Source organism: Elgaria multicarinata, chromosome 11 (genome assembly GCF_023053635.1).
Source record: "Elgaria multicarinata webbii isolate HBS135686 ecotype San Diego chromosome 11, rElgMul1.1.pri, whole genome shotgun sequence".
NCBI classification, from domain to species: Eukaryota; Metazoa; Chordata; class Lepidosauria; order Squamata; family Anguidae; genus Elgaria; species Elgaria multicarinata.
The window spans coordinates 34,679,100-34,740,047 of NC_086181.1; the positions used below are offsets into that span (position 1 = coordinate 34,679,100).

Sequence of the window (60,948 nt, forward strand, 5' to 3'; positions counted from 1 at the left end):
ATCCCAGGGGCCAGAGGAGACACTGGACTTCCCCCTCCGAGGTCAGAGGTAGTGTTCTGACCTCACAGTAGGAGATCCAGTCTAGATCCCTTCACAACCCCCATGGATTTTTCTGTGTCTGTTCCCATTCTGCTGTTGGAGAGGGAAATGGATGAAGATCCCAGGCATGGCCAAAGCAGGGAAGGGATCAAAGATATCCAGAGCTCTCCCGGTCCCTCATGACGCTCCACCCACCCACCCAACACAAGAAAACCTTTTTACAAGCCCTGGAGCTGGTCTAATTATTTCCCGTGGGAGGGAAAGAGTTTTTTTTAAAAAAAAAAAAGCTGGAGGGAGCAGTGGAGGCTGGTGGCTACAGTATCAGTGGGGTGGTGAATCTGCTCCAGATTTCAGTCAGAAATACTCAGGACGCTAGAGGAGCTATCCAAGGTGAGCACAGACCACCCTGCTGACATCAGATCCACCAGCCTCCACTGGGAGGGAGATTGGTGAATGCAGAATTTAGGAAATGTTGGTAGTGTTCTGGGACGATAGGGTTGCCTTGCCCAGGGACATAACTTGCCCAGGGGTTCCTTAGATAAACTAGGCCTCCTGCATCCAAGCTCCATGTTCTAGTTGATGCACCACTGTGGCTCTCTTTGAGCCTCAGTGAATGGTTACGAATTGATCTTAGCTTTAGGAGCCAAACATGGGTGGGTAAGACCTGGAATCTCGGCCTTTTCTGGTGAATGAATTGTGTCCAAGCTAATTTTTCTTACATTTAGAATCATAAAACTGACATGGTTATGTATGTATTTATTTTAATATTGCGTTGTACAAAGCAAATGAACCTACCTGGATACTACATCTGGGGTCTTCTTCCACGCAAGGTTCAGAAGGTGGCAACCAGGGAGAGGGCCTTCTCAGTGGTGGCACCCTGACTTTGGAATGAGCTCCCCACTGAGGCCCGCCTGGTGCCAAGACTGCCATCTCTTTGAAGCCAGGTTAGGGCTGCCTTGTACTCCCAGGCATTTAATGCCATGTGATGGGGGCACTTACATCAGCTGTCTTTGAACATGTCTTGTTATTGAAATTGTGTACTGAAATTGTTTTTAGCTATTTAAATTGTTTTAAATTTTGTATGCCAATGCTTTTTAACTATATTTTATTATGATATGATATTATCAGATGTTGTGTAGTGTTTATCATGTTGTGGTTTCCACTTTATTTATTTTTTGTAAGTTGTTGTGAACTGCCCAGAAAGCCTCAGCTGTGGGGTAGTAGAGAAATAATAATAATAACAACAACAACAACAAATAATTATTTGAAGAAACCTGATGTTCTCAAGAAATCAACTGATATGCCTGGGCAGATAACACTACTATTGCAGTCCATATAGTCGTGAAAGATTAGACTGGAAGGTAGCAAAGTGGACACACAGCAGTCAAGGAATTCTCTCCGCCGGGGGAAATGCAGCACTCTTTTTAGACAGGTGCTGGAAACTTTTATTCTTGAAGATATTGTATGACTGATTTCTTTCCTAGTTTTAATGCTGCTGGTTTTTAAAATCTATCTATTTATATTTGATCTATCTGACATTGTATATTTATTATTTGCAAGCGTGGGATATAATTTAAATAAAGCAAGCAAGCAAGTCCGATGGTCGTCTGTGGCACAACAGCAAAAAAAAACACAGACACCACATCGCCTGTTCCCAAAATCTTTAACCCACAGCATGTATCCACCGCAAAAACGTATTAGCGGGATGACGGATGATCTTAGCGGTGGTCTGCACATGTTTGGATACTTCAAACTCTATTTAAAGAACAATAGAATTTGGGGTGGGGGGGATGGAAAGAGCCAGACGCCGCCATTTCTTAACCACCTGCTTTAGTGTGAAGTTTAGGCTCCCAAAGTTTGGACCGACTACAGATTTTTGCCATTTTGTTCAGAAACAATCTTTAGTGGCCCTGAAACATAAGCAATCATTGTCTTAAAGAAGGAAAGGAACCTCTCGTGCAAGCACTGAGTCATTACTGACTCTTGGAGGGACGCCAGCTTTCGCTGACGTTTTCTTGGCAGGCCTTATAGTGGGGTGGTTTGCCGTTGCCTTCCCCGGCCGTTATTACCTTTCCCCCAGCTAGCTGGGTACTCATTTTACCGACCTCGGGAGGATGGAAGTCTGAGTCGACCCGAGCCGGCTGCCTGAAACCAGCTTCCGCTGGGATCGAACTCAGGCCGTGGGGAGAGTTTCAGCTGCAGAAACTGCTGCTTTACCGCTCTACGCCACACAAGGCTCACAATGATTGTCTTAGATGTAACCTAATGAGACATCAAAATGATTGCTTCTATACTGTTGAAGCAGGGTATTTAGGGAACTCTGGGAAACTTGAACAACCTTACGGCGGTGAACTCTTTGGCATGTTCTTCCGCTCAGGGAACCTGCGAGCTTTTAATGCATCCAAAAGCTTTGGGTGCTCAGGGGGCGGAGAGGTGGCCGTGGGTACTGCTGGCGGTAGGAATGGGGAGCCTAAAGCCCAGTGTTGCAATCTGGCCCTCCTGGGGGGGGGGGGCAGATGGCCCCACCCCTTCCCCACAACAGCCAATCATTTCGTAGTCTCCCTGGTTTTGCACAATTTCTTCCCCATTCTAAAATGGTGAAATGCCTCTCCTAAGGCTTTAGCTATTGGCAGTAAGAGGTTTATGCTACAATAGGCTGGCATTTTTTAAGTATTTTGGCTCTAGCCCCTTTTTGCCTTTGGAACATGGCCAGTGAGAACGTCTACTAAATTGAGTTTGAGACTCCCCACCCTGGCTTATGGGGATAAAGCAGCCATCTCCATTTAGGGGCCCTCCAGATGCTTTGGACTTCAACTTCCATCAGCCCCGGCCAGCATGGCCAATGGTCAAGAATGCTGGGACTTGTAGTCCACAACATCTGGAGGGCATCAGGTTGGGGAAGGCTGAGTTAAAGTGTTAGGACACTGCATGAGAGAGACATGTATGAGAGAGCAATCCCAGGGCCCCTAGACAACATCTGGGCCATAGGATAGTTCAGATTCCTGGATCCGAGGCCAGAAACAGCATTCTGACCTCAGATCCTGGGATCTCCGCTCCCTTCCCTTAACAGCCAGCACAGAGAGAACCGCATCGGCTGCCTCTCCGAGGTCGCAAAACTGACCTCAGGGAGGGAAAGGGGTGTGTGTGATTTTATAGACCAGGCAGGCCAGCTTTACAAAGAATCCCCCAGCCTCCCACCTGCTCCACAGAGCCACAGCTAGACGGGCAAAAAAGCCCATCTAACAAAACTGCTAAGCGGGAGGAGTGCAGAAGCAAAGAAGGTCTCGGCTGCTTCTCCTGCTCTGCCAGAAGCCTCCGAGTTCAGAGGCTGGCGGGCATCCCGATAGGCTGCAATCCTAGACATGCTTACTTGGGAATAAATCCCTTCGTGTCTGAGTAAGCGTAGTGGCGGATCGGACTGCAGTGGCCTAGTCACGTGCTCACCTGGGTGCCTGGGCTTTGCAACGGAAGCCTGCGAATGGAAGACCCCGTACGTGGCTTGCCGTGTACCGGTACAGTGTGCAGGGTCGTGCTGGCCGCGCACAGGGGCAAGCGCTCTTTTCCAGCACTCACCCCCCCCCCGAGGCTTACAGCCAAGTCCATCCATGCCTGCAAGCAGCTCGCCCTCGCCTTAGATTCACCCTCCTATGCTGCCTTTTCTAGCTCTTTTAGTGGGGCTGTTCTACACCCACCGGCCCCAAGGCACACTAAGGGAAGTCAGCATGTGACCTTTCAAGGTGGAAAAAGGGGGAGAGACGTACTCTGGTGCTATGGAAAGCGTGTATCTTTAATGATGAATCTAAAAAGCTCAACGTTCCGGATAAACAATCCTTCTTTAGGAGCTGAATATGGATACACGTTGTTATAATTCAAAAGAAAGAGTAACAATACTTTTTGATTAGTCTTAATCCTTTGCGGCGTTCCTGTTAGGAGCCGTGTTTGCTCTGTTTATGCTTTCTGCGTTTGCTTTCTGTACACCCGAAACATTGAGCGTTTTAGATCCAGCGTTAAAGACACAGGCTTTCCATAGCACCAGAGAACATCTCTCCCCCTTTTACTCATCGCAGACCTTTCAAGGTGGCCTGAAACCATTTCAAAGAAATAAACGGCTAGTTGAGTGCAGGTTATCTGGCTAACCACGGCCAAACTTTCTACTGCTCTATAATAAAAGTATCTGGTCAATTTTGTCAAACAAAGCAAAACGCAGAGAGGGAGAGAAAAAGAGAGGAAAAACGTTTAGAAACCAAGAACAATTTATTTGCAGTTTAAGTGTTTCACAGATCAGGTACGGCCACCGGGAGGCGCCCAATACGCTAGGAAATAGATTCTGTCCTATTAAAAGTACCTGGGCCAAACTTATAGGTTCTAATGGGGTAGGTAGAAGGAGGACTAAGACTCCCAGGGTGTCTCCCCATCTCTGGAAGGGCAGTGAGAACTAGTGAGGAAAGGAGAAAGACTTTTTTTTAATGTTTTTGTTGTTTCTTTTCTCATGTCAACCCCCTTAAAAAAAAAGAGAGAGAAAACCAACACTTTCCCCAGTAACATTCACACGGAAGTACATGTAAGTACATACTGAACGGTGATGTTTAGAGAACGGTTTTAAAGAGGGAAAGGGGGGGAACCTTTCGAAAAGTAAGAAACTCGGAAAGGATTTTACTTTCATGGGGGTTCTCGGTTTTTGTTGAGCAAGAGTCAAAATGTCAGTTGTCGAAAACAGCAGCATAAAACAGGACCAGAGCTCCAACGTTTAGTACATTTTGGGTGACGTAAGAATAAAAATCGTGTGTGTCGGGGGGGGGGGAACGTATTTCAACCGGCAAAATAAACGAACAAACACAAATATATATATATATATGTCCCTCCCGCCCCAATAAAAAATATTACCCAACTATGTTAGAAATTCTATAAAACGTTCGTCACAATTGAGGATTCTCAACTACTTAAAAACGGCTACTCTTGCACTGAAATGAGCTGCTGATGAATTTGGATGGCGTTTATCCGCGACGTGCCGAGAAATTCTGCCTGGATGAGGAAAACGTGGAGTTGGCTTTGCAACAGCAGCAAACCTTTCGTCCATGCCAACGTTGCCCCAATAGAAGAAGAGAAGACTGCCAACAGCCAAGTTCCTAGTCCTCTTGTTCCAAAGAGCTTTTTTTAAAAAATAAAAAATCTTTTAAATGATTCCCCACCCTGTGCCCCATGCTCTAATAGCTGATCGCTACAAACATGACTGTCCCTTTACAAGTTTTCGATCATGTGGGGAAGAGCCTGGCTATGCATCCAGAATAATCACCTACTGGGGCCTCTACCACGTCAGAATGCAGTCTGGGGAGAGGCGTGTTTAGAGATATTTTCCCTTTGTTTGCTTGTTTTAAAAGCCTCACCGTAGCTGGAAAGCTAGCACATTAGGAAGAAGCGGCCTAAGCTGGCCACCTCCATGACGCGCTAGTGTTTGAGAGGCAGGGAAGAGTTTCAATGGGGAAGCGTTCAAACATTCTCTGCAGCCCAAAGCAGATTAGCTCCAACAGGGTTCTACCAGGTGATTATCCTGCCTGTCTGGAGCCCTGAAGAGAGCCAAAACTGGTTGTTACAACACCTGGATGAAAGGATAAACTAAAGAAAATGTTCTAGACATTCTCTAGCCGCAACGTCTCTCAAGACAACAAGGGCAGCCCAAGATATTTTGCTGCCTGAGGCAAAGGACAAAATAACACCCGGCATTTCACGTATTGCAGCCAACGAGACCAGAGTGGTGGATGAGCCTTCTTTCAATGCTGACCCGAGAGCAGCAAGCTAGCTTCGGGGATGCCAGGGCAGCTCTGTCCTCCCAACATTTCCCCGTCATTGCCTGCCCTGCAGCAACTGCCGCTTGAGGAGGGGGCTTCAATCTGCCTTATGGCAGAGCCAGCCCTGTGAAAAAACAACACTGGAGACCCATCCAAGGGGCTTGCTTCAGTTTGTGTAGTGCCGACCATCTCTCTCTCTCTCTCCTTAGTGTCATAAAATTCTTACTGCTGCAGAGAGAAAAGGAAGGCGCACAGGGAGAGAAATGACTGCCCAGCACATCAGGGGCAGTGCAACTCTTCCTCAGGGGTGACTGAGGACAAACTCGACATGATGTTAAACGTGCCTTTGCATTTACTGTGCAGGTTTTTAAAATGCAAATACCATCAGCTCAGCTGGGTGTGGGTGTGTGACAATAAGCAAGGTTGCAGCAGGTACGGAGGGAGGTTCCTCCCCCCCTTCCCCAATGTAAGTATCTTCAGAGGAGGGATTTTCCTCAGAGCTGCAGCCTGGGTGGGGAAAGTTACATCTCTCCTCCACGCCTGCTATAACTGTGATAATGACCACCCCTCTACCCTGAACCTGTTGGCAGGAGCAAAAAAAAAAAGGCTCGTTCAACGCTAAGACACATTTAACGTCACGCTTAGCTTCTCCCGGTTCCGTTCTTTGAAAGAGAAACCAAGCACAGCTTGCACAACATCTCAGGATACTAAACTGAACGAGGGCCAAACCAGACGTGACGCAGGTCACGAAGTCTGGCGCTGCGTCGTTCCTCTTTCTTGAACCAAGGGGGGGGGGGATTTCCTTCCCAAAGAGAACCGCAGGCGCAAATCCAAGTAGGACGGCACCGGGGGCAAAGGGTTAAAGCCCCCTGCCCACCCCCCTCCCAAGCCATGGCCTGCTCCATCCGGGGGGCCTCCCACGGTGGCCGCTGGTTAAAGAAAAGCGAACCACACAACGCCCGACTGCATGAGCAGCACCACGTCTCCTTTGCCTATTCCGTCCCACCCCCCAAGAGAGAGCCACAACACGCTCTGGGTAAGAAATTGACTTCTGTGCACCATTGAGATCTCCCTTCCCTTTTCGTTCCTGCGTCTGCCGTCTTCCTTTCCATTCCTCTGGTGCAGACGGGCCTTAGAGCAACACAGCAGGAGGAGTGTCAACATCCCTCTGATGATTCCTGTGACACAAGGACGGCTGTTGTGCAGCTTTCTCCAAACTGCCCCCACCCCAAAGCAATGCTAGACTACAACTCCTATCATCCCCCGCCAGCGTGTATGAGAGGGTACTGGCTGGAGATAATAGGACATGTAGTCCAACACGTCTGGAGGGCCCCAGGTTGGGGGTGGCTGCTGCAGAGGTAAGACACACGGACAGTTGCATCTGGATTTTTCGTGAGACTCAGGTCTGTAAAGAATTTCTGTCTAATTCATTTTGGAAAGTGGATTCCCCCACCCACCCCATGTACTGTGCTCTCGTGCGGTTCCCGTCCATTTCACTCGGGCTTGCGCAGGAGAACGTTCGGGCGGATTGTGCTCCAATTTTGCCGGGACAAATGCAATGGTTTTAAGTCAGTCGCCTCTAGAAATCCAATTCTAATTAACACGCCCATCTTTTAGTTAATGATTTTCGATCTTTGAATAAGATCAAAATGGATGAATGGGGCGGGGGGGGGGGCGCGGCAAGCTGTAAAACAGCCTTTCAGGCCAAGGAAAGAAATATAATTTTCCAGTTCAAGAGGTAGAAATCAAAAGGATTACTCCACGCCAAGGATTTTTACCTTTCTTCAACAACTCAACTGTGTTCCCCCTGCCCCAGTTGGTCTGCTTTTTCTTTTAAGACAGGACTTCTATGCTTTTTTTTCCTTTAAAAAAACCCAGTAATTTAAATACCATATTAAACATGGACTTGCTACTCATCTGACTTTTCAAACAGATTTAAAAGTATATAAAAAAAAAAAGTTCAAAAATTCAAATTAGTAGGGGGGCTTTTAAGCACATGCTCAAAAAGTTCTAAGGGCGTTAAAATCTCCGTTTTCGACATAGGATCCAAAAGGGGTTTAAAAAGGGACACGTTCAAGGGGACGTGTTTGAGGGGACACCGAGGGGGGACGGGTTGGAGTGCTCAATGCAACGTTCCGTTAAGGGAGAGAGTTCAGATCCCAAAGTTCCCTGATCGGATGTTCTGCGGAGAAAGGGGAAGCCTGTACACAATTTCCCCGATATTTCCCCCCACGAGGGTGCCCGTTTCTCCCCCCCCCCCATTACGTGCACCCTGCATATCTCCCCTCTTCCTTTTTTTCAAATTCATGGACAATTGTCCCAAAGAAGACGGCTCCCTGCTGCCCGCCCGCCCGCCCCACTCCGCCGGCCTTCCAAATTTCCCTGCAGTCCGATCTCCCTGCCATACAATCCTTGGCCCACCGTTCACCCAGGTGCTCACCAACCCTCAGCTCACTTCCCCCGCGGCACCATCACCCCCGGCGCCAGGATGCCCATCGTCCGTGGCGTGCGACAGCTGGTGCTGCCGGAAGCTGAGCGGGTGGAAGAACTTCTTGGAGCAGACGCCGCAGCTGAGCGCCCCGTCTTCCTTCGGCCCGCCGTGGGCCCTGGCGTGGGCAGCCAGGCGCCGGGCAGTCCGGAAGGTTTTGCTGCAGCGGGGGCACCGGTGGCGTTTCTTGTCCGTGTGGGTGTGGAGGTGGTTCTTGAGGGCCAGGAGGTTGTAGAACTCCTTCTGGCAGGTGGGGCAGCGGTAGAGGCCGGTCGCGTGGGCCTTCTTGTGGTTGAGGAGGCTGCCGGCGTGGCGGTACGTCCGCTCGCAACTGGTACACTTGTAAGGCCGCTCCTCCGGCATCTTACCGGCTGCCACGGGACCCGGGGAGGAGCTGCCCTCCTCGGCAACGTCCTCCGCGGCCTCGGCTCGATGCCTCCTGAGGTGGCGCATCAGATCCCGGGAGGCCCGGTAAGCCTTGCCGCACTCCGAGCACTCGAAACGCTTCTTGGTGTGGACGCGGCTGTGGTTCTTGAGGGAAGTCTGGGTGGGGAAGCGTTTGGGGCACAGCGGACACTGGAAAGAGCCAACGGGGGCTTCTCTGGGGCTGCCCCCCGGCTCCTCCCTCCGGGAAGCCGCTTTGTCCCTCTCGGGTCCCGGCCCCGGAGTGCTCTGGCCGCAAGGGTGGGGCCGTCGCTGGTGCCTCAGCAGTTGCCGCTGCCACTTGAAGGCCTTCCCGCAATCCGGACACCGGTGGCGTTTGACTTCGTAGTGGATGCGCTGGTGGTTCTTGAGGGACATGAGGTTGGGGTAGGCCTTGCTGCACAGCGCGCAGGCAAAGTGCCCCACCTTGTGGCTCTTCTGATGGTTGAGCAGGCTGCCCGCGTGGCGGTACGTGCGCCCGCATTCCCCGCAGCAGTAGGGCCGCTCTTCGGGATCTGGGGGACGCCTGGCAGGGCCGGGACGGCGGGACGGGTTCTCCGCCTTGGCTGCCCGCTTGGTGTGAGCTGGCCTCCGGGAAGGATGCGAAGAGGGCTTCCGGTCACGGTGCACCCGCTGGTGGCTGGCCAGCTGCTTCTGCAGCCGGAAGGCCTTGGGGCACTCGGAGCACCGGTAGCGCTTGGTTTCAAAATGGGTGCGGTTGTGGTTCTTGAGGGCCATGAGGTTGTAGAACTGCTTCTGGCAAACGCCGCAGTGGAAGAGGCCGGTCTTGTGCGTCTGCTTGTGGTTGATCAGGCTGCCGGCGTGCTTGTAGTTGCGCCCGCAGACGTCGCACTGGAAGGGCCGCTCCGACGGGGAGCCCTCCTCTTCAGCCCCAGGGCCGTTTTCCTCTCCCCTGGTCACGTTTGCCTCCTCCTCCTCCTCCTCCTCCTCCTTCTCCGCTTTCTCCTCTTCTTTGGCAAAACGGAGCGCCTGGAGCGCCTCCGACGCTGCTTTCGCTTCATACATCACCCCACAGATGTCAAACACCCGGGCCTTTCTGTTCTCAGGTTGGTTCGCCTGGAGCTCTCGGTCTTGTCCCGATCTTTCCTCTCCCACGGGGGAGGAAGCGCACGGCCGAGCTTCCCCAGCCTGGCGCGCCATGACCCTGTCGTCAACGGGCTTCTCCTCCTTGGGCATCTCATAAGCCAACGACGGCTCTCCTGCTCCTCCTCCTGCAGGGACCGGCTGCCGGATTTCTGGCACGCTGCCGTTCAGTTTGCATCTCGGGTGGTTCCGGAGGTGGTTCCGATAGGCGGACAGATTGGGGTACTGTCGGCAGCAGACGCCGCACTGGTAATCTCCAATCTGGTGGATTTTCTTGTGATTGACCAAGCTACCACCGTGCCGGTAGGTCTTGCCGCATTGACCGCAGGCGTACGGCCGGTTGTCCAGGAATTCGCAGGGGGCGGCAGGAGGTGGGGGTGGCTGTTCCTCCTCTATGCACGGAGCTTGGGGCAGCTGGTCCTCGTCCAGGCGAGGAGCTCGTCGGAGCTGGATGGACGTGTCGGCCAGGGCCGCGGCCTTCTCCTCCAGGTGCCCCTCGCTGTGCTCTTCCAAGCTGGCCATATCATCAAACGTCTGGCCGCAATAGCCGCAGATGTGAGAAAGGAGCTGCTCGTCTTCTCGGTCTCCTGCGCCGCCCACCTGTTCCTCAGGCTCCCCTGGGCTGTCTCCCTGGCTCTCGCCCTCTTCGTGCAACAGGCTATGGTGATGCTGGAGGTCCTCCTCGCTGGGGAAGATCATGCCACAGAGGCTGCAGAGAAAGGGCTGCTCCTCGCCGCTGCCGTCCCCATCGGGGCTGCCCCGGTTGGACGCCGTGGCCTTGGCGTGTCCGTGGAAGTGGTTTTTCAGAGCCAGAAGGCTGGAATATTCTTTGGGGCACAGGGAGCACTGGTAGATGCCCAGGGGGTGGGTCTCCTTGTGGTTCATCAAGTTGCCGGCCTGGTCAAAGCCCAACCCACCCTGCTCACAAAGATAGGGAAGCCCTTCTGGGTCACCCAGCAACGGCGACTCCCAGCCGTTTGTGAGAGCGCCTTCTTCCAGAATGTCATAGCTGCCGTTGACCTCGTCCGCTGAGGGCAGCATGCCGGGCGCAGCAGTCCCGTCTTCCGCTTCGGCGTCCTCGTCCTCGGTCACGGTCACTGCCGTCCCGGACTGTCCTCTCCTGGGCCTCTGATGGCCGCGCAAGTGGCTCTTGAGCGAGGCGACATTCTGGAAATGTTTGCTGCAGAGCGAGCAGCTGAAGTCGCCCGTCTGGTGGGTCTGCTTGTGGTTGATGAGGCTCCCTGAGTGCCGGTACGACTTGCCGCACAGGTCGCACCCGTAGAGCCGCTGGACGGAGGCGGGGGAATCGGCCCTCTCGGCCACGCCTTCCGCCCACTCCCCGTCCCGGCTGTGCTGCAGGGCGGGGTTTCGCAGGCCGGCCGCGCTGGCAAAGGACATCCCACGCGGGGGGCAGACATGCGCCGCCTCAGTGGCAGGAAGGACATCCTCGGCCACGGAGGCCCCGTTCTCCAGGGCTTCCACGTCCTGCTTGATGGCCTGGAGGAGGTCGGCCTCCTGCGGGTGAAAGACGCCAAGTCTGGGGACGGCCGATGCCTCGATGTCCTCGGTGCAGGGCAAGTGGCGCAGCTGGTGGAGCTGGAACTCGGCCTCCTCTTCAAAGCTCTCCCCGCAGCTCCTGCAGGTCAGGCCGCCCCCCTGCCCCCTGCCGCGCATGCGCGCCGCTCGCAAGTGCACCCGGACGTGGTTGCGGAGCGCCATCAGGTTGGAGTATTGCTTGGGGCAGATGGAGCACTGGAAGATCCCCGTCTGGTGGGTGTGGCGGTGGTTCACCAGACTGCCGCGGTGCCGATAACTCCGCCCGCAATCCCCACACCGGTAGGGCCGCTCTTCCTCCCCGGCACCCCTCTCTTCCTCGTCCTTTGGGCAGGAGGCTCCTCGCCAGACGTGCGGAGGCTGCGCGGGGTGGAAGTCGGCGGGGTCCTCGGGGCTGTCCGAAGCGGCGGACGGATGCGCGGGAGCCTCCTCCGGCGACGAGCTGAGCTTGGACTTGAGGTGGACCCGCAAGTGGTTCTTCAAGGCGGCCAAGTTGTAGAGCTGCTTCGAGCAGACCGTGCAGCTGTACACCCCGATCTGGTGGCTCTTTTTGTGGTTGATGAGGCTCCCTGCGTGCCGGTACGTCCGGCCGCAATCCCCGCAGCGGAAGGGGCGCTCGTCGGCATAGCCCTCCTCACCTTTCAGACTGGCTTCCCAGGCTCCGTTGGAGCCAAGCGCTGGTTGCAAGGGGGTGCTGCCTGCCTCCTCGTCTTCATCCGCCTCCTCTGGATAGAGGCAACTGTGTCCCTTCAGCTCCTCCTCGTCGGCAAAGGTCCCCCCGCAGCGGACACAAAGCTCCCCGTCTGGGTTGCAGCGTTCACCCCCTCCCGCCTTGGAGGGGTCCTTGAGGCTGCAAGGGGCGCCATCTCCGAAGCCGGCCCCCGCCGGCGGTGGGTGGTAGATGTCCAGCTTGGCCAAGGTCTCGATGGAGTCCTCCTCCCACAGGCCGCGCTCCGAGCCTCCCCAGGCAGGCAGGGCCGCCGTCTGGCTCTCGTCCGGGCTGTGGGCTTTCTGGTGGCTCAGCAGCTCGGAGGGCAGCCGGAAGGCTCTGTGGCAAAAGCGGCACTTGTAGGGCCGATACTCCGAGTGGAGGCGGGTGTGGCTCTTGAGCGCCATGAGGTTGGAGAACTCCTTGTAGCACATGGTGCACTGGTAGACGCCCAGCGTGTGGCTCTGCTTGTGATTGGTCAGGCTGCCGGCGTGCTTGTAGGCCTTGTCGCACTGGTTGCACTTGTAGCGGCGCTCATCCGCGGCGGCCCTGAGTCCCGCCTCCTCCTCCTCCTCCTCCTCCTCCTCCTCCTCTTCCTCCTCCCCCCGGCGCCCTGGGAGCGGCTCCTCCTCCGCCGCTTCCATCTTGATGGGGAACTCCATCTGAGAAAAGTCAGCCGGCACCACCGATTCGGCAATGTACTTCTCCAGGTTGGTCAGCAGGCTCCCGCTGCCGCCTTCCACCCCGACGTAGGTGTCGGCGTCCGACGAAGAGGTGTCCTGGCCCCTCTGGAAAGCGCAGCTGCCGCCGTTGCTCCCCTCTTCCACCTCCTCCTGGTCCCGGCTGGCGGGAGCCGCGCAACGGTGGCTGGTGAGCTGGGAAAAGCCCCGGAAGCCCCGGCCGCAGCTCTGGCATTTGTAACGCCGCTCTTCCGTGTGGGTGCGCAGGTGGCTCTTGAGCGCCATGGGGTTGGAGAAGTCCTTGCGGCACAGCAGGCAGCGGAAGAGGCCCACCTCGTGGGTGCGCCGGTGGTTCACCAGGCTGCCGGCGTGCCGGTAGCTCCGAGGGCACTGCTGGCACTTGTACGGACGTTCCTCCTGCCCGGCCGACGGGTCCCGGGTCAGGGCGGCATCCCCCTCGGCCATCGCTGGCGTCAGGCGTCCTCCCTGCCTCGCGCTCTCGCCAAGGAGGAAGCCGTGGGCATTCTGGGGCGCAACGCGGTCCCGTCGCCTGGCCTCGAGGCCGTGCTGTTCTTCCCCAAACGTTCCAACGCCAGGACCTACGGAGACGAGGCAAGGAGACACACATACGAGAAGGAGAAGACCTGAGCATCAGTGGGAGCATCGCAACAACCAGAACCCAGGGAAATGGCATGCATCCCGCAGATGGGATAGACCTGCACGCCCCTGGACGGAACGTGCCTCCCCTCCGAGCAGAACTGAAGCTCTTTTAAGCTCTATGTCAGACCACACTTTGGGGTCTGGCTTGGATTTCATGTTAAAGCAGGTACTGGTATGCTATAGGCCCTTAGGGTGACCCTATGGAAAGGAGGACAGGGCTCCTGTATCTTTAACAGTTGTAGAGAAAAGGGAATGATTGAGTTTTGCTACTCTGAACTTTCATAGACTGGGAGGCAAATCTGTAGAACTAGGAGGAAAGGCACAACTAGATGCAGGACTACGGCGCTAGTCCTCATGGTTTTAGAAAGCCATGACAAAAAGGTGATGTATTTCAGAGGCATAATTAAAGGGGGCAATGAATAATAAGAATCACACGTTTGTTTTGTTTTCTGTTCTCTCAACTGAGCTCATTTGAAAATTTTAAGGGAGCACCTGAGGATGATTAACAGGAAGAACCACCTGTTCAACCACCTTCTCTAGCTGGAAAACTTTTGCCCACCACCAGGCAATACATGCCTCTACAGGAGAAGCGTTATCCGGCGGAACACCCTGCCACTTGAATCATCCTTTCCGTTCCCCCCTCATCCCTTCCGTGAAGCTTCCTTTGCCCGGTCTTCTCCTTTGACACTGTCATGATCAGTCAAGTCTGGGCACGGATGCCCCCTTTGCGAGCCACGTAAGGCCACAGATGGGCAGAAGAGACAGACACATTGTCCCAGGATCCAGTGTGGCTGTGCCCTTCATCGGAGAACAAAGGAAGCCCCTGCATACCAGGTCAGACGCTTGGATGTTCTAGTTCTGTATCGTCTGCCTTGACTGGCGGCACCTCTCCCGGGTCGCAGGGTAACATAGGGTGACCCTATGGAAAGGAGGACAGGACTCCTGTATCTTTAACAGTTGTATAGAAAAGGGAATTTCAGCAGGTGTCATTCGTATACCTGCAGCACTTGGTGAAATTCCCTCTTCATCACAACAGTTAAAGCTGCAGAAGCTATGCTAGAGTGACCAGATACAAAAGAGAGCAGGGCACCTGCAGCTTTAACTGTTGTTGGGAAGAGGGCATTTCACCAAGTGCTGCAGGCATACAAATGACGCCTGCTGAAATTCCCTAACTGACATGCCTAATTGGGAGTCAAAAGAGATATGGGCCCCTGGAGCACAGCTAGGCAGCCTGACAGGAAAGGGCAGAGGTCTGAGGGTTTCCCCAGGCAGATCCAAGAAGCCAGGAGGCAGCGACGACCTGCCTAGGTGGAAGGGCACAGCCATGCTGGATTCTAGGACAATGTGTCTGTCTCTTCTGCCCATCTGTGGCCTGAGAGCCAGTGTAGTGGCTAGAGTGTAGGACTGGGAGTCGGGAGATCCGGGTTCTAGTCCTCACTCGGCCACGAAAACCCACTGGGTGACTTTGGGCCAGTCACAGACTCTCAGCCCAACCCACCTCACAGGGTTGTTGTTGTGAGGATAAAAATGGAGAAGAGGAGGAGGATTATGTACGCCGCCTTTATTCCTTGTAGGAAAAAAGGCGGGGAATAAATGCAATAATAAATAAATACATGGCTCACAAAGGGGCATCCGTGCCCAGACTTGACTGATCATGACAGTGTCAAATGAGAAGGAAGGGCAGCGAAAGCGTCATGGAAGGGATGAGGCAGCATTGGGATACTGCTGCTTCTTCCCTTCTTTTCTTGAACGGAAAGAAGTGAGACACGAACTTTAAAACCGCTTCATTGGCTGCCAATTAGTTTCTGGGCGAAGTATGAAGTGTTAGTTACTACCTTTAAAGCCCGACCTGGTTTGGATTCAGGCAACCTGTGGGGTCGCCGTACACTCCGCCCTGCACACTCGGGACCTCTGGGAAGGGTTTACTCCAGTCAGCCACAATTAGGCTGGCAACTGCTACTCAGAGGACCTTTTCTTCTGCCGCCCCCAGACCGTGGAATGGCCTGCTGGAGGAGATTCATCAGCTTAATGCTCTCTCTGAGTTTAAGACAGCTGTGAAGACTAGTCTCTTCCGGCAGGCCTACCCAGATGAATTTTAAACCCAAGAATTTTAAGATGCTGTGATTGTTATTTTAATATTGTATTGGTTTTATATGTTCTTTTAACTAATTTTATGTGGCATTGTATTTTATTTAGTGTTGTTCCCCGCCTCGATCCAGAGGAAGAGGTCGGTAATAAATAAATAAATATATTATATTATTATATTATTATAATTATCGTTATTTCCATGCTTGCTGAAGAAAGGGAAGCCACCGCCTCTTCTCTGCAGCCAGCATGGAAATGCAGGCTACTTGCCTCTTGATCCTCTAGTTAAAAATATTGCCTTCAATCAAGCAGACTGGCAGAGGGATGGAGTTGATCTGTCCCTGCTCAGCCAGTCTGCTTGGTTTCTATACTGGTCGTGGAGAAAGCACAGAAACCAAGTGGCCGAGCAGAGGAGGAAGAGGGAGGTCTGTTGCTCCCTGCCTGGAAATCCTGGTCACCTATGGTGATCAGACGCGGGTTGTATTATCGCCATGCCCATCCGCCTGGCCACCACACTGTGCCTTTTGGATCCCCGCTGATTTTAACTCTCACTGATCAAACTACACTGTTGTCCTCAAAAGACTTCGTTTTCCTGCCTCTGGGCATTATGTCTGATTGCTGGTCCATCTCTCTCTGCCCCTAGGCTTCCTCTTCATGCACTACTCCTTGGAACAGGCCAGTAGTAAGTCTAGGCCAGGGATGCAGCACTCCACTCACAAAAACTGATACCAAGTGCAGAATTCAACATCCAGAAATCTTGGGAGCTTTTGTTTTATTTTATTTTAATTCAAATGAACAGAGCCTGCACGCTGAAAGGCAGTATTAGGGTGACCATATGAAAAGGAGGACAGGGCTCCTGTATCTTTAACAGTTGCACAGAGAAGGGAATTTGAGCAGGAATAATTTGTATGCATGCAGCACCTGGTGAAATTTCCTCCTCATCACAGCATTTAAAGCTGCAAGAGCCCTGACTTCTTTTGTATCTGGTCAAAAGGGCAGGGATCCTGTAACTTTAACTGTGGTGATGAAGAGAGAATGTCACCAGGTTCCCCATATATACAAATGACACCTGCTGAAATTCCCTTTTCAATACAACTATTAAAGATACAGGAGCCCTGTCCTCTTTTTCATATGGTCACCCTAGGCAGTATGCCAGAGGACACTGGTTGCTGGAAAGGGGACGATGGCAGGGTGGGGTGGGGGAAGGAACTGCCCCCCCCCATGTCTTATTTATGAGCTCCCTGGAAGCATCCAGTTGGCCACTGTTGGGAACAAGATGGAGTTCGAGTCTTCTTCTATACTTAATGCATATGGATCCCGTGAAACTCACGACCACAAAATGCAAATTTAAGATGCTTTTGGAGGGTAAAAAGACAGGATTCCATACTCTTAAATAAGAGTTATCAATAGCTATGAGCTGTGACAGCTAAACTGAACCTCCTCATAGAGAGGCACTATACCTTTGAATATTAGATGGCGGACAAACAAAAAGGGAAAGGCTACCTCCTTCACGCCCAGTTTGTGAGGCTTGAAATAAAATGCTGAACTAGATGGACCTGAATCTGATCTAGCCAAACAATTCTTCTCCTTTGATTGTATTAGCATTTTTAGCCTTCCTGGGAACAGCTATGGAGAGGTCAGATAGTAAACTTGATAATAAATAAGTAATACCAGCTGGTCTTATCCCCATCTCTGGAATGATCTACCTCACAAGGCTGGCATGAGAACAAATGCAGCGAGGCAGCCATGCTGTCTACGGAAGTGTAAACCTCTGGGAAATAACTCCAGATCAGGCAGGAAGTGAGGACAAATCGCTCAGGATTTTGAGGATGGCTCCCCAACTTTGAGAGAGGCGCATCTGATTTATGGGAAGATGTGTGTGCGCACGCGCTGTAACAGATTTCTTTGAGCAACCTTCTGGGCAGCTTTCCTGGACTTGGTGCCCTCCAGATGTGCTGGACTACATCTCCCATCATTCCCTTTGCATGGCTAATAGCTGGGAATGAACAGGGGTTGCCATCTGACACATCTGCAGGGCTCCAAGTTAGGGAAGGCTGACTTAGAGTGCAATTTTATGCATATTTAATTTTTGTGAACTGCCCAGAGAGCTTCGGCTATTGGGCGGTATAAAAATGTAATAAATAAATAAATACTTAGACAGAAAGAAATGTCCTGCAAGTCCCAGCATTCCCTAGCCAGCAATGCTAGGAGCTGTAGGATGTTTTTCTGTCTATGCTGGCTGGGATAAGCTGGGAGTCGTACGACTTTTTTCTGTGTAAACGTGCTTAGGATTGTGCCCTTAGAGGCTCTCCCAGGTAACAGCAGGGAAGTGGAAGAAAGACTCAAAGTTATTTTTGCCATTTGCTTAGCGATCTTGGAGAATTTACACTGGAGTTCAGAGTCCAGGGCTTCTCAGAGGAGAATGAAATGTAGCACATTCAGACAAACAAGACCTGTGAACCAGAAACCCAGGCTTTATGCCTAACTCTGGGAATAGAACAGCTCTAAAGAGCTGTGAATTTCCCATATTCATAGCAGATTGGTTTCTATATCCCTGCATATGAAGATGGACGTTATCCAAGGGCCCAGTAAAGCCACTCATGCTGGAAACTGCCTTAGAATACACCTTTCTTTCATTTTTGCAGATTGCACAAAGAGATTCGCTCTGTTTCTGTATAAACAAGTATAGGCAACACAAAGGTTATGGTATAGGACATGCCTGCAAAGAATGTCACTTTCTTACCTCTCAAATCATGCTGAGCATCCCAGATGAGCACAAAATGTCTCTAAGGTGAGAAGCCGACATAAATTTCCTTCCCAAAAAGGCAGGGAATAAAGTTCAGGAGGCATACTGAGTTGTGTTGTAAAAAACCATGATGGGGAAGTGGGAGTTTCCTAATTTAGGACAGGGTGTTTCACAGAGTTCAAGCCACTAAGTATATAGTATGGGTTTTCCATGAAAAAAGGGAGGAATGCACAGATCTTCAGGATCCAGGAGATTCTTTAGAATTCCATCTTCCATTCAGGAAATAACAAAAACAAAAACAAAAGTCAAAGAACAAGAAGTTGAAAAAGACACAAATGACCCTGAGTGTACAGAGACTGGAATTTGGACCTCAAAATTCCATGCTCACTTGGATTCCAGGTATATTTCACATTGGGCCTGAATGCAGAACTTAAAAATACGGGTAGAAATTTCAGACTCTTAACCTCAGAAAGTTTCAAGTACAGAAGGTCCCCAGGTAGTGAAATCAAAATGTTGTTTCATAAGAGTTCAAACCTCAAACTCCAGCAGAGGAAGAGTACTTTATAGGGCCTCGATACCCCCAATTACCCAGGAATGTGCAGAGATCAGCTACAGTCTGCCTGTACTCCAGGACCTCAAAGGCATCAAAAACAGAGAGGGAGCCTGGATCTAAGAAAGACGCAAAGAGAGGCAGTGACCAGCAACCACATTTCATGAGAGAGTGTGAGAGAGAGAGAGGAAGCGCTGCAAACCCTGAGATTTGGATTCAGGGTTAAGATGTGATGAGGTATCAAGTCGCCCGTCCCAATTCCTGGGAGAATCCAGTCGTAAAGAATGGGCAAAAGAACTCCAAAGTCCAGTCAGAACCCATCCAGGAGGTAGAAGAGAAGTCCCACGCCGCCGCCTCGATGTCCTAGGAAACAGACACACAAAATCCTCCTCCTGGCGAAGAGCAAAAGACCATCCTGCTCAAGGCGAGGAGGGAAAACAAAACGTGGGAGGGGAAGTCCTGCTGCTCAGCCCCTTTTGAGCACCTCTGGGCACCCCAAAGAGCGAAGACTGCCCCCCTCAGGGGTCCCCTACTTCTCCCTGGCGGCTCTTACACGGAGGGGTCGATGCCCCCCCAAATCCTTCTACCTCGAGATCCCAGGATTTGGATTTGAAGAAGTCGCAGGGGCTAGGGCAACAACAAATACTTCCTTTTGTTGCTAGGAAACAGGAAATGTGCACCTACAAAAGCTTTCCCCCCTCCAACCTCGATGAGGCTTCACTTCCTGCAAGCCTCTTCTGTCCGTGGGCGAAGACAGAAGGCGTGTGTCGCGTCCAAACGTTTCCCCCTCCCCCCCAAACTTAGCATAATTTTAGAGATATGCCTCTCAGGCTGGCTGAGAGTGAAACACAGTTTGAGTTTCCGGTAAACACCGATGGCGTCGCTCTAGCCGTTGGCATTTCTGTGGTGAAAACCCTCTTACTTTGCAACGAAAGAGAAGTTCAGTTACGCCGGAAGTGACTAGAAGACTCGCGGCGCTTATGGACAATTTCCGGTCTGAAATGGAACGGCTTTCCCGTTCTTCCACTGAGAGGTTTCGCCATAGAGTAGAGAATAATAGACAATGGAGGCATTCGGTTTTTGCCGGAAATTCCGCTTGAGTGTGACTCTCCTTTTCTGTCTCTATGATTGCTGACTGAGGCGTGTTGCAGAATCATACGCCCGAACAACAACAATTCTACATGTGCCATTTATTTAGCTCCGCGCCAAACATCTCTCATCTAATGATAGAGAGAAGGGATCACACTGACCATCTGGATCTTGGTTCGGTGGATCTTCCAGGAGCCCAGGAAACAGCTGCCATTTCTGTTTCTAGGTTTGCCACCAGTTTTGCCTGGTAGGGGATTCTATCCAAATGTTAGTCCTAGGCGTATTGAAATAAATGCGGCTTGAGTGAGACTAACTTAAATCCCATTCATTTCGGTAGGTCGGCTAAACCTTTAGTAGTGTGACAGGCAGAAATTCAGCAGGTGAAACCTAGGGTGACCATAATGAAGAACAGGGCTCCTGTATCTTTAACAGATGGATAGAACAGGGAATTTCAGCAGGTGTCATTTATAGGCATGCAGCACCTGGTGAAATCCCCTCTTCATCACAACAGTTAAAGCTGCTGGCGCCCTGGCCGCTTCACCAGATACAAAAGAGGGCAGGGCTCCTGCAGCTTGAACTGTTGTGATGAAGAGGGGATTTCACCAGGTGCTGCATGCCTATAAAAGACACCTGCTGAAATTCCCTTTTCTATCCATCCGTTAAAGATACAGGAGCCCTGTCCTCCTTTCCATAGGGTCACCCTATGAAACCCACCTACCACATCACTTCCATTCGGGGTGCGGGGAGGAATCTGCTCAGCAGTGTTTATAGTGAAAGTGTAAGAACACAAACAAGAGCAAAATTTGGTTTATTGAGAAAAGCTATAGAAAAAATTAATCGATACACGCCAGCCTGGCCCTCGTGGTGGCAAATCTCGTGATCTAAGGACGACGCAAGCTGAAACTAATTCTACTTTGTTGTTCGTGTTTTCAGAAGTGCACCAACCAAACCATTCCCTGCAGTCTTGCCACACTTCCTCTTGCCCCTATACCTTTCGACTTCCGTTGGCGATGCCACACTTGCGCCTTCGTGCAACTCCGAACCTCTTCCCCGCATTCCCAGGGCATGCCACACTTCCTGTCAGCCTCTCACCCACCTTATTCAACCCCCTCCCTTTAAGCCAACGAAACGAGCATCAGGGACTCCACCCTTGTTCTAAACTGCAAGCGCTCCCTTTCACTCCGGAGTAAAACTGAACTGGGATAAACTCAATCCCTGCAAGTCCCCATTGATCGCTTGTGGGTGGTGCGGTTTCTCTCTCTGTGTGTGCCCCCCTCCCGCCGCCTCCATTTCCTCTTCTTCCTCCGGGGTCCTAGCGCTCGTCCGAATGGCACTGCAGTGGAAGGGGAAAGCCAATAGACAAAGGAGAGAGCAGGTAAGGGGGGGCGCGATGCAGCTTTTGGCCAGGCTTCCTAAGCTATGATTTAATACCTCCTCTTTATTTATTTGGTAATTAAAAAATAATAATCGCCCTGATGCAAACCCTCGCGTTGCACCCTTGCATGCCTCTTTCCCCGCGGCGGCCACCTCCCCTGGTCCTAAAGACAGCCATTTTGCGAGAGATTCTCCTGAGATGCGGTTCTAATTTGGATGTGAAGCGCTGCGCTGCTAAAAAAAAAAAAACCACACCGCATCGGGGAGGGACGCCGAGGGCCTTGGCCCCTCTGGCTGGGAGCAGACGGCGGGACCCTTCAACCTGGGAGCAAAAATAAATACATAAGCGGAGGCGATGCGGACTGCTCCCTTGTCTGTTCTTTTTGTCCCCCGGTCCTAGAGACAGCCATTTTGCTGGGAGGGAGCCTCTCGCCGGACCAAGCCTTTGTGTTTCGCTGGATTGCTATCCAGCGTGGGAGAATCTCATTTCGGCGGCAGACGCCTGTTTGGAATCGCCACTTCAGTTTCTTGGGGCGCCTTAAGAGACTTAACGCATTCATTCTGGCATGCAAGCTTACGGGGGCTGGAGTCGGTGAAGTAGACGCCTATTCCACGAAAGCTTATACGCCATAATAAATGTGTTAGCTTTTAAGGTGTCACAACGATCTTCGTTGGTTTCTGCTGCAACGCATTCGCACGGCTACCCTCCTGGAAACTGGAATCCGTTCCAGTGCAATGCTGTCCGTAACAGGCTCACGCTGCTGCACATCGCTCTCCTTTGTGCGTTCAGTTTATGGAGCGAAAGAGGCAGAAATGCCTTTGCAAGGCTTCTATAAAGGCCATACAATTACATTCTCCTAAATAGGGCTGTGGTGGGGTGGGTTTTTTTTGCCACGGACCCACCCAACACACAAGCCTTTGCTAATAAGGAGGTTAGGGGTTTCCTTTCTTTTCCCAAAAGGCAGGTCGTGATTCTAATTAGAACCTTTTCAGAGATGAAAAGACAGTTACGCTTTTGTCCATCACGGAATGCAACGCTTTAATTTTTGAAAAATGCACACCTTAACCATGTTTGAATAGACTGCTTAATCTCCCATTGCAATGGAGACGTCTTCCGTCTTAAGCGCTTAACCAGGTACCCACAAATAGGAGCTGTGCTTGGTCAAGAGAGACAGTCCGGATGCATCTAGAATATCCCAGTTCAACAGGATGAACTCGGATATTGCAGCTCCAAATTTGAGTTGATCACCACAGCTTGAAAGCGCGGCCATCTGGCAATTGCCTAGGGACCTCTCCCTGGAGCCACCCAGGCTTGTATTACGCTGCTGAGCCACGTCAAACCTTTCTCTTTGGGGTTTGGCCGGACCTTAAGGAAGTGCTGAGCTGAATGTTCCCGAAGGGAGGGGTGTCTGGATGGGGTAGTCTGTGCTTCTGCCTGCTGGGGAGCCTGGATTTCTAATCCCAGATGTGTGATGGCTGGGGTTGGTCCTACAGGGTGAAACAGGCTCTCCAGACATGCTCAGAGACGCGAGCTTTTGTTCGGATTAAACCCCCGGGGAAAGGGGAAAAACTTTCTCTTCCACGCTGCCCTTTAATTTTCAGCCCTTTCTGTCTTCCCTCGCTTGGTCTTAAAGCCAGCCATTTTACACCCCAGGCTTTCAGCCTCTACAAAGCCAAGCAAAAATGATTTTTTTGTGAGCGCATCTCCAACCTCCTTTTCGAATTTCAGGATCTCCACGAGAGAGAGAGAGAGAGAGAGAGAGAGAGAGAGAGAGAGAGAGAGAGAATTGTAGCTGATTTTACTTTTATCTTCTTCCAAAATTATTTTCTTTCTACCTCCTGTAGATCTCGCTCTGTCTGCATTTTAAGATGCTCCCCTCTCTTCCATCCTTCCCTGACTCCTTCCTCTCCCCTGGATCCTAAATCCACCCATTTTGCAAAGAGCTAAGCCAGATTGTGAGCCGAGAATCACAGAAAACTCCCCCCCCCTTCCTGCCTAGCCCCTCCCTCCTGGATGTTGAACTGTCTTCCTACACAGGCTGCTTTGCCTTCTCCCCTGGGGGCGGGGAGGGAAATTGGGCCTCCTACCACAGACAGCCATTTTGCAATGGCTTTGTGGAATCCAGGGAGGACTGTAATTTAGCTGCGTGCTCATTGTAAACTGCCTGCTGGCCAATCTCTCTTTTATGTGAAGGGAACGTCCTATATCCCCACCCTCAAATGCTGCAGCTTTCCCAAAAAGACACCCTCCTCTCTCCCAATTTCATAGAAAACCTTCTCAGGTCCTCTGGAGACCCCTCTGATGCCAATAGCTATATGATGCACACAGAGAGAAACAAAACACGCCCAACTTGAATATAAGTGCATGAAATAGGTGTCACCAATGTCCCCTGACCCAGCCTGGGATCCTCCAAATGTGTTGTAATACAACTCCCACCATCACTAGCCAGATTGGGAAAGGCTTCGGCTGCCATAGAGCCTTTCAGCACAAATTCATCCCTCCCACCGTTTCTGCCTGTTTTTTTTTTAATAAAAAAAGATATAGTCCTACACTTTAATGAGCCTGTTCAGACGACACACTAAGCCATGGTTAGGCCTCTAACCCTTCTGCAGTAAATGGTTAGAGACCGTGTTTAAACCGTAGTTATGTAGCCATTATGGTTTGGTTCACACAACACACTGAGCCATAATACTTAGCTCAAAATGCTTAACCACTGTGGCTTAGCGTGTCGTCTGAACAGGGTCAATTTGTTCTGTTTCAAGATGGTTACCCTGCCCAAGCTTTTGGCTAAAAATCCTAATTCACACACAGATTATTAGGGATTCCCTCACACACACACTGAGTCCCCATAGAAGAGGGCCTCCATTGTGCAACCATGGTATCCCATAAGATGGTGTAAGCAGCTCCCATTCCTGTAGCAATGCAAATAATTGTTTTAGGGTTTGCCTGTTCTCTATATCTGCCCTGCTGCCCACCACATATTGGCTCTGCTTATTCTGCATCTACCTTTAAAGAGCAGTCTAGAAGAGAGACAGAGACCAGGCGGAGACTAGACCCACATTCCCTAAGCTCAGCGCTGACCTGGGCTGGCTGACGCTGAGATTTTTTTTAATTTTATTTTCACATAAAAACAACAACAACAACATACTACATAATGTTGAAATGTTGAATACATAGTATCTTATCTTAATAACATAATCAAAATTAACATACAAGTGCACCCCCCACCTCGGGATCTCATTCCTGATTCCAGAATCTCATACTTCCTTCTGCTGGTGGTTTCCCACTTCCTTTAGAAAACACAAATATTAGGAACTGTTTCCAAATTCCTTCAAAATCATTTGATTTAGCTATACCTCTTCTCCATTTAATATTACTTGTCAATTTATCATTAATAGCTATATCCCATACTTCTTTATACCATTCTTCAATAGAATATTCCCCTTGAATCTTCCAGTTCCTAGCTACCATTAATCTTGCTGCAATCAACAGGTTCGTTATCAGTTCCTTAATTTCCTTTTTACATTTAAAATCTTCTTCAAATAGTGATAGCAATGCAACTTTTGGTGTTCTTCTTATCTTCATTTCCACAATTTCTTCAATCTCCAAAAACACCATCTTCCAGAATTTCTGAACATAGTTACATTCCCACCACATATGCAAATACGTTCCTTTAACCCCACAACCTCTCCAACAATTTTCTGATTGCTGATTATTTATCTTATTCAATCTAACCGGGGTTAGGTACCACCTCCATACAATTTTATAATAATTCTCTTTTATTCTTACTGACATATTTCTCAACGCTCTTTGTTTCCATAATCCCTCCCAACCCTGTTGTCCTATTTGTACCTTCAAATCTGTCTCCCAAACCATTTTACCCGAATTATCCACCGTCCCTTTCTCCACCAATATTCTGTATATTTCACTCATCAACCCTTTTAACACGCTGAGATAAGCACACAAGGAAGCTAAATAAGGGAGTAGCCAGCTCCAGCAAGCTACTAGACCTGTTGAGGCCGGAGAAGAGAAAAGGAGAATGCGTAGCATGGGCAGATGCAATTTGCCACTCTGGGGCTCATCTAGGCACAGTAGCTACTCGCCATGGGCGAGCGTCAATTTACAAGCCCTGCATATCCCTCCTCCTCGGGCCCTCAAGTCCATGGACAGCTAAACCGAAATTGAACTTGTGCTGCTCCCTGATGAGGGTTTATTGTGGAAACGACATGGCTCAATCACTCACATTTTATGCTCACCCATCGGTAATCTTCCCCTGTTTTCCAGTGCTGCTCCTGTCTTTTTTTCTTATGGGAGGGAGTCCAACTTTTTTGGGAAGGAAGGACAGAAAAGCAATGCAATCTCTGCAGGTGTAGATGCCCGTAGTGCTACTCTTGTGTCTTTATTTATTTATTTATTGCATTTTTATAGCACCCAATAGCCGAAGCTTTTTTAAAGAGGTGTGGCTTTGATGTGGGCTGTCAAAGCCACACACCTCTTATCAGGGCTCAGCAAACATCTAGTATAATTGTTGCAGTGGATGCCAACTTTTATCCGCCATCAATTTTTTCTTAAAATCAATGTTAAGTAGTGCTAAAGCACTTTTCTGGCTGTATATGTAAAACGATATATTTAAATAATTGTGAACTACCACTTAAATCAGCCATATTCAACCTGGCGCCTTCCAGATGTGTTGGACTGCAACTCTCAGAATCCCCCAGTCAGCAAGGCTTGTTGGCGGATGCTGGGAATTGTAGTCTAGCATACCATTCTATTCACTTATTTAGTGTGGTTATACTCTGTTCTTCTTCCTAGGCACACAGAGTAGGGTACAAGGTCCTCTCTCCCCTCTCCCCCCTTGCAAATATTCAGTCATTTTATCCTCACAACAACCCTGTGAGGTAGGTTCGGCTGTGAGAGAATGACTGGCTCAAGATCATCCAGTAAACTTAATAGCTGTGGGGAGATTTGAACCCATGTCTCCCTAGTTTGAGCCCAATGCTCTAACCACTGTACGATACAGCTCTCACCATGAGACCGCCTTAAACTTCGTTTTCCGTGTCCGTTTCAGGCAGCGTCCTCTCCAAAGATGGCTGAGGCGGGGGAAGAAGAGGTGGAGGTGAAGCTGGAGGGGGAAGAGGAGGAGGAGGAGGAAGAGGCCGGCTACATTCAATCCGGCCGGCGCTATAAATGCCTGACGTGCAACAAAACGTTCCCAAGTGTGCCGCGGGTGCTGCGGCATCTGAAGTCCCACGCGGCCGGCACTGGGGACGGCTCGGACGGCAAACTCGCGTGCCCCAGCTGCCGGAAGGAGTTCCCCGACCGCGGGCAGCTCCGGAAGCACCAGCTGAGCCACCAGGCGGAGCGGCCGCACCAGTGCGGGCTCTGCGCCAAGGCCTACAAGACGGCGCCCGAGTTGCGCAACCACAGCCGCAGCCACAGCGGCGAGAAGCCCTTCGTGTGCCACGAGTGCGGCAAGGCCTTCATGCAGCCCGTCTGCCTGCGGGTCCACATGGCCCGGCACACGGGGGACCTGCCCTTCCGCTGCCAGCAGTGCCAGAAGGGCTACGGCACCCTCTCCAAGCTGAAGATCCACCAGCGCTCCCACACGGGCGAGAAGCCCTACGCCTGCGGCGAGTGCGGCAAGCGCTTCGCCGACCCCTCGGTCTTCCGCAAGCACCGCCGCACGCACGCCGGCCTGCGCCCCTACCAGTGCGAGGCGTGCCGCAAGACCTACGCGGAGCTCAAGGACCTCAAGAACCACGAGCGCTCGCACACCGGCGAGCGGCCCTTCCTCTGCCAGGACTGCGGCAAGGCCTTCTCCCGCTCCTCGTCGCTGGCCTGCCACCAGCGCATCCACGCGGCCCACAAGCCCTACCGCTGCAGCCTCTGCGGCAAGGGCTTCACCCAGCTCTCCTCCTTCCAGAGCCACCAGCGCACCCACTCCGGGGAGAAGCCCTTCCTCTGCCCGCAGTGCGGGCGCATGTTCAGCGACCCCTCCAGCTTCCGCAGGCACCAGCGGGCCCACCAGGGCCTCAAGCCCTACGCCTGCGACAAGTGCGGCAAAGCCTTCCGCCAGCCGGCCGACCTGGCCATGCACCAGCGCATCCACACGGGCGAGCGGCCCCACAAGTGCGCCCAGTGCGACAAGAGCTTCGTGGCCTCCTGGGACCTCAAGCGCCACCTGCTGGTGCACTCGGGCCAGCGGCCCCACCAGTGCGGGGAGTGCGGCAAGAGCTTCGCCGAGCGGGCCAGCCTCACCAAGCACTACCGGGTCCACTCTGGCGAGCGGCCCTTCAAGTGCGGCCGCTGCGGCAAGGCCTTCGTGGTGTCCTCCAGCCTCCGGAAGCACGAGCGCACCCACGGCAACGAGAACCACGACAACGACGACAAGGCCGTGCCCCTCGGCAACCAAGAACCGCCCCCGGGCGACCCCTCGACCATCGTCGTGGCCACGGTGGTGCCGGCCTGCGGGGAGTGCGGGGAGGCGTTCTCCTCGACACAAGAACTGCGCCGCCACGAACGTCTGCACCACCCCAGCCTGCGGCCGTTTCCTTGCCCGGAATGCGGCAAAGGCTTCTCGGACCGGGCCGGGCTGCGTAAACATGAGCGCATCCACTCGGGGGTCCGCCCCCACGCCTGCCCCCACTGCTCTAAGGCCTTCCTGGGCGCCTCAGACCTGCGCAAGCACCTGAAGACCCACGTGGGCCTAGAAAGCAGGACCCCCGAGGACACCGTGGTGACTGCCACCATCACGACCTACGAGCCCCTCCTCCCCGCCCACATCCACCACCATCACCATGACGACAGGACGGAGACCGGCAAGGAACCCCCCTCGGATTGTCTGCCCGAAGCTCTCACGGAACCCTCTTAAGCTCCGCCCCCCTTTCCTGACATGTGACTGGGCCGCACGGCTTTGCCTGTTTCAAGGCCCTTCCCGAACTCGCAGCCTCATCTTCTGCTGTACAATGCGCTGTGTGGACAGCGCTCCTTCAAGGCCTCCGTTTGAAGCATGGCTCTTCCCGTGCCCCCGAGCACCTCTTGCAAAAGGGGGCCTGGCCACACGTGCTTCTTAAGTCCCACCGCTTTACGAAAGCAGGTGGGGCTCCCATTTCTCAACCTGTCTAACCCCGCCCCTGCTTCCCCAGTATCATTAAAAAAGGAAATGTTCCTTCGGGTGGGTGGGGGGAGATCGTGTTGGAACATGGACACCCTGACCCAATCAGTAATGGGGGGGTTGATATGTGTTGTGTGGTTGTGCGCGTGTGTGTGCTTCTGCCCCCTGCAGGGCAAAGTGCGTCCTGCAGTAAGGCGCGTGTGCATGTGTTGCGATCTGTTCGTTTAAAATCTTGCGTTATGTGCAGTTTTGCGAGTGGTAAGCAAGGTTGAATTGGGAAAGGGGAGGGGGGAGGAAGCAAGGGGGGACCCCCCCCCATCTCCTTCTAGAACAATTATCTCAATTCATCTGTCTCACATTGCCCGCGTTTGTATGAACAGGTCGTAATAAAAGCCTTGGGTTTGTTTTTTAAAGGAAAAAGAAGAAAAAATACTTGGGGTGTCATGTGATGTACAAGTTGTGGATATAAGAAATAGAACCCCGAAGTCTTTGACTCTTCTTACCTAACCTGTTGTATGTAACTCCTCTTCTAGAGCTGAGGACAGGATTCAGGCGATCCGTTCCTTTCCTGTCCTCCTCCCCACTTCACCTGTTTCAAAACCCCATGACCCTTCCAGAAAGCACAACAGTTCTTGGCTCTTAGCCCATCCACTTGTGACGATGAACCCTCTTACACTGATTGGCTGGGCTGCTGTGATGTCTTGGAATGTTCTGTTGCTCAGGGAGCTAAGCAATTTGCTGTCCAACTTCTTGGAGGGAAGGGAAAGCTGTCACTTTAGCTGGGACTTAAAAACCTCACACAAGTGGGTAGCTGGGAAAAAATCCTGGGAGGCGGGAAAGGGGACAGGGTCCCTAGAGGCCAGGGGACGGAAGGAAGGGTGTAGCGTAGGAGTAAGGAGGGCGGGTAGAGAGTAAGGCTTGAGGAAAGAGCAGGAGAATGGGGGCAAGTAGGGGCTAATCGAAGAGAGTCTTGTGATGGGGAAGGAGTGAAGATGAGTGTTAAAGGAAGTAGAGAAAAGTATGCTGTGGCTGAAAAGGCCGCACCTGAGGAAGCAGTGTGTCATGGAGTTTCAAAAACATGACTGCAACAAAATGTGTACTTAGGGCCTGGAGATAGAGGGGGTTGTGCAGTTTTGGCAGGAAGGAGGTGGGCCGGCAGTGGGTTGCTAGGTCCAGACCAGGGAATCCTGCCTGTTTTGGCTTCTCCTGTCAGCGCAGGGTTGAAATCCTACGTTGCTTTGCATGAACTAGCCAATGCGTTGGCTAGAAGCTTTTAGTTAGGGTGACCCTATGGAAAGGAGGACAGGGCTCCTGTATCTTTAACAGCTGAATAGAAAAGGGGATTTCAGCAGGTGTCATTTGTGACTGTAATTTGTGCAGCACCTGGTGAAATCCCCTCTTCATCACAACAGTTAAAGCTGCAGGGGTATAGCTAGAGTGACCAGATACAAAACAGGGCCGGGCTCCAGCGGCTTTAACTGTTGTGATGAAGAGGGAATTTCACCCAGTGCTGCATGCATACAAACGACACTTGCTGGAATTCCTTTTTCTAAACAACTTAAAGATACGGGAGCTCTGTCCTCCTTTTCATATGGCCTCCCTACTTCTAGTCTACTCCTAGCCTCTCACTCTCTTCTCCCAGGGGCAGACCCTCATGGCGGCAGATGGCAGGGGGTCCCGGCCTGCCTCAGCTCCCCAGGGAGTGTCCAGTGCATGTACCCATGGCGAAAATAGATGTGGATACCATTTCAGGTGGGTCGGAAAACCTTGTGGGCGCACACTCCCAAATGGCAAAGAGGACTGCTGCCCTTAATTGGGCATGAGATGCGTCTCGTCTGTTTAGCCGGTGTGGGACCCAGTGGGAACTTCTATACTCGGTGGTTTCTTTGGGCGTCACACTGCTCCTCTCCGACCTGTCAATTGAAACAGCAGTGTGGATGCGAGGGGATTTCACAATCAGTCGCTGGCCTGTTTCTGAAGCTGTCTGTGGCTGGAAGTGTGAAAAGAATAAGCCACCCACCCAGAACATCATCAGCTGAGGGGACATCGGTTGAGGCCTTATGACTCAACGGGAGTGACCTGAAAGCTGCCCGCGCTGTGGGTGGGGTCAGGACAGTCACATATTATTTTTCTATCCCTGAGCAGGAGTTGGTAATTTGTGGCCCTCCAGATGATTTGGCCTGTAACTGCCATCAGCCCAATGGTGAGGAGGGATGGGAGTTGTAGGCCGAAACCTCTGGTGAGTCACAAAACGCCTGGTTGCATGACAGGCAGAAATTCAGCAGGCAGAGCTGACATATACTGAGTCAGCCAAACGAGGAAGGTTGATGGTTGCAGAACACCACAATATAAATGCCAAAAGGCAATGAAACGACAAAATATGTGCAATTATACAAAAGGCTGAAAATGTGCAAAAGCAGCAGCAGCAATGGACTTAGGGTGACCATATGACCGGATTTGTCCGGGTTTTTGATGGCAAATCCGGGAGGGCAAATCCGGATTTCCCCCCCCCCCCCCCCGAAGAGCAGCTCTAATGAGAATTAACAAAAATGCTTATAACTCCGTCATTTTTTAAGATAAAGACATGAAATTTGGCACAATGGTAGCTCTTAGGAAGGGCTTTAGTCATACCAAATTTGAAACAGATGTGTTCATCCATTGATTTTTTAGGAATTTTTTAAAAAATAAGGTTTTAAAATTATTATTTTTTAAACTGTCATTTTTAAAGATAAAGAGCTGAAAGTTGGCACCATGATAGCTTTTAGGTAGAGCTTTAGCCATACCAAATTTGAAACAGATCTGGGGCCAGTAGCAAACCCTGTTAACAACAACAGCAGCTTGCAATGAGTGAAGATACAGTCAGAAAAGATATTTGAGGGAAGGGGAGAATGTAACACAGAGTATAGCAAAAGCTTCAAAGTACATCAAAACCTACAAAAGTAAGAGTGAGTAAAGTTAATTTCAGATACATTGAATCTCTCACTTGTTCTTTATTTCAGTGATTTTAACATTAAGATGTTATGTAGAACAGATTTGTCTTAAATGTGTGCTGTAAAATCAGACATGTGACCAAGCCTATGTTCGTGTGGGCATGCCCCCTTGGTACTGGATATGCCCCCTTGGGGGGCAACCATGTTCTCCTTTTTGGTTTCCAAAATATGGTCACCCTAAATGTACTCATATACAAAAGCAGGGGGGAATGCAATAAAATGGGATTGAAGGTTCAAGGTACCCCAGAGAACCATTCGAAGAATGTATACATCTTAAAAGGTGGGTATCCAGTCTAACTAGCTGGAGTTCAGCAGCAGTTCCTCAGGGTCTTGGACAGAGAGGTCTTCTGTGGCTCAACTACCCATTATCCTTTTTACCTGGGATATTTTAATACTCTTGCATGCAAAACATGTGCTTCATATGGACCAAGCCTTTTCTGCTTCCCCTTGGCAGGAACAACTTCACCTGTTGCATTTCTACTTGGCATGTATTAAAGGTGCGGAGGCTTTGCCTGGCAGAAAGGCAGCAGCTATTATATATTTTATTTTCAACTTTTATTTATGCTGCTTAATCTCTTAACATCTCTAAGAAGTTCACAATATTGAATTATTGGATGAGATTCAGGAATTTCAAGGCCTGGGCCCCCAGCCCCAAAGCCTAACCCCCTAGACCAGCCTTCCCTAACCTGGTCCCTTCTAGATATTTTGGACTACAATTCCAGTCAGCCCCAGCTAGTGTGGGTTTAATCCTGGAAAACTCCAGGTAAAGGGATCAGGCAGCCAGTGATGCCAGAACAGACAATACTGAATTAGGATGGGCAAGGGCAGCTTCCTATAAATTAGCTGGAAACCCAGGAATAGATTTTCAATAGCTGTTCTCTGGGATGTTACCTTGTCACTAAGCAGCTGCAGTCACTGACTCTACATCTTTGTGGATTGCTCCATGGTGTCCCCTCCTCTTGGGCTAAGGGTTATGCTACTTGGTAGTTTAATTCCCTCTCTCTGTTCATTTCCAGAGCATTGGGAGATCCGTACAAGGATGGCCTGGGAATCATGCCAGGTTTAGAGTTCAGTTCTTCAAACATCCATGGAGACCCAAACAACCACTTAGCTTTGCAAGGCCATGTCACCCTGAGTCCTCTTGCGATGAGGAAAGAATTACCTAGAGCCATTTATCACCGATTCAAAATAATTGCTCTCTGCCCAAGGGTGAGAAAAAAATACACTTGGAAATGTTTCATTTAGTCTGGAAAATAGCTACTCACCTACGGTAATTAGAAATTGTCCCCAGGTGAGCAGGCACAGACATTTTTGTACAATGGAAGAGAATTTGTTTCTTTGTATTTTGGAGCTGTCTTTTTTGGCCACAAATGATTCCAGTCATCATTTTACTCGAACAACTTTTGATGAACCCTAAGCCTTGGCTGCAATGAGTGGTGCGGTGGAGTGGTTAGAGCAGCCTTCCCTAACCTGTTGCCTTCCAGATGTTTTGGACTACAACTCCGATCGGCTCCAGCCAGCATGGCCAATGGTCAGACATTTGGGGAGTTGTAATCTGAAACATCTGGAGGGCACCAATCTAGGGAAGGCTGGAGTAGATCAAATCAGGCCTTGGGAGACCCGAGTTCAAATCCCCACACAAACTGCATTAATCACTGGGTGACCCTGGGCCAGTCACATCCTCTCTCAGTCTCTATAAAATGGGGCCGGGAGGGGTATGTTGTCCTCTTTGAAAGAAGGGTTGAACAGAACAAACAAAATATTTGCAGAGGTGTGAATTGGTGAGGCTGTTCTGCCCATGTGTCACGCTTCTGCAGCAATAAGTATCCAACCCCCTCTGATGTGCTTACGATGAGTGCAAACCTCAGGATCACACCTTCTGTCCACTTTGCAAGGCTCCCTTGATGTATGACGGTGTCACATCTGAGATTTGGTTTCTCTTTCCACCTTCTAAACTGCAACATCCTGTCCCTGGGAGATAAACCCAGGCGTGTGCACACACAGCCATACACACCAGCCCCATCCGACTAATGCGCACGCTTCCCCCTGCTCCTGCCACCTAAGGTATGTACTTTTTGAGGGATTTAAAGAAATGCCACTTTGATCTCTTTGTAAATTAGGGGTGGAAGAAAGATTGGCTGCAGCAGCGGTGTGCATCATTTTGTTTGATCTGGAAACGGGTGTGTGTGTGTGGCTATGCACGATTTTAGCTCACATCCATCTTGCCACCACTGGAAATCCTGCTCAGCTCCCATTCTCACCTTGGATTTCAGCAGGCAGCCCCCCCCCCGCCCCCCAACGCTTTCAAACCACCTTAATGGCTAGAACCTTGCTTTGCTTTTAAATGATAGCTGACATTCTTAGGGTGGTAATTCCACATACTTCAACTGTCCCTATATTTCTGGTCCCCCTGAGCCTGGTAAGTCGCTGTCGCTGGTGGAAATGCCTTGTTAAAAATTGACCTGCCAGAGCATTCATTCATCAGGATTCATCCCCCTTTCCCAGGGTTTTTAGAAGTGAATTGAGCAGGGTGGTGGTGGTGGGTGAATCTTCTCCCTAATGCATATGGAGGCCAATGCATGCTCATGAACTTAAAGGCACAGCCCGCTATTTTGCACACACTGCAACTCCGAATAAGATTTTGAAGAGTTGATGACTTACTGTGAAATAAATACACTTCTCCCTGCCTCATTTTTTTTTTAAAAAAAGTATATCTCTAACCAAAAAAATACCCCCATGCCCTCTTGGCTTTTAAATTAGGGGAGGACGGGGCAGTTGAAAATGGATCTGCAGCTGATGGGGAAGACTGCGCATCACAGTAGAGGAGATGGGGCAAGACGGCATCCTTAGCACGATGACCAGGGTGTTGTGGGCACGTCCCAATTTTCCTTGGTGAAAAGTTGGAGGGTACAGAATTCTCTGCCTGGGGTCACTTCCGAACCCGAAGTGCAATCTTTTCTTCTGCATGGTATATTCTTAATAAATGCATTTGAGGAATAAAGGCTGGGAGGAGGAGAATCATCCCAGAGTGCAGGACATGGAATAACGGGCTCAAGTTAAAGGAAGCCAGATTCCGGCTGGACATCAGGAAAAACTGCCTGACTGTTAGAGCAGTATGACAATGGAACCAGTTACCTAGGGAGGTGGTGGGCTCTCCCACACTAGAGGCATTCAAGAGGCAGCTGGACAACCATCTGTCTGGTATGCTTTAGGGTGGATTCCTGCAATGAGCAGGGGCGTTATAGGCCTCTTCCAACTCTGCTATTCTATTTACCTGCCAACAGAACCCTTCCCCTATTTTATAAGTGGATTCCTGCATTGAGCAGGGGGTTGGACTCGATGGCCTTGCAGGCCCCTTCCAACTCGGCTATTCTATGATTCTATGAAGTCAGCTTTGATGCAAAACACCAGAGAGACATTTAAAAGGGCAACCTGCAGAAACTGAACGGGGAGCATTTTGCTCTCCTATGACGTTTCGCTGCCCAACTTAATATGACCAAACTTCAACCGAAAGGTTTCAGAGGGAGGCGAGAGCAGCCTCCTCCCAAATGCATTGGGCTACAATCCTCCGCATCCCCCAGCCAGCCGTGTTGGGGTTTGGGGGTGCTAGAAGTTGTAGCCCAACACGTCTGTTGCTGCCTAGTCCAGCATTCAGGTTCAGTAGCATCTCCTAGAAAGCTCTGGGATGCAGGACATACGGAAAACCACTCTGTCTTGCTGCTGCTGCCCAGGGCTGGTTACAGGGAACATACGACTGCCCTGTTAAAACAGCTCCCCTGGCTTCCAGGCACAATTCAAAGTGCTGGTTATCACCTATAAAGCTCGGGTCCAGGTTATCTGGAAGACCGTATTCTCCCTTATGAGCCTGCCTGTGCTTTGAGATCTTCTGAGGAAGCCCTTCTTTCAGTCCCACCACCATCACAGGCGCGCCTGGTGGGAACACGTGGGGGACGGGTTCTCCGTGTCTGCTCCAGTGCCCTGGAACTCTCTTCCCAGGGAAGGTGGACCGGCTCCCTCCCTGATGTGCCTTAGGAGGCAGGCAAAGACTTTTTTGTTCCAGCAGGCCTTTAGCAAATGATCTGGACCTCCGTCTGTGCCAAGGACTTTTAAAACTCTCATTTAAAATGTTTAAATATTTTAATATTGGAATATGTTTAATATAGTTTTAACTTTTGTATATATTTATAGGTTTTAAATGTGTATGTTTTAATTTTTGTAATGCCACTTTGAGGCCCAGCATTGGACAAATGGTGGGATATTATTATTATTATCCTTTCGGCGCCAGGTTGAGACTTTCCTCTTTGCCCAGGCATATGGCGGCACATCCTAATTACCCACATGTTTAGTTTTTAATCGGTTTTTAATGCTTTACGTGTGTATGTTCTGTGTTTTAGAGTTTTAAATTTTGTATATTTGTTTTTACCTCAATTTTAGAATTTCTGTAAACCGCCCAGAGAGCCCTGGCTATGGGAGCGGTATATAAGTTTAATAAATAAATAAATAAATAAATAAATAAATAAATAAATAAATAAATTATTATTAATAATAACAATAACAACAACTTGTATTCAGAGAGGTCAATTGCCATTGAACTAGCCATTGAATTAGCCATTGTGGCTAATATCTGGCTTTGACAAACCAGGGATCTCTCTAATCCCCTTTTAAAATGGGCAGCCCCCACCATATCCTGTGCCAGCCGAATGCCACGAAGTAGCGGTGTGCTTTCTTCACACGTGGCTCCAACAGGCTAAAACGTGGCCCCTCTTCTGGGCTCGATGTGCGACGCGTCCCCCCGGCTGAGCACGTTCACCGCCTCGCCTTTCTCTTCCCCGCGTAGGGTCAGCCATGCTCAGCGCCAGCCCTTCCTCTGCCGCTTTCGCGCCTCTCCTCTTCCTCCTCTTCTTGCCCCGCGTCTCTCCGCAATGCCAGGCGGCCGAAGCCGACGAATGCGAGGAGCACGAGGACTTTGTGCCCGGCCACAATTTGGCTGGGGAGGGCATTGACATCACCACGCTAGAGAGGAAAGGGGCCAAGGTGTTGGACATGAGCCAGTGGCAGAGAGCGGACGGCACCTGCACCTTGTGCCGGAATCCCATGCTGGAGGGGAAGCCGCTCCAGAGGCTCCCGTTGGCTGCCGCTGACTGGGAGGCCAAAGTCTCGTGCCAGCGGAAGGTGCACACCTCCCTGCAAAGCAACGGCATCGGCGTGGTTCAGGCGGCAGGATCCGACGTGAAAAACGACTGGAGGGTTGGGCTAGACGTGCAGGTGAAGCCCCAAACGAACGTCCAAGTGGCTTTGGCGGGGTCGCACTCCAAGACAGCCGACTTCAGCGTAGACAAGAGCTCACAGGACAAGTACAGTTTCGCTAGACACGAAGTCTCCTGCTCCTACTACAGGTAACGAAGGCGCGGAGTGGAGAAGCAGGTGGCAGAGATGGAGTCCGGGGAGAAGGCTGGCCTAGCGCTGGTTTTCCTTGCTTGGTGGGGTGGGGTGGGGTGGGGTGTCACATTTCCAAGTGAGGTTTGAATAAAAGGTGGATTCCTGCATGGAGCAGGGGGTTGGACTCGACGGCCTTATAGGCCCCTTCCAACTCTACTATTCTATGATTCTAAGAAAATGAATGCCAAAAAATAGCAATTTCCTCATAAGCAATGGAAACATGTAAAACCCTGGGGGATTCTACACGTCGTGCTGAGGGCGCTTCCATGCGCCCCCAGTGCGACCCCAAAGCGATCGTGTAGCTTGCCTGGAGAAGAGACGAGGAAGAGGCGTCCTTGCCGCCGCTGCCACCCACCTACCTCCTCGCCGGCCGGGTCGGAGAGCTCGGCGGAAGAAGGCGGGGTGGAGAGCTTCTCCAGGCAAGCTACACGATCGCTTTGGGGTCGCACTGGGGGCGCATGGAAGCGCCCTCAGTACGACGTGTGGAATCCCCCTGTCACTACCTGTTTTTTTTTAATGTTTTACGTATTTGTTACACTTTCATATATCCCACCTTTTTTTTCCTCCAAGGAGACCAAGGTGGAGTACATGACCCTCCTCTCCATTTTATCCTTACCACCACCCTGTGAGGGGGATTAGGCTGCCGGTCAGGGCCTGGCCGAGAGTCACCTAGGCAGCTTCATGGTCGAGTGGCCTCCCCAGTTCCAGTCCAACACCTCAAGCGTCTGCGTGCATTTATTTATTACCTTTACTTAAATCCCTCCTGACAGGATAAAAACTTACCAAGGCCGCTTGTAAGTAAAATGATGATACATGAATAAAAAACGTTATAAAACAATGGCCCCGTTCAGACAACACACTAAACCATGCTGCTTAACCACGAAATGGTTAACGGAATGCAATGCACTGAAGAAGGGCAGAGGTGATCTTTGGTTGCCTGCCTCTCTCTTCTGGGATCCTTTGCACAGGGCAATTGGTGGTAATGGCCCTGGATGGGCAGGGGCCATTTTAGTGTCTATGAATGGTGAGCATGAGCAATGCATAACTTAGGGTGACCATATGGAAAAGAGGACAAGGCTTCTGTATCATTAACAGTTGCGCAGAAAAGGGAATTTCATCAGGTGTCATTTGTAGGCATGCAGCACCTGGTGAAATTCCCTCTTCGTTGCAACAGTTTAAAGCTGCATGAGCCCTGCCCTCTTTTGTATCTGGTCAAGAGGGCAGGGCTGCTGCAGTTTTAACTGTTTTAAAAAATAAGAACCGGCTAAAGTTAGTCCTTAGGCCCTTTGAACATGATACCATGCTCACAGCCATAACAGCTACAGGGATTTTTAAATTATTATTCCTAGTCCTGGGATGAAATATTCAACAGACACATTCTGATACAAAATAGGGCAGGGCTCTTGCAGCTTTAAACTGTTGCAACGAAGAGGGAATTTCACCAGGTGCTGCATGCCTACAAATGACCCCTGCTGAAATTCCCTTTTCAGTACAACTCTTAAAGATGCAGAAGCCCTGTCCTCCTTTCCATATGGTCACCCAAGATCCAGGTTCTAGTCCCCACTCAGCCATGGAAGCTCACGGGGTGACTTGGGCCAGTCACTGACTCTCAGCCCAACCTACCTCACAGGGTTGTCGTTGTGAGGATAAAAACGGAGAGGAGGAGGATTATGTACACTGCTTTGGGTTCCTTGGAGGAAAAAAGTTGGGATACAAACACAATAAATAAATAAATAACTCCAAAAAAGGGATTGTGAGGGGAAACCCCTAACAGACGCTCTGCTTCCTTTCCTGTTCTCTGAACGGCCTTCTTGTTTCTTTTGCAGCTTCCGCATTGGCCACCACTGGCCGCTCACCCAGCACTTCAAACACGCTGTGAAGAGTCTCCCCAAGAAGTACCACCGTGCCTCCCTGCTGGAATACCGCCAGCTCATTGGAACCTACGGGACTCACTTTATCAGGCGGCTTCACCTGGGGGGGCGCGTGAGGGACGTGACGGCCGTGCGGGAGTGTGAGTCGGTGCTGTACGGGGTGACCGCCGACGAGGTCAAGGACTGCTTGAGCGTCGAGGCGTCAGCCAGTATTGGTGACGGCAAAGGCAAGATGGATGCGGCCTACAAGACATGCGAAGAGCTGAAAAACAAAAAGGCGTTTAAAGGCGGCTTCCACCAGCTGTACAAAGAGCGGCACACTGAGATTGTGGGCGGGGACAGTCACACGGACCTGCTCTTTTCTGATGATCAGAACACGGAGGCCTTCAAGCAGTGGTTGGAAACCCTCAAATCTATGCCCGGGCTCCTTTCTTACTCGCTAGAGCCCATTCATACTTTGGTGCCCAAGGAGGACCCTAAAAGGGAGAGCTTGAGGCAGGCAGTGAGTGAGTATGTGACTGAAAGAGCTCTGTGGAGGAACTGCACCCAACCTTGTCCACCAGGGACTCAACGCAGCGCTCGGGACCCCTGTTCCTGTGTGTGTCCCAGTGACAGCACCACCAATGCCATGTGTTGCTCACGAGAACGAGGCCTCGGCAAGCTGACGGTGACAATCCAACGTGCTCACGGTCTGTGGGGGGACTACTTCACCCGTACTGACGCCTACGTCAAGGTGTTCTACCAAGGGAAGGAGAGTCGCACGTCCACCGTGTGGAACAATGACAACCCGGTATGGCAGGTCCACTTGGATCTGGGGAACATCCAGGTCTTGGGAGATACCAGCAAACTCCTGGTCCAAGTCTGGGATGAAGACAACACATATGATGATGATCGTCTGGGACTTTGTGAGAAGACCCTTGAGTCTGGGAAACCACACAATGAGGTCTGTTACTTAAATCACGGGCGCCTGGATTTCCAGTATCACTTGGTCTGTGGCTCCTACCTGGGTGGCCGTTACTGTTTGGATTATGTCGCTCAGCAGCCAAAATATGTGGGTGCTTTGTTACAACGTAAGGGCAAAGCAGACCCTGTGAAGCAAAAGTCCCCCTGAATGTGTGTCCCACTAAAGTTGTTCAAATATGGAGGCTCCCAGAGATGTCCGTGGATGCCGTTGGCTGCAAAACGCAATCTGGCTTCTTTCCCGTTAGCTACCATTTCAGCTACTAAACCTACAGCAATAATAGATTCATCTGACAAAGCTTATGCCAGAACAATTTGTCGGTCTTTAAGGTATCGCAGAACTCGCCATTCTTTTTTCACTAATCAGTGAAAACTCTGAACTTAAGACAACTCCTGCACCAAAGAGAGCTACATTCTGCATCACGAATAGCTGTATAAGCCACACAAATAAAGTGAATATTCACACGCTTGCTCATTTTGTGTAATTCTGCTTCGGCGCAGAGTTTTCACGCAGGGTGCTAAAGTCATGCCTTCTGACCTTTGGCAATCTAACCGCTTCCACATGAAATGACATTTCACCATACCCATAGGAAAGGAAAGGAAAGGAACGTCTCGTGCAAGCACTGAGTCATTACTGACTCTTGGAAGGACGCCAGCTTTCGCTGACGTTTTCTTGGCAGGCCTTATAGCGGGGTGGTTTGCCGTTGCCTTCCCCGGCCGTTATTACCTTTCCCCCAGCTAACTGGGTACTCATTTTACCGACCTCGGGAGGATGGAAGGCTGAGTCGACCCGAGCCGGCTGCCTGAAACCAGCTTTCGCTGGGATCGAACTCAGGCCGTGGGGAGAGTTTCAGCTGCAGAAACTGCTGCTTTACCGCTCTGCACCACACCCCCGCAAAAACTCTCTGCAACCATAAGGACTAGGAACTTTTTTTCTCTCTTCATAAAACAAAATCTAAGATACTTGCGATGCTGAATCCAGGACCAGTTTCTGCAAATGTGTGATACGTTTGTGGAATGCAGAACACCGAGAGCCTTGCTAATAGTGAAATAAAGCCTTTGCTCCTATCCTACAGTTTAAGTCACAGTTAGTCCTAGAAGCAGCTGGACAATATAGATATTGTATGGCAGCGGCTTGAACCCAAGTCCCGACGGCCCCTTTTCCCTTACCAGGTGCCCTTGGGAGGGGTGATTTGCACCAGAGAAGTAATGGGAGTGCCACAAAATTATGGGCCACTGTTAAAACGTGAAAACTCTTCTCCACACCAACAGGTTTTGGAGGGGGGAGCACCAAGCCCCATAAATGCTTTCAGGGTCCAAATGCTACTCTGTCCCTCTGCCTGAACCTTTTTCAGTCTCGAACTACCACTGCTTGCATTCCGTGGACCTCTGCATTAGCACACACTACAGCTAGGAGAGTGAACGGTAAAGCCTCCTTCCAGGGCAGCCCATGGCCACCTCCTTGTCATCCAAAAGTTCTGGGATTTGGGGGATGGAGGGGTGGGTGGGAATCGAGCTAATCTTCAGAACAAAATGAACCCTTTGTCAGGATTCTTAGCAAGCCCAAGGCTCTGACACAGAAATGTTTTAGAGTCTAGGACTATTGAGTTGAAAGGGACCCTGTGAAGCCACCTAGACTAATATCCAAAGCTACAGAAGTATGAAACTCCTGATTCCTATCTCGCCTTCACACACATGCACTGTGGCTTTAGGCAAATCACGGTGGTCTCTGCCTCATCTACCCTCCAAAAGAAGGGATTTATTGCTACCTACCCTGCAAGGATGACATAAGGTTTCCTGGCATGATATATACACAACACTTTGAACACGCAGAAATGGCTATATATGTGTTCAGCATTAGTATTTGATTGAAAAGACCCAGAGTCCACTATGCAGAGATGACACAATCAGCACATAGAACATCTTCTGTAGCAGGAGGCCAGCTGACATGAGCCTGGCCAGTACAGGCAGTGGGAAGCCATTGGGAATTCTTAAATGCTCTAAGCTCCTGGACGAACGACAGGGAACAGATTTTAGGACCGCTGCACTGCATCCATTTCAGCAGTTCCGTCAAATCAATAACGGTTCTCTCGGTGGTCAGATGATCCCCTCTCACAATGCAGTAAATTTTCAGCCAATGCCTGTGCACCCCAATACTGCAAGAGTTATCAGCACAAGTGGACTTGAATCGCAGACACTGGTGGGGAACCCTGATATGTGATCCAACTAATAATGATGGACACAGGGTTTTTGCCAACCCCTCTCGGCCACCTGTGGCGATACACCCACAAAAGAAACGGAAGAGATTATGGGAAATAGGGATGCAGAAAGATTGGTGAGAGATCAATGTGCAGATCAAGAGGACCATGGCAAACTGGGCATCTTGGGGCCAGGGGAGGGAGAGGAGGCTTCTACCTTCGCACGGTGTACAAATATAGAATAGGATCAAAGGTGGGGAAAATATAACTCATGAAATTTTGTGGAACTTACTCAAGTGTTCCCTCCTGAAATGTGCGTTTGGGTGGGTGGTGTGATTTCAACCACAGCAATAACTCTCCAGTCTTACATTTATCATTTAAGAAGTTACCCTCCATTAACAAATGGCAGTGCTTTAAAGCTTTTTGTGCGATTAATCATTGCACACAACCAAAAGTATCATAGAATCATAGAATAGCAGAGTTGGAAGGGGCCTACAAGGCCATCAAGTCCAACCCCCTGATAGCTTGATAGCTCCCTAATCATCGTCGGATAATCTCGTTGTGTGAATAAGTTTAGGGTCTAGATTCAGAGCACTGGTGAAAGACAATCACTCACATGCATGCACAACTTACATTTAAGACAATAGAACTGTTCTAAATGTTAAGCATGACAGAGGACATTGAGGTCGAATAGGAAACGCATATGACACCTTCTTTGAAATTACCAAATATTCACCCACAAGCTTCAAGTGGAGACCATACAGCCCACATCACAGTTCAGTCCTCCCCACAGTCTTTCCCGTAAGTCAAGCCGAGGCAGGAAGTGGGGAGATACACAAAAGTAATAACGCGAACAACCTCGACCCCAAACCTTAAATAAGGGAAAGAAAGCAGCTGACAGAAGAGAAACCTTCGCTTCTCATCTTCTCAGACCAGACCCCACCTCTGCTCTTCCGTTGCAGAACCTGAGAGCTACACGGATCGTCTGAGTTTTGCTCATCCTCTTTTTTTGACATTTCATCAGGCTCTTCAGGCCCTTGCAGACCTAGGGGCGAGAAAAGCACGTTCACGTGTGTAATCGCTGAACTTCTCAAGACGCCAAATTGCATCAGATACTAAATCCTACACTTACGAAGAAATGAGGAACGCAGAGTTCCTGTAGTAGTGTTTTTTCGGTGAGAACTGGAGTCGGGTGGGGTGGGTGGGGAATCCTTCATGAGCCAAGCAACACCTCAGTTTAGAACAACTTGTAGATCAAAACATCTGGAGAACCACAACTCCCATCAGTCTCAGGCAGCATAGCCAATGGTGAGAGATCATGGGAGTTATAGGACAAAACTTCTTGAGGGTCAAAAGTTGCCTACCTGATATGAAATGTTAAGGAAATAGAACACTTGGTGAAGTAGGCTAAGAGCACCTTCTATTGGCCAAAATAAAATCTAAACTAAACCATTTTGTTCCATAAACACATCTACCAAGGGGCCAATTGTCAAAACTGTTAGGGAAGTGTCCATTTCTCGATAGTAAGAAGCCAAGTACCATTCATCCCAACTGAATTGGGGGGATGACGCCTTTTACTTTCATCTTTCCTCTCTCATCTCACACTATTGCCCCGCTCGTGCTCTTCGCGCCTCTGATGTCATGTTTCTTACCTGCCCAAGGGTCTCCGCTTCCCTTGCTCGGCTTCGTCCATTTTCCTCCGCTGCCCCTTACGCCTGGAACGCTCTTCCAGAACATTTGCGAACTACAAGTTCAATCGCAGTTTTTAAAGCTCAGCTAAAAACTTTTTTTTCTAAAGCTTTTAAAACTTGATTTTGATCTGACTTTTATACTGTTAGTTTTACTCTACCCTGTGCCTGTTTGGTGCATTCTCTTCCCCTTCTTATTGTTTTATTATGATTCTATTAGAATGTAAGCCTATGTGGCAGGGTCTTGCTATTTTATTGTTTTACTCTGTACAGCACCATGTACACTGATGGTGCTATATAAATAAATAATAATAATAAATAATAATCTTAGAACCTATCCTGGAAATCTATCCAATCCCCTTCTTATAAGGGGTTTGGATAAATTCCTAGTGGTGAAGGCTATCAATTGCCACTAGTCCTGATGGTTAAGTGCAACCTCCAGTATCAGAGGCAGTAAGCCTGTGTACACTAGTTACTGGGGAACATGGGTAGCAGGGTGTCTTGCTTGTAGGTTCCTGGTCGACAGCTGGTTGGTCACTGTGTGAACAAAGTGATGGACTAGATGGACCCTTGGTCTGATCCAGCCGGGCTCTTCTTATGTTCTTATCTACTCCCCAACTACCTAGTGTTATTACGTAATCAACGTGATGTAGCTTTCCTCATTAGATCTGAGGGTCCCTTTGCTGCAAATGGATTATACTCATTGGAGTTTGCCATGGCAAAAATGTAAAAACGTGAAGGGGAGTAGTATATTTCTAGGCACGGCTGTGGGTCCCTCACAAGTTTCATCTAGTAATGTGCATTTTCCCTTCACAGTTGATACAGGGAACAGAGCAGTGTAACGCAGCTACTTTGTAAAAGGGTGATTATATTTGGAATAGGCACTCAAGCTTGTACCTTGGAAGGTTTGGTTTAATGCAAAGTCTGAGACCCCTATTCAAGAAAAGTCCCATGAAAGAGCCTCTCCTCCCCTGGCCCCAAAAGTGAGTCATAGAATCGTAGAATAGCAGAGTTGGAAGGGGCCTACAAGGCCATTGAGTTCAACCCCCTGCTCAGTGCAGGAATCCACCCTAAAGCATCCCTGACAGATGCTTGTCCAGCTGCCTCTTGAAGGCCTCTAGTGTGGGAGAGCCCACAAGTGAATCACTTGTACCTGGTAGTGGCTACTACTCCCAGGGGCTCAGGGGAAAACAAATCGCTACTGAAACTACAGCTTCTTCTGTGGGTTGAGACAATGGCTGTAATGGAACAAACTGTGAAGAGAGGTATCAAACGGTGCTTAGTTTATACCAGGCCTCAGACCAAGAAACTGTTTCAAATACGATGGCAAAGGCCTGGAACCTATGAAGCAGCAATAAAACCATGCACCACAAGAGGTTTGTGCAGTAACTCTCTGCCCACCACTTTCAGCCCAAAGCTTCCAAGACTGATGGTAATGAAGCACTCGGAACAAAAATGAGGCCACTGCTTTGCAGACATGTTTAAAAGTGCTTTTATTTTTATATTACAAAATAATTTGAGTCAGGCTGCTTTCCCCCCTTTTTAATACATTCAATCTCCAAGGCAACTGGAACATTACTCAAGGCTTTGATTTAGACAGACTCCTTTATTTTTAAAGTAGCAAAATATCAGATTTTCAAGAACAAGACCAAAAGGTCCTGGCTTCCATTTCCTCCATGATTTCCCTATCTGATTCAACTAGAACAGCGGACAGACAAGCGCACCCCAGGTGTCCTGGCTGCTTCTTCTTGCTACCCCACTTCCAAGACCTTGATTCCAGCCAGCCCCTTGGACATGCTTCCAAGCCAACCAGTTCAAGGTTCAGGTTTCCTGAGGGAGCAGAGATGACGTTCATGTGGCTTTGTCCCAATACTTTTAACGGTGGCAATGGGATTTCTATCCATTAAGTTTAAAAAAAGGGGACAAATGGATCCCAAGGAGAGGGGAAGGTAATACGTAGGCTCACCAAGGGGTGCGGGCGCAACTCTTAAGGCACGTGGGAAAGGGACAACACTGAAAGGAAGGAGGCACAGACAGTTTCAACTTTAAAACTGAAGGCAATAGGAAAAGAGCTTGGCAAAAACAGACAGGCATTTTAGTCGACTGTGGACCCAGATATCTCGGTCTGCAGCCCTCTGCTTCAGCTGAAACAGACCCCACATCCCCATCAAGGGCCGCGAAGAGAAACCAAGGATACCTCCCAAACCCCCAAAAGCCAGCAGGGTGAAAATAGTCAGGTTCAAGTCCCCTGCTGCCTCTCTAACAGGCACATCAGACCAAGTTGGGTAGGTGGGTGTGGAGCACCAAGACCCCACCTCATGTTCTGCAGAAAACCCAGCTGTCCCTTTGCTCCCTAGTGAAGATATGCAGCAAGCAACGTAGGAAGGGGGAAGCTTTAAAAAAGTGACATGGCATGAAGCAGGAAGTGTGATAAAAGAAATACGGCAACGAGAGGAAGTTACCCGAGGCAGTGGCTAGGGGGAAAAAATCCTAGAAAAGGTAACTGCTACCATGATCAGGGAGGGAGAACTAGGGCTGTTCAACGTGATGGTCTGCGCTGAGTTCACGGGGAGGGGGGCAGGTAGGATACAGCTGAGGAAACAGAGAAGGAACTGGCAAAAAAGAAGAAATGTCCATTTGAATGTAGATGAGTCAAGGCCACAAAATTCATGGGGGAAGCAGCACAGCCGGAACCCAAAATGCTACAAGCCACAAAAAAAGGAATAAACTAGGAAGGCCGAAACCAACACAGCACAGGGATTGCTCTAGACCATGAAAATTTACAAGCACCTGGAGATAGTTCTGGATGTAGGAAAAAGGGTGGGGAATCCTTGGTTCTGGCGAAGGAGAGGAGGCAGCCACAGGCAGCGTGTGCTTTCAGGACTGGGCGAAGGCCGGAGGCGTCTCCACCAGCCATCTGTCAGTGCAAAGGCCTCCCCAGCAGGGGGCAGCAGTTCCAAAATGGAGATGAAGCCAGAAAGGAACCCTGTGGGGGGGAAATCCAAAATTTACAAGGGAAGAGGCTGAGTCACAATTCCTCATTCCGGTTCCACCTAGCATGGCAGCCCTCCCACCACCCACGTCACACTCTCTAATCAGCATAAGAGGCATTCTGACACGTTCCCTTTTTTGCCAAAGGGCCCATGCAAGAGAGCAAAATGCACTCAAGTAGGCAGCAATGTATTCCTCAATCTCTATTAGCTGCAGACAACATCTCTGGCTTGGCTGGGTAAAGGTCAGAGATGGCCAAAATTGATCAAGTCCCACCTTTATATAGGAGGTGCAAGGGGCTGTGGCAAAAGTGCATGTCACAACCCACAAGTTAGTGAACAGACACGGCTATTATCCTCTGCCCAGACAAAGCACCTTTGAGAGAGGAAACCCAAGAGGCCCATCTGGCCTGGTTAACAGGGCTCTTATTCAAGCCTGCATAGCGGACCAGCCAGATCTGGCCGGCTGTTTCTTGCACCTCTGCTCCCGCACCCCCTGGGTACACACCATAGGGCTCCAACAATGCCGCGTGAAGGGAGAGGCAGAACTGGAACCCCCTCTAGCCAACAATAACGGATACGGCGATGATGGCGAAGATGATGAGCAGTGTGATCGTCAGGCAGATGGCAATCATGAACTTCTTCTACAGAGCCCCAAAACAGAACAGGCAAAAAGGTGTTAAGACAGGCAGGTGGGGAGGCAGCTTGACAGCTCTCAACTTGTGCTAAATATACACACACTTTCCTTCTGCTAGCCAACAAGGAGCTCTGAAAAGGTCTCAAACTCTGGCCCCTCCAAGGCTTGCTTAACCTTTGTAAACTGCCCAGAGAGCTTCGGCTATGGGGCGGTATATAAATGTAATCAATAAATAAATATTAACCTTCCCTTCCTCCTCCAGCTTCTGAGATTTCACAAGGCATGGCCAAATGGAACATTAAACTTGAAACTTGTTTCCCCACCCCCTCTCCTTAAGTGAAAGCATAGATTCCCAGGATGCTTAGTTCAGCAACTGCATGGCAGAAGCGCAAGCAAGCATGATACATACAAAGTCTTTTGGTTTTAAAGAAGAGGCCATCATGGGCAATTTACCTTGCGAGCTTTCTTCTGGTTTTCCTGGGCTGTATTAAGGTGTTCCTGCCCTTTTTTGACATAGTCCTCCGAGTCCAGAATGTTCTTCTCTATTCTGTCAACCATCTCTCCCTAAGTGCAGTCAAAGGAGAGGGAGGGAGGGAGGTTCAGGTAAGGAGAAACCTCTGAGCTGAATGGTGGTAGGTGGGGAGGAGAGAAGACTACTGGCTCTGGGACAAGAAGGGGAACGAGGTGGGGATGAAGGAGGTTCCACCAGGAGTAGGCAAGATGAGGGTGGTTTGTTTGGGCCCATTAGGGGTGAAGGGAGAGAGAATAAGGTCAAATAAACTATGGTTTTCCATAGGAAATCACCCAATACAGAAGAGGAGGAAAATAAAGGGATGCTCACACAGCAGTTCCACAGAAGATGCCACCTCCTCAAGCCGTAGTGACCTTAATATAGTAACTAACCCCACGATGATTCTGAGTACAACTTCTAAAAGGCACATATGGTCAGTCTACTTGGCAACAACAGTAACTGACCCTGGAAGGAGCCTGAAGGCTGATAGGAAGCCAGAACAGGAGAAGGGGAGAAGCAAGAGTCGGCTCCTTCCCACCCAGGGATGAAGAATGGGGAAGGGGTAGAGCACTTTCTTTGCATGTAGAAGACCCCAGGTTCAACCCCCAGCATCTCCAAATAGAGCTGGGAAAGGCCCTTGTCTGGAGCCCTAGATACATGCTGCCAATCAGTGTAACCAATACTGAGCTCAATGGACTGACCCAGGATAAGGCAGCTTCCTACTGCCTGAATTATCCCCCCCCCCCCACTTCCTCCTCCCTGCTTCATACCTGCAGCTCCACCTCTGTGGCCAGGTACATGAACATTTCGTGTAGCTCCTGGATGCTGCGCTCCAACTTGAGGATTTCGCTGTGCCGCGTCTCAATTTCGTTCAGCGCCTGCTTCGTCACTTGTGTGTCCTTCATGATCTGCGTGGAGGTGGTGCAGGTGGCTAAGTGCCCCGAGAGCCATGAACCCTCCTGCCTCCCTGCTCCAAGGCCTCCACCTTCTGGTACTCACATTCGAGACAAACACCTCCGTCTGACCACTCTCCAGCATCTGATCCAGCTGCTCATCCGATACCACCCCGCTGCCAGCTGAAGGTGAATGAAGAAGACAAGCCGCTCAGCACAAAACAAAAGTTTCTCTGCTCTCCTGTCAGAACCGGAAACTCAATCCAGGCTTCCTTGCTCTCAGCATCCCTACTTGAACCCTTACAACACCCGTCCTATCCTGGAACAGGGGACAGAATCCCAAAGTCCAACATCTCCAGCGTTTGAAGCACTAGTTTGACACACTTCCCAAAATAGAACTCAAAGGCCACACTAGGGCATGGAGGTCAGCACCTGCGTGAGTCTGAGCTGGCACTACAGTGCCCTCTAGTGGCACACTGAAACGAGAAGAGGTATACTGTTAGCAGGGAGTTGACATGCTAGGCTCAAAACTCAACTTGATGGACCGGTTGCTCCTCATGAACCAAACGTGCACCCTAGCCTGGAATACATCCAACAGTCTCTTGTGAACTGGATTTCAGGACAGATGGGCCACCATTATTGATCAACGTACTGAAGGGAAACCATTCTGACTCTCTTCTTCGAAATGAACCTGTCCTTTTGCTAAGCTGTTCAGCTGAGGACCCACATTCCATCTTCGAAGTATGCCACCTTTTCTGCTGTGCTGCCTCAAACGTTCCCCAAATATATCCTTCCAGGCAACTACTTTAATATGGTAGAAAAGCGAGGTAAAATCTGTTATGTATCCAAGATTTGAGCAAGATTTAGCTGTTGATAACTTTCAGTTAATACCACTTTTCTGTTTGAGGTTTTTTTAAAAAGATATAATAATAATAATAACAACAACAACCACCCACATTTTCCCCAGTACTGGGACTCAAGGCGGTTTACAAGATTAAAACATGTAGAATTAAAACATATAAATATAAATTACGAAAGTTAAAACAGAATTAAACCTACAGTAAAATTTAAAACATGTTAAAAAAAATTAAAAATGGTGACAGGTTAAAAGGGGAGGGGGGATCCAATACATTAACACAGGTCCAGTCTAGTTCCAAAAGCCTACTGAAAGAAAAACGTTTTTGCCTGCCTCCGAAACTGTAGCACAGAGGGAGCCAGCCTAGCCTCCCTGGGAAGGGAGTTCCAAAGCCTTGGAGCAGCCACCGAGAAGGCCCTCTCCTGCGTACCCATCAGGCGTGCCTGGGATGTTGGTGGGACTGAGAGAAAGGCCTCCCCAGAAGATCTCAGAACCCAGGCAGGCTCCTATGGGAGAATACGGTCTTTCAGATAACCTGGACCCAAGCCATAGAGGGCTTTATAGGTGATAACCAGCACTTTGAATTGTGCCCGGAAACAGACCGGAAGCCAGTGAAGCTGTTTTAACAGGGGAGTTGCATGCTTCCTGTAATATAAAATAGCTGGATCATCCTTTGCTGGTTATTAGAAATTATCCTGCAAATGCCCCATATAGCTCCTGAGGTTTCTGCAAAAACTGCTCAAGTATTTGTAAGATTTTACTCTACAGCAAGACGGAGAGTGTTCCCTAGCAAATATTGAAGCCAGAAAAAAAAAACTTTCCAGGCTAAGAGCTCAGGCTCTCCACACTTTTTCCTTCCATGGGAAAAGAATGGGCTGAGCAGTAGAGAAGCAACATACTTTGTCTCTGCTTATATTTCAAGCCCTGCTGAAACATGGGTGGAGCCTGTAGTGCGGTCACTAGAAAATGGTGAAGGAGGAGTCCCAGTATGGCTCACTTTTGCTATCTGCACAGATAATCCAACCTCAGTATCACAAACACTCCTGTGGCATATTTCAGGACTCCTTGCAGCTGACCCTACTCCCATTCAACACTATGCACAACTTGCCTTCTTTTAGTTTCAAAATTCATTTGAAGGATGGGGCAGCAAGCCTAAAGGGTCTCTTTATATTCACCTCGCTGACACCTGAGGATAAGTTATATTTATTTGTTGTTGGGAGATTAACACAGCCTCCCCATCAGGAATTTCAGACAATGGTTTGTTTTGCATAATTTCGGGCTGGCTGTATTATTTGAAGGAAAAAAGACCAGGAAAACCTTCCTCCTCTCATTTGGCTGTGAAACCCCAAGCTAAGTGTGTTTCTGCAGCTTCCCTTCCAACTCCCCTGGCTTTCAAGGTCATCTTCCTTTAGAGGACGACAGACAGCCGCTCTCCGTCTCCACAGGAAGATAACTTGGCTAGCATACAAGTAGTAGCACGTCACTGAGGCTTTTTATAAAACTGCACATTCAGAGGCAGAGAAAAAGGGCTTTCAAGTTTTTATAACAGCGGTTGCGGGGGGAGAGAATACAGAGCCAGAGTTGTAGCAGTCTGATATTTCTTCAGGAAGAAAAAACTTGCCTATTGGAATGCAGCCAACCTTTGGAGAACTCAGATTCCTAGAATTAATGAGATTTTCTAGTGCTGAATTAGAAAATATACATATCTTATCTACCTTCTTCTTCTGGGACTCATGCGTTCCTGATTCACAGCCCACACTGTGTTCCGCTGTGCATCGCATCAGAGGGCAGAGAAGCAGTGTTCTTCCCCAACTTTACTAACCCCACACCTGAAATTCGTCATAGATGGGGAGGGGGGAAATGTGGCAATTCACTTCCTCAGAAAAGCCACCAATGTTCTTGGCTTCCAGTAACTGGAAACCTGGCCAGTGTTCCCTTGTCATGTTGTCCTTTAGGAATTTGAATGAAATCAAGTACAGGATTATAGTAAGGTCTAGACACCACACAGCAGCATGCAGGGCCAGAATGCACAGTCATTTTCTCCATGGTGTGAGCAGTTTTTGAGCCTGCCTTTGGTCATGCATTTATCTGCAAACTCACAGAACAAGGGAAGCTTCAACTGGATACAGCCAGCAAGGATTTTAGACAGACATCCTTGGAAGAAGTCACGATTCTAAAGATTGCGGTAACTCTGCCCTTGAACTGTTCACAGTTCTCTTTCTCATGAGCACTTCATGAGCGTGTATCAATGGCAACGAAACTATGGAAATCTCAATATTCTATTGCACATTGTCTGTGCCACAGCCAGAATTGTGGGCTTTTCCATGAAAAGCAATGTTTTATATCTAAAATGTATTCTGCAAATTATGTTAGCATGCTTTTTTATTTTGCATATTTCTGCTTCTGTTAGCCATGAAAAGAAGACAGATTTAAAAATATCCCAAAGACCCATCCTCTGGTCAGTGGAAATCCCATTAGCCTCTGCACTCAGCACAGCTCATGTTTTCAACCTACACTCTCTAAAGCAGCCTTCCTCAACCTGGGGCGCTCCAGATGTGTTGGACTACAACTCCCAGCATGCCCCAGCCAGCTGGGGCATGCTGGGAGATGCAGTCCAACACATCTGGAGCACCCCAGGTTGAGGAAGGCTGCTTTAAAGGCTAGAAATTTGCTTTTTAATAAAGAAGAAAATGATGCCAGATGATGTGTTAGGTGTGAAGCACGTATCAAGTATGCTAGTCAGGGGCACAATAGCTCATGTTTTTCTGCACAACCCTCTCCAAACAGCAGCAGCGTGGCAGAGTTAATGGGACATCATGTTTGGACTTGGGAGACTCATCTTCGCCATAAAGTAATCAGATGGCTTTAGGCAAATCATGGTTTTGCATTCTACCCTATAGCTGGCACCTTCACTTGTTTCTGTGATTTCTGGGGCAGCTCTCGTGAAGAGCAATCTTGCAGTAAGAGAAATTACTAGTTTGGCACTAAAAGGCAATAGTCTCTGGACTGATGGAAAGCAAGTGCAGACACTCACTAATCTGCAGTTGTCGCCTGATGCGCTCCAGATTCCGGTCCCGGTACTCCGATTGTTTGGAGTTGCACTGGTTGATAAGATCCAAAAATTGTTGGGACAGGATACCATGCTGAGACAGAAATGGAAATAAAGGGTTAAGTACACCTCTCTTGCCTCCTTGCTAGGCCTCCTACCCGTGAGCTGGGCTGTCCCTCACCTGCGTCCTCTTCATGCGGGTGTTGACGGAATTTCTGTTCTCGTCTTCTCCGTCCTTCTTGGGCTCAATTTCTACATGGGAAAAAACAAGGCTGTTTTAAGTCATATTGCTTGCTCCTGGAGATGCAGATCAAAACTCTTAAGTCCCGATAGGACACCTTTCCCTGAGCTGAAGAGCAGAGACAAGGAGGCCCGACATGCAGCCCGCTTCCCTTTCACTTAGTGAGACCGCAATCTTCGCCCACACTCACTCTTCAGGCGGGTCCGGATGTCTTTTGCCAACTCCCTGATTTCCTCACGTAGCCTTTGTAGGTTTTCCTTCATGCCTGGAAAACACAAGGTTAAAAAAAAAAAAAAAATCAAGGGCTTGTATTGTGCCACAGGAGTAGTTTTTAAAGGTGTGTGTGAGGGGGGTATTTATTGTATGCGAAGATTGGACAAATCTGCCAAGTCTGATTCTGTTCAGTTCCTCATTTTGCCTGCATTAAAGTTGCTCTGTTTCATTTCTACATCAGCTTGCAATTTTTTTTAAGGCTGCACAAAAATTAATATGTGATCTCCTCAAAGATAAAGTGAGCATATGCATTTTTTATGTGCAAACTTTGATTGCAAACTTCAGAAAAGTGTGGATATCAACATTTAACTGCATTTCATTGTGCAAATTTGATACATTTGCATATAAACTGAACTAATTTCAATCCCATCCCTAATGTAGGGATGTGTTTCTTTATGACATCCAGTTCCTGCAAGCTATGTGATCAGCTTACGCCCTTCCTTTCTGCCAAGTCATATTGCTTCTTCCTAACACTTGTGCAAAAACCTCTCTGTTCCTCCCCATCACTTTGGCTAAAACTCTGGCTCATTCTCTGGCCATCTTCCACTGGCCCTACTGCTGTTTCTCTTTCCTGACACCTCAGTTCTCTCACTACTATTCAGAACTTCACTGGCAAAATAATTTCTCTCCCAATGCTCGGACCATGTTCATGCCTGTCCTGAGGTCCCTTCATTGCCTTCCCATTCCATATGCAGTACAAACTCCTTGCCCTTACGTTTGAACATATACATGGCTTTGCCGCACTCTCTTTCAGCGCTTATTTCTTGTTCTATCCCAGTCCATGATCTCTACTTCTCCATCCTTGCCCTCAGCCAACAGGAGGCATCCTCCTTTCTTAAATGACCATGACTATGTCTATTCTCCCGCTCTCTTCATGTGGGCTTCCTTTTCTGATCATGTACATAGTATCACTTCTCCACTTCAAATCCCTCCTCAAAACCCAACTTTTCTATGTGACCTCTGCATTGTCCTCTTAAACCTCACTCGTAATTTCACCATGCATTAAGAGTGTATAAAAGTATTTTCCCCATTCTTCCCTCCCTACCCTAGAGAGCAGGGATCTGTCCACATTTATACGTAACTCTGTAAGTTGACATGAAGCTAAGCAGGTCTGATTATGGTCAGTCCCTGGATGGGAGGCTGCCCGTGAATACTATGTACACCGCCTTGAATTCCACAGAGGAAAGGCAGGACTGAAATGCAGTAAACAAATAAGTAAGAAACAATAAGGCCGATGTATACTTTGCATCAAAGTAATTCTAATTCCGCAGTTGTTTAAGTTCCGACATTTAAGTACCATTTAAACCTGCCCTGATATCTGTTTTCCCCCAACCACTCTCTGTTGTTTTAACAACCCCCCTACCCTACCACCATTGCAAACTTACTATCCTCAGGGAGTGGCGTGGCCAAAATTGTAGTCTGGTGCTTCTCGAGATCTTTCACTTTGTTTTCCAGAGTTTTCAAGGCTTCACGAATGCCAGCAGTCTGAAAAGGGCATGGGAAGGGATACGATGGGAAGGGTCAGTTCTAACTAATGAATCTTTTGTAGTGAGAGTGAGCTTTGTCTATTGGGTAGTATTGAAATGAAATAGAACAGAAAGCAAAGGAACTCATCTTGGAGAACTCAGAACTTTTAATGACATAACTGAAGACATTCTTTTACTCTCCCTGGTTCAACTCTTTGACGCTACTTATTGATAACACCCCAGATGAAGAAAACATACTTCCATGCCCCATATTTCCACCAAAACATAGAATTGGCTATAAAGGGGCTTTCCCGTAGTCTAAAAAAATATCATCACATATATCTCATTGTTACTAACTTCAAACCACCATTATTAACTTCCATAGCCAGCTGGCTGAACTAGATCTTATATCTATTTATGTAAGCAGAAAGCATATTCCGGAAGGCCTATCCAGTGGAATGTTAGGATGTTTTTAGGAAGTTTTAATAATGTATACTATGTTATTAATTCAGTTTTATGTATTTTATACTTATTGTTGTTCCCTGCCTCAATCCAAACGGAGAGGCGGGTAAGAAATACAATTATTATCATCATCATCATCATCATCTAGAGGTTCCAAAAGACTCTAGAAACAGCTCAAGTGATTTCCGTCCACAAGGAATTGTGAGAAAACTCCAGTGTGCAGGCAATACTAATGCAGCTTTAATTTATCAAAAATTGTGCATGAGTGTGGGAAACCAAATTCTTTCAAGTCCTCTTTACTTTACTTGCTACGACAAAAAAGTTATATCCCACCCTTCAAAACTGTTTTACCCAGAGCACCTTGCAGCACATTATCAAGCAAATTCAAGCCTTAAAATCAAGAACATTAAAACCACACACAAAATAGAAATAATATAAAATCAGCATAAAACCAATTTCGGAGGAGGTGGAAAAATCATAATAAAAAAAGGTTTTGCCTGGCACTGGAAAGATAACAAGGTCGGTGTTGGGAAACCTTTTTGGAGAGAGCATCCCACAGTCAGGGCATCAACATTAAGAAGGGTCTCTTATGTCACCACCTGGCTCACCTCAGTTGGTGGGATACCTGGAAGGGAACCTCTGAAGTTCTTAACATACAGACAGGCTGATTGGGAGGCAGGAGTTCCCTCAGGTGTCCCAGCCCCAGGCCATAGAGGGCTTTGAAGATAAGCACCTTCTTATTCTTCCTTATCCTTCAGTTGGGTGAACCAGGGATACCCCACCCCTTTGACATATTACAGCAGCAAAGCCTAATGGCACCTGGGGGAGAAGGCTGACCCCTTTGCCTGCCTATGCTCTCTGCAGCATTGGAGTAGATCAGAGAACTGTATCAAGAAAGGCAGGGCAAGAGAAAAGGTCAGAGGCTGAAGAAGAGTTTTTATAGGTGAGTAAAAATCAAGCCTTTTACGCTGATGCATATGAATGTTTATATTTATGTACACACAGGGGAAGCAGAAGGACTGTCAACTTCCTAACCGCTCAGAAAGATATAGTACCGTTTGGAAGAATGCATCAGTGGGATCTGAAAAGTCATTGAATTTCGCTGATCCTGGCTGCATGACCAGAGCCACAAGTTCAGTTTCTTCATTGTCCGAGTCGTCATCTTTCTGTGTGTGGAAGAGAGAAATGTAGAGGAAGGAGATCAGATGTGTCCAAAAAAAATTATGCACTGCTCATGTGTGATAGGGAACACAAAAAGGTACAAAAGAAGAAGCCTGTTCCTCTTAAAAATATATTTACTTACAAATATTCCTTTTCTACTCTTCAGCTTTAAAAAAGATTCCAGATCAGTTAACAATTAAGACCAACGATTTGAACAAAAATCATCTTATTCCATTTTACTCAGTGCAGAAAGTATGCATCGCAGGAGTGAATAAAACCTAGTATTTCAAGGTTGCTTAAAAACCTGACACAGCATAAGATGATCTGGCATCGGGTTAACAGTTATTAAGAACAGATGAGACTGTCTTGTACCTGGTACTTTCACATCCCAGTCTTCCTCCATGTACTAAGTCAACATACTCCCTGTACTTGTCAACTAATATAGAAATTTGAGAATGGCAGATGATATTCTGTTGTCCGCTGGATGCACACCTGAACATGACCGCATATGAAAACCTGGCACGTAGACTGGGAAATGGCATCCATGCTAGTTTACGGTTGGCTATAATAATCAGATGCATAACTAGTTGAAGTTGGAGACCTGTAATTGACAATGACAGCTTGGAATAATCGTCACACCACCCTTTGTCCTGTGTGGAACCCAACTTGGCCGCTGTGTCTTACAAAACAACAAAGCTAAATATCAACTCACTAATTTGCACACACGTAATTCAGTGCAAAAGGAAAAATGGAAGGTGAACTAGGCAATGAGAACTTTCCCCACAGGGAGCACTCTTGCTTCATTCTCTAAATTCAATATATGCCCAAAATCTATGTGTTACTACTAGATTGGAAATGTGCAATGGCAAATACAGAAAGTGAGACATTTTGGATGAAGTCCCCAGAGCTGCGGTTTGTACAGTGCACTAACCATGTACTTTAGCTGCATCACTCCAACTCTTGGACCTCAAATTTTTTACTTGTGTGCAGTAAGGAGCATTTTTTGCCCCCAGTTTAGATGATGGATAAAACATGGTTTATACGTAAGGCTGGCTATACATCAGATTTCTGCTAGATCATAGCCACGTAAGAATGTGGCATAGGATGTAGAATCCAACTTCCCAAGGACATTGGCTTTCATCTAAATAATTTTTAATAAATAAATTTAAAAAAACACATTTCTAGCTCTTGCAATTGGTAAGATATGCTTGAAAGAACACAGCCAATGGCAGGTGAAATCTCAGAAGCCAGAAAATAGCTGAATGGGGTTTTTAGCGGTAGGGCTTCAGTACCTTGCATAGCTCCTTGTACTATTTTATGCAAAATTAAAACACGCACATACACACGCTTGTATTCTTTTGTCAGGAATGTCATCTCACCCCACCCCCCAAACAAGTCACCAGAATCCTGCTCCCCCTCCCCACCTTGGAGTGACTGCAAAACTCTGGGTGAAGTCATGGGATAAACTCTCATCAGTTCCAAGCACAGGCAAAGGACTTGAGATCCTTTCTGTTGAGCTGTACTTACAAGGCACTAAACTAAGTCCATGCCTCAAATACAGCCCAACAATTAAGAACATCAGCCCTCCCAATAATAAGTATGCTCCACCTTTCCACAAAAGTACACAAGGTGGCTTCCTTAAAACCAGAATTCAAAAGAAGATACATATGAAACCTAAAAGCAATCTTACAAAATAAACCCAGCAGCAGCTCTTAAAGATGTCAAGAACTGTGGTGGCACCTTCAAAACAAACTCATTTACTTGTGTGCTTTATCAAACTGCATCTATACAGGTGGTAGGAATATAATACTATTTAAGTAGGGCTACAGGCTTTAGCCAATTAAACTTTAACCACAGATTATGATTCATCCCCTGCTTAACTGGCGAGCTGAGACTGAAGAGCACACAACTGTGTCTGGTTTACAGAGGTGCCAAGTCTCTCTCTTCCTGTGGAAAATTTGATATGGTAGCTACCAACTGAAAAAGAAACAAAATTAAAGTTATTTTGTATCTTAGTGTGAAAACCACCCCCCCCCCCGGCTTCCTTTCTAGTAAACACTGCAGACAACTATGACAGTCCTCAGTTGATGTCAAGGACAATACATTTTAAAATTTGGATTTTCTAAAACAACAATAAACAGGAGATAAGAGGATACACTGTCAGGGGCAGACGCTATGATATTTAGAAGGTAAAGATGAGGCACTTCATGTCAATACACAGGGGCTGAGACATACTAAAGGATTAATCACAGTTTACAAAGCAAGAAAGATAATGGACACACAGACCCTGCATTGTTTGCTGAGATGCAAGAAGAACCTTGAATGCATATTTATACATTGCATTCAAGATTCTTCTAGTATCTCAGCAATCTCATTTATAAACAGATTATTTTTGTAGGAAGACATCTGCAAACCTTGTTTAAACCTTGAAATGAATCAAACTGGACTCCTCCATCCCTCTCTCACCCACAAACCATTTATCCACTTTGTAATCCCATGGCAGGCAAGACCTTAACTCAACATCAGTTATGTTACATTTACGTTACTTTTCTGTCCTGATTTTCCTCCCAAGAGCACCACCCACAGGGGTGCCTCAGTGATCTTCACAACCAACCCTGTAAGGTAGGTAAGGCTGAAACATAGTGACCGACTTAGGGTCACACGGCGAGTTGTATGGTTGAACATGGATTTCCCCAGTCCAAGTCTGACATTACTTCCCACACCTCAAGAGATTGCTCTAATCTTTTTTTCCTTTTTGTTCTGAGTGCGATACTGTTAGGACCTCCAGCTTCTCCCTTCAGTTTTTGGATATTCCTGAGCCAGAAGCCTTTTCCTCCAAAAGACTAGATGAAAGGGAGAAAGCCTCCTATGCAGAGAAGGAAGGAGGAATTCAGGGGAGAAAGGGGGCAACGTGGAGTGTGTTTGGTTTATGTGGGGCTGGGCAACATACAGGGCGATAAAAAACAGGGGAAAGAAAAGCAGCGGGGGCCATTTGAGAGCAGTTTGGGGAGGAACATTTGGGGAGTAGGTAGGGTGACCATATGAAAAGGAGGACAGGGCTCCTGTATCTTTAACTGTTGCATAGAAAAGGGAATTTCAGCAGGTGTCATTTGTATATATGGAGAACCTGGTGAAATTTCCCCTTCATCACACCAGTTAAAGCTGCAGGAGCTATACTAGAGTGACCAGATTTAAAAGAGGGCAGGGCACCTGCACATTTAACTGTGGTGATGAAGAGGGAATTTCACCAGGTTCTCCATATATACAAACAACACCCGCTGAAATTCCCTTTTCAATACAACTGTTAAAGATACAGGAGCCCTGTCCTCCTTTTCATAGGGTCACCCTAGAGTAGGTATCATAAGAACATAAAAACTGCTTTGCTAGGTCAGATCAACAGTTCATCTAGTCCAGCATTGTGTTCACGCAGTGGCCAACCAGCTGCCCCCAGGGAAACCCACAAGCAGGATGTGAGTGCAACCACACACACACACCACCCATGCTCCCCAGCAACTGGTGCAGATAGGCCAACTGCCTCTGATACTGGAGGTAGCATATAGTGTCACCAGGACACCGACAGCCTTCTCCTCCAGGAGAAATGGGGATACACACAGGAGAGTGGGAGAAGTGGGGGATAACGACAAGGGCGTGAGGACACAGAGGAAGGGGGGGAAAACGAAGCACAAAACTGAAAGGGGAGCAGAAGGCCTGACGCTTGGGAGGAACTATGCAGGCCCAGCCAAGCTTTTCCTGCCAAGGCGATCATGGCAATGGGAAAGGCGGCTGTGGTTAAAGCAAACCCTGGGGCAGGCAGGGGGCAGTTAAAGACGTAAACTAAAAACGAGAACTCCCATCAAGGGCGAGGGGACGGGTGGCGGAAGTCAGGGAAGGGGGAAATGGGGAGGGGAACGCGATGGAGAGTGAGGGGGTCAGAAGCGGGGTCAGGGGGGGCAACCACGAGGAAGCGAAGGGCTCCGGAGTCAGCATGAGCGCCAGTGTGGTGTAGTGGTTAAGAGCCTCGGACTGGGAGTCGGGAGACCCGGGTTCTAGTCCCCACTCGGCCACGGAAACCCACTGGGTGACTTGCGGCCAGTCACGCGCTCTCAGAGCCCAAACCCCACCTCACAGGGTGGTTGTTGTGAGGACAAAGTGGAGAGGAGGAGGATTATGCACTACACCGCCTTGGGATCCTTGGAGGAAAAAAGGTTGGGATATAAATGCGATAATAAATAAATACGAAGTAAGAAACTGGGGGCGGGTGGGTGTGTGGAATAGGTGGAGAAGAGCAAGTGAAATTGCGGGGGGGGGGGAAGGAGAACAGCCTAGAAGGAATCGATGGGGCGCGGGGGGGTTGTAATGAGGCAAGAGTGGCAGGCGATGCAAAGCAGGAACGGAAGGGGGAGGAGCAGGAACGGCCGTTGTGGGCGTGGCCAGCCGCGCGAGGCGAAGAGGGCGCGGGGGTGGTTGGTTGGGGGAGAGAGAGAATTCTCACCTCTCTGAGCTCGTGCGTTCGGTCCCTCATAGCGTTCTGTTTTTCACACCCCAAGACGGTGTGCTGCGGGGGAGGAGGGATTCGAATGGAGGGACAGACCACGCAGGCGCACGCAAACCTCGCGCGTTACGACAATTTCTCCTCCCCCTCTTTTTTTTTTTTTTTTTTCCTTTTCCTTCGCGGTTACGGTAGTTTGAGAGGGCCAAAAAAAAGAAAGAAAAAAAAGCGGGGTGAGAATTCCCTTCTGCTGGAATAAAGTTATGTACCCTACCGGGTCGCATTGCGCATGCGCCCTCTACTCCCGCTTCTGGAGAACCCGATGTTTTCTCATCCCCTCCCCTCATTTGAGAAACCAAAAGGAGTAGGAAG

The 60,948-nt window shown here is 49.1% G+C and overlaps 4 protein-coding genes across 4 annotated transcripts; 2 read left to right on the forward strand and 2 right to left on the reverse strand.

The window, feature by feature from the left end:
* Positions 1–8,197: 8,197 nt before the first annotated feature.
* On the reverse strand, positions 8,198–19,132 carry ZNF646 (zinc finger protein 646). Its single transcript, XM_063138425.1, has 2 exons — positions 18,272–19,132; positions 8,198–13,382 (listed from the first exon to the last, which is right to left on the reverse strand). Exon 2 carries the CDS (start codon positions 13,246–13,248, stop codon positions 8,272–8,274), a length of 4,977 nt encoding a protein of 1,658 aa, XP_062994495.1. The 5' UTR covers positions 13,249–13,382; positions 18,272–19,132; the 3' UTR covers positions 8,198–8,271.
* Positions 19,133–21,192: 2,060 nt separating this feature from the next.
* Positions 21,193–28,684, forward strand: ZNF668 (zinc finger protein 668). Its single transcript, XM_063138431.1, has 2 exons — positions 21,193–21,288; positions 26,357–28,684. The coding sequence occupies exons 1-2, from the start codon at positions 21,241–21,243 to the stop codon at positions 28,157–28,159; spliced, it is 1,851 nt and encodes a 616-aa protein (XP_062994501.1). The 5' UTR covers positions 21,193–21,240; the 3' UTR covers positions 28,160–28,684.
* Positions 28,685–33,384: 4,700 nt separating this feature from the next.
* On the forward strand, positions 33,385–40,127 carry PRF1 (perforin 1). Its single transcript, XM_063138432.1, has 3 exons — positions 33,385–33,456; positions 36,230–36,788; positions 38,658–40,127. The coding sequence occupies exons 2-3, from the start codon at positions 36,238–36,240 to the stop codon at positions 39,811–39,813; spliced, it is 1,707 nt and encodes a 568-aa protein (XP_062994502.1). The 5' UTR covers positions 33,385–33,456; positions 36,230–36,237; the 3' UTR covers positions 39,814–40,127.
* Positions 40,128–45,024: 4,897 nt separating this feature from the next.
* STX4 (syntaxin 4) lies at positions 45,025–60,686 on the reverse strand. Its single transcript, XM_063138437.1, has 11 exons — positions 60,580–60,686; positions 55,982–56,092; positions 54,384–54,483; positions 52,916–52,990; positions 52,666–52,736; positions 52,470–52,578; positions 48,686–48,762; positions 48,457–48,594; positions 47,629–47,739; positions 47,047–47,182; positions 45,025–46,534 (listed from the first exon to the last, which is right to left on the reverse strand). Exons 1-10 carry the CDS (start codon positions 60,607–60,609, stop codon positions 47,099–47,101), a joined length of 906 nt encoding a protein of 301 aa, XP_062994507.1. The 5' UTR covers positions 60,610–60,686; the 3' UTR covers positions 45,025–46,534; positions 47,047–47,098.
* Between the last annotated feature and the right edge of the window lie 262 nt (positions 60,687–60,948).

Bases quoted from the DNA above. Each gene is read 5' to 3' on its own strand.
- PRF1 (XM_063138432.1), top strand. From the start codon at position 36,238: ATGCTCAGCGCCAGCCCTTCCTCTGCCGCTTTCGCGCCTCTCCTCTTC. The intron at 36,789-38,657 runs GTAACGAAGGCG...TTTCTTTTGCAG, and splicing joins GTCTCCTGCTCCTACTACAG to CTTCCGCATTGGCCACCACT.
- ZNF668 (XM_063138431.1), top strand. From the start codon at position 21,241: ATGGCACTGCAGTGGAAGGGGAAAGCCAATAGACAAAGGAGAGAGCAG. The intron at 21,289-26,356 runs GTAAGGGGGGGC...TGTCCGTTTCAG, and splicing joins ATAGACAAAGGAGAGAGCAG to GCAGCGTCCTCTCCAAAGAT.
- ZNF646 (XM_063138425.1), bottom strand. From the start codon at position 13,248: ATGGCCGAGGGGGATGCCGCCCTGACCCGGGACCCGTCGGCCGGGCAG.
- STX4 (XM_063138437.1), bottom strand. From the start codon at position 60,609: ATGAGGGACCGAACGCACGAGCTCAGAGAG. The intron at 56,093-60,579 runs GTGAGAATTCTC...TTCCACACACAG, and splicing joins GAACGCACGAGCTCAGAGAG to AAAGATGACGACTCGGACAA. The intron at 52,991-54,383 runs GTAAGTTTGCAA...TGTGTTTTCCAG, and splicing joins CACGCCACTCCCTGAGGATA to GCATGAAGGAAAACCTACAA.